This window comes from Cuculus canorus, chromosome 16, assembly GCF_017976375.1.
Source record: "Cuculus canorus isolate bCucCan1 chromosome 16, bCucCan1.pri, whole genome shotgun sequence".
Lineage (NCBI taxonomy): Eukaryota > Metazoa > Chordata > Aves > Cuculiformes > Cuculidae > Cuculus > Cuculus canorus.
In genome coordinates, this window is record NC_071416.1 from 5,985,103 (window position 1) to 6,056,502 (window position 71,400).

Sequence of the window (71,400 nt, forward strand, 5' to 3'; positions counted from 1 at the left end):
AGGGGTGCTGGGGGTACTGGATGTAGGGGTGCTGGGTGTTAGGGTGCTAGAGGTGCTGGATGTGGAGGTGCTGGTGTGTGGGTGACAGGGGCTTTGGGGTGTTGGGATGCTGGGGATGCTGGATACAGGGGTGCTGGGACCTGGAGGGCTGCACCGTGTGTGTTTCACTCTGTTTCTTTTGCCTTGGTGTTTCGGGGCGGGGAGGGCGGAGTTGGCCAGGCTTGGTAGACCATGATGCGGGTTTCCCCAGCAGCCACTTTTGATGTTAAAATACGGACCCAGTCAAAGCTCCAAAGCCCCCAAGGCTCCGCTCCGGCTGCTGCGCCGCAGTGACAGACAGGCCGCCCCGCCCGCCCCTCACGGGGCAGCGTGCGGTCGCCATGGCAACGGACGGCGCGTCACGTGACCGCCGCGCCGCTTCCGCCCGCCCTCTCACCCCAAGATGGCGGCGCCCGTCGGGCCGGTGAAGTTTTGGAAGCCGGGTGAGGGGCGCGAGTGGCTGAGGGTCTTCACGGGTTTCTGCGGAGAGAGGCGTGCTGTCCCTCTGCCCCCGGCACGCAGCGAGGTCTCGGCGGTTGCGGCCGGGCGCTGCCGGGGACCGGGGAGAGGACGGAGCCCGCCCTCAGCCCGCCGGGTGGGGGTTACAGGGCATGGACTGCGCTTCCCGGGGCGGCCCCGGGGAGTTGAGCCAAGGGAGGTGCGAAATCCTGTGCCTGAGGGGGAATAACAGCAGAGAGCAGCCCGGGGGGCAGGGGCTGAGCGGGGGAGCCTTGGCTGCACGGAAGGGACCAGGACTGCCTGAGAAAGAGCTGCTGGATGGAAGGAAGGGCGTCCTTCCCCTTGGCTGCTGGATGGAAGAAGGGCATCCTTCCCCTCGGCTGCTGAGTGGAAGGAAGGGCATCCTTCCCCTGGGCTTCCCCTGGGCTGCTGGATGGAAGGAAGGGCATCCTTCCCCTGGGCTTCCGGATGGAAGAAGGGCATCCTTCCCCTGGACTGCTAGGTGGAAGGAAGGGCATCCTGTCCCTGAGCTGCTGGATGGCAGGAAGGGCGTCCTTCCCCATGGCTGCTGGATGGAAGGAAGGGCATCTTTCCCCTCGGTTGCTTAGTGGAAGGAAGGGCATCCTTCCCCTGGGCTGCTAGGTGGAAGGAAGGGCACCCTTTCCCTGGGCTGCTGGATGGCAGGAAGGGCACCCTTTCCCTGGGCTGCTGGATGGAAGGAAGGGCATCCATCCCCTTGGCTGCTAGGCAGAGGGAGAGCATCCTTCCCCCTCGGCTGCTAGGCAGAGGGAGGGGATCCTTCCCCTCAGCATTGAGAAATCCATGGCAGGGTGCTCCCAGTGCCAGAGGACTGGACTCATTGAAGCAGGGCCACAAAGTAAAGGGGCACAAAGGTGTTTGAGAGTCTGGAGCATGCGATGTACAAGGGGAGCATGAGAGAACTGTGCAACCTGGAGAAGAAGAGCCTCGTGAGGATCTTTTCAGTGTATATAAATTCCTGACGGGGGGTAGGAAGAAGGTGGAGCCCGACTGGTTTTGGTAGTGCCTCCTGACAGCATGAGAGGCGGTGGGCACAAGCTGAAATATGAGAGAGTCAGCTTAAAGATGAGAAAAAGCTTTTCCACTATGGAGGTGATCAAGTTCTGGATCAAGCAGTCGGGCAAGTCGTGAGGTTTCCAGTCCGATGGAAGGAGGACCCAAGCAGCCCTCTGTGAATGACTTATGTTAACCTTGCTGTTGGACTGGAAAGGTCTGTAGAGGTCCCTGCCAGCTTTGGATGTGCTGTAACCCTGTGATTGTCCGTAAGGCTTTGCAGAGCTTGTACCTCCCATTTGCTTATCCCAAAGGGGAGCTTATATTTCTGAGTTTGGTATTTTGTATTTCAAATTGGTCACTGTGCTGTGGTGTGCTTTGGCAATGAAGCTGGGGAAGGGTTTGGAGGACAGGTCTTACGAGGATCAGCTGAGGCAACTGAAGCTGTTCACTCTGGAGAGGGGGAGGCTGAGGGGACAGAGACCTTATTGCTCTCTACAGCTGCCTAGAAGGAAGTTGTAGTGACATGTGTGTTGGTCTCTTCCCTGCAGTGACAAGGGATAGGATGAGAGGAGGTGGCCTCAAGATGCACCAAGGGAGGTTTAGATTAGAGATTATGAAATATTACTTCACAGAAAGGGTTCTGAAGCAGAAGGATAGTCTGTCCAGGGAAGTGGTGGAGTCACCATCCCTGGAGATGTTTAAAAGGCAGGTAGATGTGGCACTTAAGGACAGGGTTGAGTGGTGGAGCTGGCAGTGTGAGTTTTACAGTTGGACTGGACTCTGATTTTAAAGGTCTTTTCCAGCCTAAATGTTTCTGTGACTCTGTTTGCAAAGCTATTGTAGGGTCAAGAGTATTTTAGCAAACAGCTTCTTAATCACTTGAATATTATAGTAATATGTGTATATATACAATATATGTATATAGTAATACATTGACAGTAGTGTGATAAAAAAGACCCAGAAAATACTGTGAAAGAAAATCAGTTGGTGGCGAGAAGCAATGTCTGTTAACTGAGTTGATTTGTTGAGAACCAGGGATTGAATATCAGAATCTTAACTTTCCCATCTGTCCTGGGAAGTGAATAGCTATTGAAATCATTACTAATCACTCTTAAAATTGGATCAGTTAGCTATAGGACTTGCTTGGCAGCTTTGAATAGGAACTAACTATTTTTAAACAATGGAAAACGTGGGAAAAGCTTAAGCAAGTAAATCCTACAGAACAGGGAATTCCTTCTCTCTGCTCTCAGACTATTCCAGTTGAATCTGCAGCTGGAGATGATATATTCCGTTATTGAGTTATTGTTTCTAGTTCATTTGCACGATTCAGTGTTTTAGGTGTCCATGTTTTGTGGTAAGCTGCAGCAGGAATAAATCGAGTTTCTGTTCCTGAGGTAAATTTGGATCTGAAGCGAGTGGCATATGTCATGAGCAGGCAAGATGTTAGTTGATGTTATGTTGATGTTAGTCAAGAGAAGTTCTGTTACATGTCTGATTTGCTGGTTTAAGATCCATAGGCATACTCCTATATACAACCCTCCCTTCTGGGAGGGTTGTGGAAGGTATATCTGAACGGTTGCACCAAAGAAGAAAGTCCCCAAAATCTTGCTCTATATTTTTCCTACGTGCTTTTTCCCCATCCTTTATCTTCTTTTAAAAATGCAAATACTTACTCACATTAGATTTTTTTTTTTTAATGAGTAGGAGAGATGTATTTCATTTGCAAGAATTTCTGTGTGCTTACTGTTTGTTAATACTTAGATTATTTCACAGAAAAGTTAGTCTTTTGATATATGCTGCTACCCATGATTCCTCCTTGTAAGGAACATATTTATTTTGTTTGCATTGTGGTGCAGTAGGCAGAAGTGTGTTCTTCCAGTTAAAATTAACTTATGTTATCTAGGCACGGAAGGTCCTGGCATCAGCGTCTCAGAGGAGAGACAGAGTCCTGCTGAGAGTAGTGGCATAACCGTCATTTATAACCCTTATGCTTCCCTTTCTATTGAACAACAAAGACAAAAACTGCCTGTTTTTAAGGTACTGAAGTTCTTTTTGGTATATTAAATATGTTGGATGAGGTCTGGCTCTTATGTCTCTTTCTGAAGGAGCAGTATAGTATGACTTTACAGCATAAACAAACAATTTTACAACCTTGCTCTCTTTATTTGTTGGGATTGTCCTGTTTGACCACTTGTACTGACAGTTTCATAGGCTTTGCAGGTTTATGCTAATTATTATATGTCGTACATGTCATTTGTAGATTTTAAAGAATTGTTTAGCCTTTGGCAGTAAACTTCATTATAAGATTAATTTACTAGGTCTGTTAGATAAGTAAATAATGTAATTTTAATTATCTTCTTATTTTTGTACACATCTGGTTTTGATACATAAATGTCATTTTTCTCTTTCAGCTAAGAAATCACATACTTTATCTAGTTGAGAACTATCAAACTCTGGTGATTGTTGGGGAAACAGGTTGTGGGAAATCAACGCAGATTCCACAAGTAAGTGCCTATTTAACCGAGTAAAAATTAGATATTCCCTCAGGGGATTTTACATGAAATGTTAAACCAGAAGTGGATCATGAGAATAGAGTTCACCTGTGCTTGTGTGTGTCCAGAAGGAAATATAAGGCTTTTTTAGATAGCAGGAGATGATGTATGTATAATATGAACGCTTCCAGTACAGGAAAGGACCATGCAGAACTATTAAGTTTATGTTGGTACAAATAGTAGTCATTGTCCTATAGTAGGTGTTTACTGCTCTATCAGAATCATCTTTAAAATTTTATTGAGTATATGTTTTTAGGAAGGAAGAAAGATACACTTTTTCTTATGAGCTTTCCTCTTGGAAGTTTTTGAACATTGTGTTTTTTGTGATTTTGTAAAATTTTCTGATTTATGACAGGAATTAAAAAAAATCTGAGAATATTTTAAAGCTAGTTCTTGATTTTATCTTAAAAACAACAGACTAATGATGAATGACATCTTTTCTGTGAGTGCAGGACTTGTGCTACTTAGCCTTTTTTCTTAGAGGCATTATATAATAAAAGAGAGAGGAAAAAAGTGAAGTATTTCAGAAATACTCAGACCCAAAGAACTGCTCTGGATGCTCTCTGAAAGCTTATGTGCTTAGGAAGTAGGTATTGTATTATATTAGCTTTAATGGTGAGATTAATAATGCACAAAATCTCTACGTAACTGATTTGCCTGATATCATACACCAGTTAGTGTCAGAACCAGGAAAAAGCATGTAGTGCAGAGAACTAACACCTTGCTGCAATCCCAGCATGACTAATTAGTTTCTTATCCTCAATATTTGCTTGCAGTATCTAGCAGAAGCTGGCTGGACAGCTGAAGGAAGAGTTGTTGGAGTGACACAGCCTCGTCGGGTTGCTGCTGTTACAGTGAGTTTTTCAGTGTCCAGATTTTCCTGGTTTGTTTTCTTATAACCTCCCATTTATTAGCAGGAATCTGTTCTGCTGAACAGCAGGAATCACAACTGCGTGAGCTCCTGACTGAATAGACCTTTCTGCTTATCTTCCTCATAGAATTGCCAGTGCTCTACGCTGAATTCAACCCGATTAGTAGGTCTTGCCAAAGATTCAGAGTCCAGAATTGCAGATGTAGAAGCTCTAAAATAAAATTGAGTGGTGTCAGCAGAACTGTGTTTGGAAGTTCGGGCTGCTGTTCAGAAGTTAGGGTTCAGCTGTAACTGACTCTGGACTAGAAATGTGTTTGGGTGACCCTTAGTTTCTTTCACAAGGTAAAGCAGTGATGCAAATCTGTGTATAGCAGCATAGCCAGTGGAAGAAAGAGGAGGTTGAGTACTTCTTTCTTGTATCTTTTTTTTCCGTGGGTTTTTTTTGTGTCATGAGGTAGGTTTTTTTTTTTTTTTTTTTTTTTTTTTTTTTTTTTGTAAGAGCATCAGGGAAAAGAAGAAACTGTTTTATTGTGAGAAATCTTTTCATATACATAGTATGTCTAGGAGAGCATAATGTCAACTCAATGTACTGTGGGAGGAAGAAGAGGTGATGCTGAGGGCAACGACTTGTATGCTTTATTAATTGTCTGCACGAAAAGCGTCCAGTGCTCGTTGTCTTCATAACTGCTGCCAAACACTGATTTCATGGGCTGAAGTTTCTGCTGCAGCATTCTTTTTGTACGGAAGGCTGAGGTGCCATTTTGTAACCCTCATTTTGCGTGTTCTTTATAATGTGTTAAACTATACCTGCAACGAATCGCCTTATGCCTCTGGTAGAAATGTAGTAGACTCAGGAACTATGCAATTTGCTTTTCATCTGATCAGTATTCTTTGGCCAGATCCAACATGGTGAAGGAAACAGTCTCTAGCAGCAATCTGCATCTTGTGCTTTGGGCAGTCTGCCTGCAGTACCCTCCCTTTTCTCCTTCATAGGACATCCAGCTGACAGTGCACAGTTCTACAGGAGATGTTGTGTATACCGCAATGATTTCTCATGACGGACTTACTTCTCTTTTCCCCTTTGATGTCTTAACGCGTGATTTTTAAGCTTAAAATAAAAAGAATACTCAACTAGGGCTTAGTATATAGACACAGCAGGATTTTTCTTTGAGAATGTTGCAAACTGCCTGGACTGTGTGGCAGTTGCAGGGAGATGAGAGATACAGTTGATGATTTATTGCTTTGTCTTGAACTGAAAGTCTTTTATTTTAGTGTATGTGCTTATCCGCTTTCCAATCTAGAGTATAAGGGTTGTCAGAAGGAAAGGGAGGTAATTGCAGAGGCATAAGGTATAGTTTAGAAATGCCTGAACTTCTGCTTGCATTACCGAGACTGACAATTATCCTGAATGCTTAGGCTGAAAGTGATGGAGTGGTAAAAGCCCAAGTGAAATCGTGGATTCATGGCCTGTTGGTATGGTTTAGAATGCTGTTCAAATGACAAAAAGTAGCTTGCTCTTGGAATTCTACTAGGATTAATGTATGCATTGTGGAGTGTCTTTAGTTGGCAATTCTCTGTGGACAAAACAATGACATACCGAAGCAGTGTGCTGTGAGCTGTCCCTTACTTATAAGAGTCTCTTTCCTCAGGTTGCGGGTCGAGTTGCTGATGAAAGAGGTGCAGTGTTAGGTCATGAAGTTGGATATTGCATTCGGTTTGATGACTGCACGGATCCACAGGCTACAAGAATTAAGGTGAAATACAAACAGTATGTGGTTACTCTGAAATGGTTAGTTGAAACTTTTGAGGTCCTTCTGCAAAATTAATGAGAGCTTGTGATACCCAGTAGAGAGAATAGATGACATTTTAGTTTGCTGGCTGAGTACCCCAAAAGTGTGCTTGAAATGGCTGTGGCTATCCAAACCTTAATAAAATAAGTACCTATTCTTTTGTGCTAGTCTGGCACCTTTTTAAAGCTGAAGGAGATTTTCAAGGTAGTTATGGCCAGATATTGGTTCAGTGCTAGTTTGACCGGATATGTCACTCGGTCATAGTGAAAGGCTGTGGTAAATCACAGATAAAGCATCCTCACCACCCTAAAAATAGATTTCGATTAAAAGCGCTGATAAAACATAAGATGAGTCGCTAACTGAGAATAATTTGGTGTGAATTAAATAGCAAGCTTTGCAGCTGTTCTTTAGTGCTGTGAGCAATATTAATGTTGCTTCTATACAGATGAGAGTTTGCTTTAGTCATGCTGGAATAGCAGTGATGATGAATGAGACAATTTACTTAGTGATTTTTTTCTTTTTCTGAGGCTCGTAGCCCTTTTACAGTGAAAGAAATGCAGATGTTTGTTCATTAAATGCAGCTGAAATCTTTTCTTACAAGTTGATGATTAATCATTTAGGGTTGGAAATTTGGAGGTTTTTACCTTGCACTTCAGTTCTTTCCCAGTTTAAGGCCACAGCTGGAGCCCCAGGTCAACCTACTGTTTGATGGCTACATAAAGCTGGTGGCTTCCCACTGGAAGAAAGTATTAAATTAAAATGTTGCATTTTGTTGAAATGTTAAGATTTGTGTAATGATCAGAAATGTGATAGATATTAAGTAGCCCACTTTGAAAAGGTCAGCACTCCATTGACACATAGGATGTTATTGGTAGAGCAGATTTAGCCATGTTTCAAGCATGACTGAAGGAACTTCTATTGCTGTGTTCCAGTGCTGTCAATCTGTTATTTTTTCTACAAAAAAATAACTAATTTTAAGGAATCCAATTCTGATTAAAAAGCAATCACTCTGCTTATCTCTGGGTTAGCACTCAGAAATACACATTTAGCTTCCATAGTTGAAAGTCAATCACTTTAATAGGTCTTTAGAAAATGAAAGGCAAAGAAAAAATCAGGCAAAAGCCTAGAAAATAATCTTTAAAAAGCATATGGGTTATTGAGACTGCCTGATAGAGAGGGTTTTTTTACGTTTTTCTTTGCATTCACTTTTAGTTTCTCACTGATGGTATGCTGGTGAGGGAGATGATGTCTGATCCTTTATTAACAAGATACAGGTAAGGAAATGTGGGATGAATGCTTGCTGAGGTGTCATTCAGTAAACATCTGCGTTCTTTTAGACTGAGGTGTGTTTGTCATAAATTAAATACCTAAAGATGTGAAAATTATTGTAGGAATTTGACTTCTTTATGTTGTAAAGACTATTAGAAACCCAGTTGATCATTGCAACAGCAAACCCAGCAGGATTTGGTACTGTGGTTTTGGAACAAAAGCCAAATGGGCCTCGTGGAGTCTGAATTGTTCCCTTTACTAGTTTTACACTTTTTCTTTCTGTTGCTAATCAACTACAGGAAACCTGTGCAGTACAGTAAAAATAGACCTTTTTTCTTCTACCCCTTTCCATAAGTTAGCCTGAATAAAGAGTGGTGTGCATGTACCACATGATTTTGTCTACATTTTTCTCCCTGCTTTGTTGAAACTCTTCTTAACTTCCACAGTTTTTGAAGTGGATGTAAACATAAAAGTGCAGCAGCAGATTTCAAACAATGATTTTTCTATAAGACAGAAAGACCCTGATTCTAGTGTCAATCAAACAGTTTCTGAAACATTATATTTCTGCTTTATTCACAGCGTCCTCATGCTAGATGAAGCCCATGAAAGAACTCTTTATACAGATATTGCTATTGGCTTACTGAAAAAGGTTATTTTTTTAATGTTCTCTGTAACCGTTTTCGCTTTCATCCATTTCATTAAACTTCTGATCTTGATGACTGGTTAGTGAACTCGTTTAAAAGAGAGAGTGATTTCTAGTTCCTCATTAATCCTAAACCCTTTTGTACACACCCTACTATTTACTTCAGTGTTACTCGGGATCTTTTATTTCCTCCCCCAGTGCTGACATGTCTCCTTAGATGATAGTTGTAAAAAGGAAATAGCTTCTGCTGCTGATGGTCACGTGGAGTGATCTGGTAGGAGGTTGTTGTTAACTTTCAGTCTACTAAAGATCTGACTCCCACCAGAAAGTAAGGGTAAGCTCTAATGCTTCCAGACTGAATGCCCTTAAAATGAATATATAAAACTCCAGTCATCAGGCTGATAGATCCATGGGATGATATGGGTGCTTCCATTCATCAGCTGCTTTGTAGTGTAAAAGAATTTTTAAAGAGAAGTTACTGGTAACCTGGTTTATCTAAAACTTGGTTCTAGTCTTATATCTCAAAGTGGTTTTTACTCTGGATGTTCTTGGTCTCTATCTTAGGTTCAAAAGAAGCGTGGGGATCTTCGACTGATTGTGGCTTCAGCCACCTTGGATGCAGAGGTATCGCTCACAGAATTGATTTGAAATGAAGTGACCTTAAGTGGCAGCTCCACTTGTGTTTATATACAGCTTATCGTCTGTGCTGCTCGCTTCTTGTGAAGCATTACTGATGTCTGAGTTGAGAAGAAAAGAGGAAGCAGTACAGGAAAAAAAATCTGCTGTAGATAAGTTGCTGTGTTTAATTTTGTATTCCCTACTTTTTTGCAAGTGAAGTGAAATATGAGTCTGCTTGTCATATGTTTATACCTTTTTTCCTCTTGGTATTGTTGTATAAAAAGATGTTCTTTTGGTTTAATGTAGTGTAGTAGGAGGCATGGTTTAGCTGTGTTTTGCTGATAGTAGTAATTTGAGACAACCGTAGACCAGTCAAAATAAGCAATAAATGAGTAGATTTAGATTCAGTGGGGTCTTACTAGTTCCCTGATTGACCTGTGAAAATTTATGTAACTTACTAAAAATGTCATTAGTTTAATTTTGAGTAGGAACATAAGAAATGCTCTCCTACATCAGAGCAGTGTTTCATCCAGCCTGGTGTTTCCCATCTGTAGCAGCAACAATAGGAGATGCTGTTTAGGGAAAGCGTATGAGCCTGTTCACCTGCTGAGGGTCCATTCTCTTTGAGCTGCTTCAGCATCTGCAGTAGTTGTAATAGAGATATTGGACAGGACATTCCTGCTGTTTCCTTCTAGCATGTGTTTATAGGCCTGCTGTTTGTTAATTTGCCTTAGAATCTGCTTGATGAAGCTTTAAGTCTCCAGGAGATTGTGTGAGCAGTTTTCAGACGTTTGCCACCTGCTGTATAATGAAGTACTTATTTAATTCCTTTTAAACCTGCTTTTTTTCACCAAGGACTTCGTAGTTCTAGTAGTGTGGGATTTATTTATTTTTTAAACAACAGCAGCAAAACAAAACCAGTTTTTATATTTACTTTACCTTTCCCCTTTGACTCTGTAAACCTCAGCTGTGTGTCTTTTCCATCTCCTGCTCCCCAAGCAGAGCCCCAGCTTTTTCAGTCTCTCCTCATAGGGTAGCTGCTCCATCTCCTTTACCATGTTCATTGCTTTTCTCTCTACTTCTCCAAACTCCACTTCTTACAAAGTGAGATTTTGGTGTTCAGTAAGATCTGTAAAATTTACTTACTCATCCAAAAATGGATAAGAATATGTAAGCCCTACCCAAAACTTTTAGGACCAATGATTTCTATGTTCTTTAGCTTTGAGTTCACTACTGTTATAGATCCAGTAAAATATTTGTATATCTGCTTTTTTCCAGCTATATCTGCTCATCTAATTAATTTTATTACCTCTTTTTGATCTATGTCTTGCATGTTACTTACTTTGAGAAGCAATGTGTTTGTGCTAAATGCCTGAATCTCAGATAGAATAGAAGGCAATAAAATCAAAGTTTAAAATTTTTAATTAGGAACTTTGTCAAAATACTGTCAAATTTCTGAAGAAAACATCAAAGTATTGATAATTCAGCTTTGTCATGTCTTTAGGTTTTCCTTCAATTCTTTGAAATCTCAAACTGAAAGTGTTTTCTTTAAATTTTATTTTAATGCAGAAATTCAGGGATTTCTTTAATCAAAATGAGACCGGTGACCCCAGCAAAGATACCAGTGTGATCCTTACTGTTGAAGGGAGAACGTTTCCAGTGGACATCTTTTACCTACAGAGGTGTGTTGCTGTTTGATCTTGTCAGTAGTGATGAGGAGACTGGGCAACTGTAGTATCATTTTAGTTAGGTTAGAGCTTAGAAATTCCCAGACAAATGGTAAGGAAGACAAGTAGAAGTGACGAGTCTGTTATCTGTTTTTCTGCAAATGTCTCCATTTTCTCTCCCTGTAGTCCTGTTCCAGACTATATAAAATCAACTGTGGAAACTGCAATGAAAATCCACCAGATGGAGAATGATGGTGATATACTGGCATTTTTAACTGGTCAGGTACAGACATAAGCAATTTTTTTTTTTTGCTTTACAGTGCTGTATTGTGGGCTTTGTGAAGCCGCTGCTGTGTCCTGCTTTCCTTAGCTGTGCTTACTTTAATCTCATTAAAGGTGACAGATATTTCTGCATTGATGGGAGCAGAATTAAGCTAGTCCAAAAGATTTACAGAAAATATAATTGTGGTCTGGATTTATCAAAGCTAGTGATGGATGATAGTTTTTCTTATTTAATGCTGTATGCTTTTGGCCCTGTTAATAAGTGGAACAGTAAGTGGTTTTTTCATGCTAGTCACACCTACAAATTTGACAGTGAGTCATCATTAATAGTTAAGGCAACTGGAATTTACATTTGTTAGTCTTAACTTCTAAAGTCTTCGACAGAAAAACAAATCGCTGTGAGATGAAAATTTGCTAATCTTTTCTGCTCTATTTTTACCTGTCAGCTCACTTTGCAGCCAAGAAGGGTATCGGGAAGGTAGCTTATAGTTTTTCCAGTGAGGAGGACCCTTGAAGAGCTTCAATAACATCTTGTATATTCTTAAAATAAGTTCTTCATACCCGTTATTGATTTGACATTGACAGAGTGAGTTATTTAACAAGGCAATGTCTGAACATTTTGTTGTCTGTGTTTAAGAATGAGATGCCACAGCTGATGTCTGAGATTAAATGTGAAGTTGAGCAATAAATATTAATACTGTTGCTGTGTCTTTCCTCATCAAAACCCACAGCATTCTGCACAGTCAAAATAGATAGGCTTCCCATTCTGCTGTCACAGGTTGAGATACACAGGAAAATATGCCTGCTTCCTCCTGAACTTTGTGCAGTCCTTCCCTTGTGATTTTTCCTCATGTATTTGCAACACTGTCTCAAATAACAACATAAATACTTACATAAATATATATGTATTATGAATAGCAATTTATGTAAGAATATGACAAAACTGAGTCTGCTGCTCAAAAGATCCCAGACTTCTAATAATTACAATTGTTAGATATATTGATATATTGGGATTATTTGGTGCATATTTTGTATAGAGATGGCAGCTATGTGGTATTAAAGGAAATATCTCAGTTCTGCTTCCTGTCTTGTTCTGGCTTTAGGAGGAAGTGGAGACTGTTGTTTCTATGCTCATTGAACAGGCTCGGGCTCTTTCTCGTACTGGAATGAAAAAACACCTCCGTGTTCTCCCCATGTATGCTGGGCTGCCTTCTTCTGATCAAATGAAAGTGTTTGAGAGAGTTTCTCACAGTGTCAGGAAGGTGAGGCTATTGTGTATGTCTCAATTTCTGCCACCCAGAAGGGTGTCTGTGTTACACAGGTTTTATGTATGAGGTTCTCATAGTGAGACTATTGCAGACACTTACCATGGGAGACTTTCTGCATCTCCTAACACCGCCTGTTAGTTTTCTATCTGTGAACAAGGAACACATTCTCGGGCTTCTGTTTTCATCTTTGATCTATCCTAGACATGTCAGTTCTAATTCTCCTGTCTACCTCATCAACTTCGCAGTTTTTAAGAGTCTTCTTATACTTTTATGTATCTACATCTGGCTGCGGATTCATACACTCTGAAGTCCTCTACTTTTACCTATTTTTGTTTCCTTTTGTGGTCTAAGTGTCTATAGGTGTTTTCCACCACTAGTGGAAAAATTAGCTATAGAGTGGGTAGAGTGCTATATTTTCACTTAAGAAACAAGTTGCTTGCTTTTAATAGAAAAAAAGCTTTTGTTTTGACTTATAATATCTTGTTTGGATATATAATGTCACAGAATTATATAATTGGTCATGAGTAGTGCTTTTTCCTTAGGCAGAGCCTATGTTGGGACTTATATAAGCTGATGGAATTACACAGGGGTGACTTGTTAGAATTCTTGTGTTGGCTGGAGTCTAACAAGTAGAATTGTTCATCTGGTGTTGGAGAACATTAAGTATAAATACTTCTCTCTCCAGGACATGACATTAGTCAATTAACTTCCAAGATTTACTTTTTTAATTTCAGGTGAAATAAGGATTAAATTTCTCTCTGTCGCCTGGGAACAATTATTTTTAAATATTTTAGGACATATATGTAAGTATGTCTCTGCAGGAATGCTGAACATGGAGCACTTAATTCTGTTTTCCCCTATCCCCTGCCTCACTCCAGTGTTACAAGTAACAGTTCAAATGTAACCGAGAAGCAGAAAGAAAATATTTTTAGTTTGCTACATGGGAGCACTTGATTTACAGTCAGTTAATGTTTTTCTCTGCAAACACTGCCAAGTTCTTTTTTTATGAAGGGAGAATAAATTTGAATAAGAAATTGATTGAGGCTATAAAAAACTGGGCTTATTTCAAGCTGACAGCTCTTTCTGCTGCATCTTCTGTATCCTTTTGTACTCTAGAGTGTGTTTACTGCAGCTATCATATCCGAGATCGTCCGTGTGGCTTGTATTTGAGTCCTAGTGCACTGATGCTAGGGTTGGATACTGTAAGTGTGGTTGGAGACTTCATGGTAACCTCATTGTGTCTGTACCTGTAGGTGATAGTAGCCACTAACATCGCTGAGACCTCCATCACAATTCATGGAATTGCATTCGTGATCGATTGTGGGTTTGTGAAGCTTCGGGCCTATAACCCCAAAACAGCCATTGAATGCCTTGTGGTGGTACCAGTATCTAAAGCTTCGGCAAATCAGAGAGCAGGGCGTGCGGGCCGGAACCGTTCTGGAAAATGTTATAGACTTTATACAGGTCAGTAACTTGATGTGTGGGGAAGGTGAATGTGCTGGTGTGACTTCCAGTTTTTCTTTTACAGTGTTTTTAGTGTTAGATTAAGAATAACTAAACTTTTTTTTTTCCTTTCAATAAAGGAATAGAAATTTTCCTTCATTATTACTCTGCCTTATTTAGAAATACATTGTTCATAGGTGCCAACTGAATAATTGTACGAGTCAGAAGCACAAATTGAACAGGGTAGGTACTGACTTTGTCAGCAATTGCCAACTTGTAATGTTAGTGCAGCTCTTGGACTAGAGAGTCTGCTAAGAAGTTTATTTTTTAATGGTTTTGGTTTCTGAGCAGTTGCTCCACTTTATAATACCTACCCATGATGCTGTCGTCTGTAATTGAGGTCTCATTAAGGCTTTGTTTCTAACAAAGGACTCTGGAAATCCTTAAGGAAACTGAGGGAAAGCTTATTTACGTGGCTCCTTTTTCATAGGAATAGGTGCAAACACCAAATACATTTCACATGAATCAACGATCCTGGCACCGTACAAAAATTAGTTACAAATAAATCTCTTGGCTGCCTAGTAATGTTCAAAGACCTGCAAACCTTCTAAAACCTAATTTTGTATGAATAGTTCCTAAAATTAGTATTCTTATACTGAAAGCTAATGCTGGTTTTGAACTTTTCCTTGTCCCTTCTTTGTTTAAATGCTTTTTTGTAGTATTGCACGCTGCCTTTTGTTTTCTGTTTAAAAGTATTAAACCAGAAGAGAAATAAAGCATATCCAGATTTTTGTGAAGAACTTAAAACATTTCAAGTTGATGTGTGTGTGGGTCACCTACAGAATCAGTAAAGTAGCCAAACCCACTGAATTTTCTGTTTAAGTATCTTAAAATACAGTAATTGGAGAAAGATCATCTCTGAGTTACGAGTTCTTTTAACACCTGCTAACTATCAGTACTCCATAATGCTAGCTTGAAATGGGTACAATTCTGTCATGTGGACTGCATACAGTGAGAGTTGAACCCCAGTCCCAAATTGCTCTGTTTTCTCCCCCAACAGAGGAGGACTTTGAGAAGTTGCCCAAGTCCACGGTTCCTGAGATGCAGCGCAGTAACCTGGCACCTGTCATCTTGCAGCTGAAGGCTTTAGGAATTGACAATGTGCTCAGGTTCCCCTTTCTCTCGGTGAGTCCTAGGCTGTAGTCTGTCATCTTTCTTTAGGGTGAAGAAAGATGACTTGTCAATAAGTCACAGAACCATTGCCCAGTAACCATTGCCTTATTAATTTGGAAAGCATAACTCATTCTCCACAACTGGTCAGCAAACCTTGTTTTTGGGAATCAACTAGTGCAAATGATGTGTGTGACAACTTAAAACAACTACCATTTGTGTTCTAGAGCTTCCTGTTAGCGGTGCTGGGTAAACGAGAAAGGCCTAGAAAGACAAAGTCTTGAGAATGCAAAACTGTACTAGTAGTACCTTTGCACTGAATTTATGAAGAAAAAGGAAAAAAATTATATCTGCGGAGCTAAACCTGTGCTTGTCTGTCTCGTTAAAAAGGGCAGCGCCAATTTTAAGATTGGCTCTCTGTAAAGTTTGTAGCTACCTTTGTATTGATGTAAAAAAATGAATATGACAGCATTAGAAGGGAAAGTTAAGTCAGTTCTGATCGTCACTGGCATCACTGCTGGACGTAGCAAGTGTACCTTTTCTAGCTCTGTTTGTGATACCGTAGTGAATGATGCTGAGCCTATTGAGACAGTTTTGACTCACAGCACTGGTGGTCAGTGGAGGAGTCTGAGAGTGCTGAGAGAGAAAGGTAGGTAAGTAGAACTGAAGAACTTTGCAAAGAGGAAAATCTGGGAGTTTTTGTGAAAACTTGTGTGTTCTATGATGATAACTTTAAACAATGCATTTTTTTTCTTCCCAGGCACCTCCTGCTCAGTCAATGGTGCAAGCTTTAGAATTGCTGTACGCTTTAGGAGGTGAGAATATTTTGCTTTGCTTACAGTTACATTACGGGAGTTATGAAAAAACCTGTTAATTTGGATTTGGTGATTGGATGGATGTTAATCAAAATTCCATTTGAGAACTGTGCTTTGAGAAAGAGGCAGCGCAGGCTTGACTGGTGGAAGCTTTTTGTTGGTGTGTTTTTAAAAAGTACCTCAGTCTCCTCTGAATTTACTTTCTATTCCTCTGGTTATTTCAGCCAAGTAAGCAAGCAAAAGACAGCAATAACTTCTTGGGAGGAACTAGAAATCTTGCTTAAAGAATAAACTAGAATTTAACTTTAGACTGGGCAAACCTGTATTTTGTAGCTGTCTTCTGTGATTTCCTTGCACCTTCAGAGGAGGAAACAGGTAGTTGTTCTTGCTAGGAATAGGGCTCTGAGCTGGTGAGGGCGTTGGCTTCATTCTCTCAGGCAGATGCTCTGTTTGTGTTTCGTCAGTCCATGCAGTGTGGTATGAAGATACAAACCGAGTTTGGACCAGTACACAGCTTAGACACTACATTTACTTGCATCTAGTTAGATAAGTTGTTAGATACTCCATCTCTTAGTGTGGTGATCTATCATTTTGTGTTACTGTGCCAGTGATGGAAACGTGTAGTGCTTCCAAGTATGAACAAAGAAGTTGAAAGTAAAAGTTTGACATCTCTTAATAGAGTAACTTCTTTATTATGTTCTCTGAATTACTACTCACAGCTTGCTTTCGAATTCAATAGAGACTCTGAACAATGCTCTTAGTCATATGGTTCACTTTTAGGTTGTCCTGCAAGGAACAGGGAGTTGGACTTGATGATCCATATGGGTCCCTTCCAACCTGAGATATTCTGTTTCTAAATATTTTCATTTTGGTTTTGTTCCTTATGCTGGTGTTGGTTACCTATAACATGCCGATTACACTGTAGTAATATGTTTATATACAGTTTTCAATTTGTTTTTGTTGTGGAGAGTGGAATGTATGCTGTCTGATTTTGTTTATAGAAAGAACTTTTATTGTTGGGTTTTTTTGACAGGTATTTAATCTTTTTGAATGCAAGAAACTTAAACAAATTGGAAAGTTGACACAAGAACAAGCATTCCGTATTTGGCTTTAACTCAGTGTTTGTAGTTAATTCAAAGTTAACAATATTTGCTTGGTAATGTAAACATGAGGAAAAGAGTAGCGTGAAGGAGGTTGTGTAAGCTTTGGAAGTTTCCAGAGGTTTGTGGTTGGTTTTACATCACTTACAAATGCTGTGTTGTAACTTGTGGCAGTGTGGTCTCTTCTTACTCTCATGGAACTGTAACCCTCTGCTTGGCCGTGAGATCTTTGCTCCGTGCTGATTAAGTTCCATCTTGCAAAGGAGGTTTGTACTTAAGGAACTTGTTTCTTGGCAGCCTTTTCAAGCCTGAAACGAGGACCTTCACAGTGGCTCAGAAGCAAGTTGCGAGGATGAACTCACAGCCAAATCTACCTTTGGGAAATGGAGAGGAAAGGTCAAACAACTTGCTGGTTAGCTGCTTGATGTTTGGCAAAATGTACTCATAGTAGCTTCACAGAAAAGTACAGAGCAGTTACTCTTGGCTGCCCAGCTTTTTGTAGCAAAGCAGAGAAATGCTGATGTTGGTGTTTAAGATGAGAAGAAATCTGTGTCTATGTGTGCAGTATGCGGATTTGCTCTTCAGTTTTTGCTGAAGTTTAAGGTTTTAGGTGGTTTATTATGGAAATTTTATATAAGTTGCAGAGGTGTAGCTGCCCAAGCATTTGCAGGTGCAGGAAGGATTAAATTTCTCTTGTGCAAGTATGAACATGTATTTCATCATTTGCGTTGTAATAGTATGCAAATGTGCAGTTTAGGGTCAGGACCAGTGTGCCAGTGTGGTGCCAACAGAGAAAATTCTGCAGGCACTCCTAAGGCCGAGATAGTTCTGTTGGATAAACACATCACTGGTTTTGGACTATTTTTACAGGGAGGCAAAGTGATTACATCAGGACTATCTCTTCTCAGCATTCTCCTTTGAAGCCTCTTTGAAAGTCTGAGTTGTCAGTTACAGTTTGTTGTTCTTAAGCATGATTTAGGAGGTAAATATGCAGGTAAAAAAGGGCTTTATTTTTAACTTCATTTCAGATCCAAGGTTTGTTTGTAAGTTGTCGCTTGTCAGAAACAAACAATCTAAGTTTAAAATGGTGTGAGCCTATCATATACTGGTGATTGTTACTTGAAACGTTTTAGTGCCACAGTACTTGAAAAATCTCTCCTAAGTGTTCAATAAAAATCTTTCCAGTATCTTCTTCTAAGATCTCCAATTTTCTATATATAATTTATACATAGATACAGCGGCTGCTTCAAAGATTTTTTCCTGTTCCAAACTAGTATCCATTGCAGGCCTTTTGTGCATATCAAGGCTTACTGCCACAAAGATATCTGTGCACAAGCTATATGTGTGTATATCTATATCTATATCTATATCTATATCTATATCTCCATGCCAAACTGCACTGAGATTTGTAGGATTTAGGAGAAGCCAAAGGCTATCAATGGCAGTAGCTTTTCTACTTCTCATATTGCACTGGTCAAATTATAGCTGTCATACCTTTTATTTTTGCAGGTTTTGTGACTTTGTGTTTAAAGATGTTATGTCGTGTTTTCATGTGAGCTGCCTTTTGCACCTGTTTCTGAGGAAAATAGTGTGACAGTAGGTGAAATGCCTGTCAGGTTGCACTGAACAGCATAGGGGTGTGATGGGTAAATAATATAACGTTGTCATAATAAGTGAGATGGTAACATATCAAATAATAAAAGGAAAGTAAACACTTGGTAGAGGTATCTCTGGTTTTTGATATGGTGACATGAGTTACAGGAGATCTTTCCTTGTCCGGGTTTGTGCTTTTGCTTTTCTCTGTGAAATATAGCTGAAGCACAGCTGTGGGGTTTTGCCACTGTGCATTTTGACATATATCATGTTTATACAATGCGTGGGCTGCAGTTGTGTTTCCTCAGTCTTTTCTGCTGTGGTTGTTCATGCGGTCTACAGTGCCACAAAGTCCTCTTACTGGGATCTTGTTAGTCCCTCCTTGTGTCGCTTTTCTCTTATGTTCAGTCTCCTTGTTGTTCCTCAAACAGCTTGGCTTATTTGCAGTTTTCTTTTCTTACACACTTTGCTCTCTTACACTTTGCTTTGTTCTCACTCTTTGCTGCTTTTCTTAGGGAGCTCTTTTCTTTTTATAATTTCCTATCTGTGTATTTTTTTATTCTATTTCCCATGTCCTCTTACAATGGCAATGCTTTACCATTTAAATAATTTCCTGAAATTTCAGCATAGTGCTCTGGATTAGAGTATGACCCAGTGGTTTGCATGGGTAACCCTTACTGCAGGTGTTTGACTGTAGGAAGCCATACGACTAAAATAGTAAGCGTGCAGGATTGCTCAGTGATAACTGGGAGTCAAAAAGCAGGCTGTCATGCCTCTGTCCTGTACCATTTCCAGTAGAAATGTTACAGTTCAACAGTTTATTGGTACATGAGGCAGGCTAAATTGTAGAGAATCTTCATCAGCTATACATCTCTAGTTCAAATTATATGAAAGTTAAATTATTTTTCTCCATGACCTAAGCAGATATGACTCAGAAGAAAGACACCCTATCCCTCCAGTAGCATTTCTTGATTCTACACTTAGGCCTGTTCCATAGTTATGCCCTTTTTTATTCTCATTGGGACTCTTTCTGCTTCCCATCTCGATGAACAAAGATGTTGATAAATACTTAAAAAGGAGATGCATGAGTCTTAACAGCTCATAGGCCCTCTGGCCATTGCTTTGTCTTTGACTGCAGGTGTTCTAAAGTGTTGGCTGTAGCAGGAGAACTTGGCCAAAAGGAAGAAACTTATGTGCCCAAGTATGTTTAAAAAAACAAAAGTACAAATGATCCTTGGGAGACTAAAGGGATGTTAAAGGGCACCTTGTAGCTTAGTTTAAAATACATGTAGCAACTCTTAGGTGCGTTTGTTATATTTTAGCTCATAATTCTGCTCTTTAGGACTCGTGAAATTCTTGAAGAAGACTTTCTGTGCTGCTTTTGCCTGTATCACAGCTACATTTATTAATATGCTGCAGGTTTGGATATGCATTGCCGTTTAACAGAGCCTCTTGGAATGAGAATAGCAGAGTTTCCTTTGAATCCCATGTTTGCAAAGATGCTTCTGGAATCAGGTACGAGGAAAAAAAAATTGGATTTTCTTCGTAGACTGATGATGAGTAGAGGAAGCTGCCTGATGTTGTGTAGTACCAGATATTTGCTAAACTTGAAACAAACTGCATGCTGCATCTTGGTATAGTAATGAAAAGAATTAGTTAAACTCGTGGACCTCTTTAAGTCTGACACATTTAACACAGTAATAAATCTAACATATTTAGTTTTTAAGTTTTCCATTAAAACCTTCACTGTTGTACTAAATAAATCCAGGAGTTTAGGTATTTCATTTTTATATACTATAAAAATGTATTCTGTTTCTTTTGCTTTTTAATCTGCGTGGGGGTAAGTCGAATGGAAGAGGTTTTCCTTTACTGAATTTTCTCCATTTACTCCTCAGGAAATTTTGGCTGCTCCCAGGAGATTTTGACAATTGCTGCTATGATGCAAATTCAAAACATCTTTGTGATCCCTCCAAATCAAAAAGCTAAGGCTGTAAGTTCAGTCATATCTCATATTCTTTTTGTTAGTTCCACATTTCTGGATTTCTGCCAAGTATTTTATTGCTACCATTTACAGACTGCAAGTTTGTATAAAAATAAAATAATGTCTTGAACTGTAGCTATTGGTTATAAGTGAAAGAATAAACTGAGTAATAGTGGGAGCCTTGGAGTCCTTTAATGGTGTTAAAAATGTCCTTCTTAGGACAAGAAACATGAAGGATTATAAACCAGTGTTGGTCAGCATAAGGGTTTGTGGAAGGAAAAAAAAAACCCGAAACCGAAAAATCCAAACCTCCCCAAATTCTACTTCCTTTCAAGAGGAACAAAAAAAGATAGCATTAGGAAATCAGCTATTTCTTGACAGGTAGCAGGAGCCTGATTTCAATGCATCCCTCTCTTGGATTTTGGGGTTCATTTTCTGTTCATTTTTCTAATTTCAGCTTTAGAAGTGCTCTAGTAAAATTGCCTAGAGGAACTACCTTGTATGGTTATCATTTTAATAGTCACTGGGAAATGTGGAGAAGATGGGATCTGAGGGTATTGGGAATGATTTTTGCAAAAATCGGCTAACCTATAAAAATATATCCCTTCTTTTCCAGGCCAGGCAACACAGAAAGTTTGCTGTGGAAGAAGGCGATCATCTCACTATGCTTAATGTTTATGAAGCCTTTACCAAGGTAAGTCAGTATAAGTGTATGTGAGTTTGCAAGAATGGAAAGACATTACCCTCAATTCTGATTCTGGAAGTTCTGGTTATAGCTTCCTCAAAGCTGAGGACTTACCAGGTCTGTTAAGTGGTTATTCTGCTTTAAAAGATATTCTGGTCATATTTTGCCACAGACCTTCTGTAGTTCCGCTGAAGAGAGAATAGAAAGAATTTGGTTTGGGTGCAGCACGGAAGTCTTATGGGTAGACAAATGTATTTTCAACTGGGAGAGTGGGATTTTTTAAAAGGCCTGGGAAAAACAGGTGTCAGAGTTCCAAATGAAATGTATATTCTCTCATCTTTTCTATAGATGTATCTGATTTTTTTACTGATGATAAACTACAACTGTAAAATTGCGCCATTGATCATCATACCCTCTTTTTCAGTGACCTTATGTTTTTACACTAATATTTAACACCAATCTTAATACTTCTCCATAAGCTGAGTTTTAACTTAACAGCTTTGATGTACTGTACCTTTTTGGGAAAAGTATATTTTGTTGGTATAAAACACTTCTGTAATAATATATTTGCAGCAGCCTTGAGTTGAAGCTGTATAACCACTCTAGTGTTTAAAAAGACAACTTCCCTCTCCCCAGCCCCAAAGCACCAAATGGGCACCAACTGAAATTTTGCCCATTAAATTTTATATCTGCATAATTCTCTCAGAAATAGCCAAATGCAAAGGCTTCTGGAGGAAGTGCTGGCTGCTTAGAGAAATCGTTCTTTGCATGGAGAAGACCAGTGAAAGCAGTGTACAGGAAAGGTTGTATGCATCTTGAGATTGAAAACAGACCAGTTATGGTATGACACATTTCGTATGTCAGAATGGGATGACTTATGCTACTATCTTTCATCTCATAAGAAGTGGTGAAGCACATCTGTTTGAAAATACCCCATGGCATTTATTCTGCTCATATTTAGAAGTTGTTTGAAACATCCTTTATAGTTACTGCTGCCATGCACCCTTGTTAGTTGCTATGTAAATAGGTAATTTTCAAGGAAAACAACAATAAATATGTTGTAGGAAACAGAACAAGACTATGTCATCCAAAAGAGATTGGTGGGATTTTTTTTTTTGCTGATGGTATTTTCTTGTCATTTTTTCCTCTTCTCACTGTACAGCACAACAAGAGCTCTCAGTGGTGTCAGGAGCACTTTCTGAACTACAAGGGGCTTGTTAGAGCTTCTGTTGTAAGAGAGCAGCTGAAAAAGCTCCTTGTCCGCTTTAAAGTGCCAAAGAAGTCCAGTGAAGGTGAGAATTTCTTTTAACCTGTTGTCTAGTACGTGTTGAATGTAGTCTCCGAATTGTCAGTTTGCTTCTTGCTTTTCTTCTAACCTTTCAAGTATTTTCTTCCTGGCCTAAAAATAATGCTAATTAAAGCCAGGGTTTTTTTTGTGTAATGACTGTAGAAGAACATTTTAGCTCATTTTTAAAATTAACATTTGGTCCAGTCTTTATTAGTTAAGTTTTTTGGCAAGAGATTATCATCACTGATCAGAGACTTAACAGGCAGATGTACTGAGTCATAAATAGGTCACCCCATTCCCTTTTCTTGACATTTTTGAAAAGCTATTTTTCTAGTATGTTCAAAATGATGTACAGTCGCTGGGATCTGATTTCCAGCTGTGCTGTGTACCTGGCTGCTAGGACTAGTTCTCAGTACTTGTCGCTAACTGCTCTGAAAAATCAGACTTCAACGCTTGACTGTCAGTGGTAGGTTATTACGTAGTAATTTTCATTTGCTCTGAAATCAAAGTCAAAAGAGATTGCAGGCTACCAAAGCCTGATGCACTGTGAAAATTTGTCTGAGATGATTAAATGGTATTTTAATGATTTTTGACGTTCCATTGACTTGTCTTACAGAAAAATTATTCTTTTCAGGTGATCCAGATCCTGTTTTGAGATGCATAGTTTCAGGATTCTTCGCTAACGCTGCTAAATTCCACTCTACTGGAGCTTACAGGTTAATATATACAGTTTCACTACAACTGTTGCTTAATTTAAGAGCCCCTTTGGCTGGATAAATCCAAGTATAATAAACATACACTTCTTTAGACATTTGCAATAAGAAACGTGGCAAATTATTTACTCAGTATTTTAATTTTTGTATTTTCAAACTGCTTCAGTGTTTATTTGTGTCTTTGGAAAATATAAACAAAGTTATTGATAGTGGGAAGCTGTTTGTAGTAGTAATTAGCTTGTGTTAATATAAGCAAGTACAGTATCTCTGTTGTAGTGCTCCCAGTGCAGTGAATATAAGCCTGAAACACTACATTTAGTGTAGAGAGAACTAACTGTTTTAAGGCATTAAATTGTCAGTTATTCCTTTGGCTGCGATTTAAGACTGGTTTAATCTGTTCTTTAAATGCAAATGTTCTAATTTGTCTCAGCTCTTTTGTTGTTGCCTTTTAATAACATTTTTACTGGGGATTAAAGGAACCAAATGTTAAACAATAAATAGGTGCACAATCTGAAATAGTATCTTGTTTTCAAGGACTATCCGTGATGACCATGAACTTCATATCCACCCCACTTCAGTGTTGTATGCAGAGAAGCCTCCGCGCTGGTGAGTTAAAGCTGCTTTCACTTGTTTTGTGCTCTTTATTAGGCATTCTCAGCATCCCAACGTTTTTATGAATGGCTTTTTTCCATCAGTGGAGAAATAGATATAGAAGGTCATGGTTCTCGCATGAGAAATTAGTGTTTCCTTTGCAACTTTTGTAGGCAGTTTCCAAATATTCATGAAAAGAAAGTGATGTTTAATTGCCAAAAAACCTGCAAAGGTCAGAAAGCAGAGTCAGGTGACTCTCTTTCAATGGGCACCATATCTTGCTCTGTAAATTGCTGTCTGAGTAGTCTCTGGACCTAGAAAGAACTAGGGTTAATTTACTTTTATCAAGCCTATTAGGATAATATCCTGTCACATAGGTGCTGCAGTGATTGCATATGGCTTGCAAGAGGACATGCATGTAAAATGCCTCATGCGAAATGCTGTGTCTAACAGATTGAGGGAGGAAATGGTTGTATTTCTGTTTGAACTGGGATATTACAGTTCCATTTTTATGTCAAAGATGCTCATATAACAAATAGAAATGCTTTTCTAATGATCAGGTTAGCGTGATCAGCCTGAAGAGTTTGGACTTGTCTGTCTTTGCCTGTGGCTGAGACTATGAAGGATAAACTTAGCCAGTGTCGTCTGTTATCTTTTAATTGGGTTCCTACGCTTTAGTACATAGAGTTTGCAGTTTGTACATAGAGTAGCTGTGTGGAACTTAGCCACCAATTACATTAGCTCAGAAAATATAAATTAGTCCAGCTCACTCTACAAATTCTTCAGGGCTGAGTTGAACATAGCATAGCTAAAGTCAATTTTGCCACTGAAACCAGCTTGAATTGCAGCTGTTTTGCCAGTTTTTTAACCTCTTGTCAGTGCTGTAAAACACAATTTGTTTTCGAAAAAAAGAATACCTTGCAGATATACCTACTATAAGCTAGAAGATTCCAGAAATAACATCCTGAAAGAGATATTGGGTTGTGGGAGAATTCCAGTATGAAATATTTCCAGGAAATAAAGAAGAAATTAATCTAGAAAGAAAAATCGATTGATAGGAGAGTACTGGAAGAATTCCTTGCTCCAGCACACAGCTCCTCCATCGCTCAGCTTTTAGAGGGTCAGCTCAGACCCTCTTCCATCCTAACCACGGACACTTCCAGACACCAAAGCAGAACATTAGACAGCTAGCTGGAAGTCTTAAATGACAAAACCTCAAGACTGCTTTTCGCTTCATAGCCCGTTTGCTGTTTGCAGCAGCACTGTTGGACTTTTTAGGAATACTGATTCTGGGCTTAAATCTGGTTTTGGGACCCCTGTGTTGCAGAATGACACAGAACTGTCTTCCAAGGCCATGCAGTATTGCTACCACCAGTCTGAAGATGCTGCTGTCTTATAGTATCCAGTAAGACAGGAATTTAAGTTACTCAGTAACCCTAGTTTCAGTTCTAATGCTGCTTGGGCACCCATCATATGTTGAGGGCTTCAATTCTCTGACTGATACAGGTGCATATAAAATGTGTTCTCATTCTTGTTTTCCTCAGATTTCTCTGTGGTTGTATTAGTTAGTCTGTCTTGGGCTGTATTTGGCAGAAAAGAGAATTTTGGACTCTTCCTTCTTTGCTTTTAAGAGCAAAGTACTAATTAATGAGAGACCGCAGATCTCGTGGGTTTGTAGCTCCAATGTGTACGGAAGACGGATAATGACATAGTGATGGTGACTAACCCTTCAGCATGTGGGTTTGTGCTTCATTGGTGAAAATGACTTTCCCTACTGAAGGGTGACTGCAGAAATAGATTGCTCTTACTGGCAACCTGTTTGTATTGGCAGCAGGGCTTGAGTCCACATGACTGTCTGTTTATAAATCTCTGACCAGGAGGTGTCCTGGCAATAGCTAAAGCTGATTCCTTCCTGTAATCCTTATCTTGTCGGCAGACAGGCAGCAGGTAGAGTCATACTGTGATTTGTGCCCTACTTATTGTGGGCCCAGAGTGCTGGTGTTTTTGACGTCGTTCTTCATGATATCACGGAGTAACTAATATTCTGTCTTCCAAAGCATCTGTTATGAGTCCCTCTTGGCCCCATTACAATAAGAAATACTCTTTCTTGCATACCTTGTATACATATGTCCTGGTAGTATGTGACCATGTTTTTATGGCAGTCTAAAAGTTATCTTAATGTGGAGTACCCTGAACAACCAAAGGGACAGAGGTAAGAGGCTCTACTATAACTTAAAGACTCTCTCATCACTTTGAAAGTACTAGCTCTCACAGCCTTTATGTGGAACTCTAAATACTCTGTTGATCATCTCTTCCCTCTCATTGCTTCGTAGCAAACACCTTTTGTTTCTTCATTCTTCTAGGGTAGTTTACAATGAAGTCATACAGACTGCTAAATATTACATGAGAGATGTGACTGCTGTTGAATCTGCATGGCTCTTGGAACTGGCACCTCATTTTTACCAGCAAGGAACGGTACGGAATCGGCATAAAGCCCAAACGGTACCATTGCTGTATTAGCAGCTCTTGTATCTGAACTTTTTCAGAGTTTGTTTTATTGTTGTCTATTTAGTGGTACAAAAATGAATTAGGTTTTGTTTGTTGTAGTGGTTATAATATAAAGAAAGAGGGTAATGAATAGATGCATGAAAGCTTTTTCCCTATTGTTCAGCCAACGGACATTATCTCAAAGTTACAAAATAGTTTATCACTCTGGTAAATGAAGTCTTCAACTATTTTACACTTCAATGTAGGTGCTTGGTAGCACTCACCTGAGCAATTACCTGATACCTACGCTATCGCTAGACGGTGCTCTTACTTTGCACGATAATTTTAGGGGAGTCTTTGCATACTTGGCAAACATTTGTGCAAATCTTGAGCCTTTGTTTGAGCATTCATTATGTTTACTACAGCTCTGATCTGTTCAAGCTCAAAATGGCAAAAACCAGCTGCTATTTGTGCAAATTTTGTTGTGTGTGATATACATACCTCTTCTTTTAATTGTTGCCACCATCCTTTAGCAACTCTGCCGCGTGCGAGTCCATCAGTCTAAACTTATTCACTGGTCATTCTGAGAACTGGATTGGTATTCAGTATTATCTAAATGTTAGTTATGCTGAAGCTTTTGATACCACATTGCATGTGAATACTATACAGGCAAGATTACCAAATTGATCTTGCATGTGAGTCTCTCATGGGAGGCTAATAAGTACTGAGCTTTGTATTCTAAAGCAGTGAAGTATTTCCAAAATACCAAGTGAAAAAATGCACTTGCATATCAGACATATGCAAAACAAGAGATCTATTCATGCATATGAGCAGCCATATTATGCAAATGGCTCTTTCTCATTTATACATCTTTTATTCTGTATGACTTTTCTGCGAATCTGATGTTTGTTTTCTTTTACTTCATGGGCTTTTTGAAAAAAAGAAAAACACTGGTGCATGGAGCACCATGAAACATACGCTGCAGCATTAATATGTTAGTTAAAATATTGTACTTCATGTACGTACTCCTCTGTTTGTGCAGCTGGATTGTTGGGAATGCATGTATCTTCCTGTGTGTTTTTACACACTGACAACTTGCTTCCAGTGGGGAATTGTCCCTATGCTTGTAGTTGGTACAGAAGTACTAGAAAATGATATTTTGTACCAAGCCGGGACATCAGTTTGGGGTACATGTGGTTTCTTGATTTCTTAAGTTTATTTTAGCTGTATCAGCAACAAGCAGAGCTTAGGAAGGATGGTCTTTGATATTTGTATAAGAATTTATTTAATTCGGGGTTAAAAACTGAAAGCGTTCTAGGTGAACTTTTTTCTAATGGTGGTGTATATGCTAAGCAGTTTCTTTTCTTTTCTTTCAGCATCTTTCCTTGAAAGCAAAAAGGGCTAAAGTAGATGACCACTGATTTGACGTGACTTAAGTCTTGTGACATCAGATGCAGAACCTACCAGTGATTTCAAGCTGGCAGTCAGCTCATTAGCAATTTGATCTTACATCAATTTAAATGTTTAAATGCCTGCCAGGATCTGTAGGGGTTTATGCATGACCTGTACCTTGTAAACCTAGGTAGAGCTTGCATTGTGGACATTTTATTCTTTGACCACTTGATCACTGTTGTTAATCTGGGCATGTTGCTCCTTTTAAATAGGTAGAAAAACAATTTAATTAGTAAGAGGACATACAGGACCACACAAAACTGATATCTTCAAGAAGGAAATCGATTTCCTGGAGTGGTTACGGCTGCCTTATGAGCGTGGGGAATAGGGTACCCTGCCTCCTATTGCCTAGAGCACTGTGAATATTACCGGCCAAACTGAGACTGACTCCTGACAACAGGAGCTCAGGGCAATGAACTACCCCTTGAAATGCAAGGGGCTGCCATGGAAACATTGATTTCAAGATGGACCATCCCAAACTGGTGCAGCTTGTTCTCCCAAGCAGTAAAAGCCTCCTGCCTGAGGTTGAGCTGCCCCTGGCTCCCTGTGCTGTAACAGTCTTTCTGTGGGTAGCATTGTACTGAAATGCCTTGCTTCCGTACATGAGAGGTGCTGTTTGGGAAGGGGGAGGAAGAGTGGCTCAGTATTTTTAAGGATTCATTTTCTACTCAGTCAGGGGACTACACACATGTGTTCACAATCAATCAAATTCACAGATACAGCTTTACTCTTTTTTTCCCTGAACAAAAAAGAAAAGGATGTTGGCCTTTCACTACTTGGAAATACCAGAAAATGTCAGCAGGGGTATATCATGGAACACTGTTTTTTAGCCTCTGTCATTCAGCAAAGACAAAAAAGTTCTGTACGTTCCTATAAAGAACACATTCCTATGTAGTTCTTTTTTGAAGATTCTGTTATTTGCTGCTTGGGACTCTTCTTCATGTGTTACTGTCAGAGGAGGATGCTCTGAACAGTTGCTGCTTTAATTGAGATTCTATGGCTGTTTTTCAGTCTGTTTTTCAGTGGAGAAATGTATCTTTTTGTGTTTTAACAAGATAGCTCAGATACACGTATTTATTTTTTCAACCCTATTGATATTTATTTTAGAAACACATTGTTTGAAAATTTTATTTTTGTAAGGCAACTGATTTGATGAAGGTGGTTTTGCCATGTTTCAACTGTTGGTTTTGGGTTTTTTTTAAAGTATGTAAATAGGCAAAAATTTCTAGAAAAAATGCCTTCCTCGTCACAGGACTGCCTTGAAAACTTTCTTGAGAGCTTCTTTAGCTTCTCCCTTCCAAACACCTGCAGAGAGAATGTGTTGTGTCGTGTGCAATGCGTGGTCTATTCAGTGTCTATGCCCTGACTGCCAGCACAAAAAGTTTTCATGTATGGCACCAGCAGCACAACAAACCCTGTCACCTTCCTTGCTGTTTTCCCTGTGAACCTCAACTTTGTATTAGTCCCTTTTAGAGTGGAAGCTCCTCGGGGCAGGGACTCTCTCCTGGCCAGAGCTGAGAGTAGTGTTGGCACTTAAAAAGATTCAATTTGCAGGTTTTTCTTCCTTAAAGGATTGGAGAAAGAACTGAATATGAAGACTTGTGAAATGTCTGTGTCTCTCTGTCCTCTGGAAAGATTCTTAAGAAAAATAAAACAATTGAACCAAGGAAACTTGAGAATGCATCACTTCAGCTGAGTGGTGGGTGATTTCCCAGTGTACTGGGTGGTTGTACTCTGCTGGTATGTGTTGTGATGGACTTTCTGTGTGCAGCCACATCATTTGCCAGTTCTGAGGATTTCAGGTGGTTCTGGTGAGCTCTCTCCACCGGGTGAACTTTCATCTGGCTGTACAGCTGCAAAATTTTCTCTTGGAATGGTTGTGATTCCTGCTAAGTAAAGAACCCGGGGAAGTGAGAGCTTTGTAACATGCTGCAAGCCATCGTGCTTTTGTAAGGGTGAGTGCAATTGGTCTTTGTAAACAAATTGAGATTTGTCTTTTAGTAACTTTATGGACTACTGAGGCATTGCCAGAGGTGCAGAACGGGCGGGCTTTATATGAGAGATGCAGGCTAAGAATAAGTGTTTTTACTATCCAGATTAAGGTTACTTTTAGAGAGAAAGCACTGCTTTCATCAGAGATGTGGGCCCTTTGAAGGCGTTTAAAGGCAGAGATGCAAAACTTGAAAGACCTGAAAAGCTCTGTACTTTGTTAAATTTTGGCCTACAGGTCTCTGCTCGATTTGTACATAGCCTCGTGCTTTAAATAGTTTTGATTAAGGAGATGGGCTACTGTGCCTTTTTGTTGGCTCTTTGCTGCATAAACAGTCTGTGTGCTATTTTGAGGAGATTGGAGTCATTTGAAGCTGTTTGTAAAGGAGTTTATGAAACAGTTTAAGGATTTTAAATGTGGCTTTTAGAGAATGAGGTCAAAATATTAGGCTCTTGAGTTAAAATGTTGCTTGAAATAGAAGTCATGCCACTGCTGGCAAGGAGATTTTTTTAAAAAAGTAATTTTACAATCAATTAACGTCAAATTGCTATGAGAAAGAAAAAGAGACTGTGCTCCTGAAGTGCATCAGAAAGTGCTCTCAGTGTTTTCACTCATGCCTTCAGTATTGTCATTTATAGAGTAAGATGAAGCTGAATTGGAATAAAAATTCAGCCAAGACATTAACTGAAATATATTGCTCATCTTGTAGAGTGAAAATGATTCTGGTAAGCTGATGGGAAAACAACCACAACTCTTCCTGGTTAGTCTGAAGAAAAAGACTGGTAATAAAAAGAATAAAATTAAAAATGTAAATAAATGAGGGAAAGGTAACGGCCACTTCTGCTCGGTGCTTTATGATTAAAATGCCTGTGTAATAGGAGATATAATTGAGTCATTCACACAGCAGTGTTCTCTAAAGGTACATCAAGGTAATGTAGTGTAACTTATTTTTAAGCAGAGTTAATTTGTGTTACAATAAGCACATTGCAGATGGGCACTGGAGCAAAGCAGTAAGGCAGGTAGCACGCGTCTTTAAACAAAAATGAAAGTAGTTTAGCAGAATCAGACATCTGAGTGACATCATGGATGTGGTGGCTCAGATCTTTCCTGGCTTTTGGGCAGGTGCAAACAGAATATTCCCCTGTTCCAGTGAATGGCAGAACAGGGCAGAGATGCTAATGTGGGGAGAGCACAGAGCAGCGTTTCTGCAGGAGGGATGGCAGGGCTGTAAGACCTAACTAATGGGTGATAGGATGAGAGGGAATGGCCTCAAGCTGCACCAGGGGGGGTTCAGATTGGACATGAGGAAAAACTTCTTTATTGAAAAGGTTATCAAGCACTAGAACCATCTGCCTAAGTTGGTGGTTGAGTCCCCATCCATGGAGGTGTTTAAAAGACGGGTAGATGAATTGCCTAGGGATAGGGTTTAGTAGTGAAGAGGTACGGTTGGGCTTAATCTCAAAAATCTTCTCCAGCCTGCTGATGCTATGATTCAAAGGCGCTAGACATGTTTCAATAATTCCAGCCATATTTTGCAAAGACGCTTCTGGTTACAAGGGAGGGCTGAGCTTCTTGGATTCTGTTAGGAGCCTTGCTTGTAGGGAAGGGGAAAGAGAGAACAGCAGAGAAGCAGAGAGATATTTGCAGGGAAAGTGGAAATAGGTGCAGGGTTTCTTCACATGGTGACTCATGGCGGTGCTTCACTTCTGTTTGCTGCTAAGCAGGTGGATCCTGAGTTGCTGGCTCGGCTAGTGGGACACTAAATTTCCAGGAGCTGATTGGGAATTAATTAGCTGAGTCCCTTTGTGTGACTTTTGCGCTAAAACCCCTGATCAGCAGTCCTGGCGTTGAGGAACAGCCTTCTTGTTTGTGGGACAGGCAGCTGTGGGTGCAGGAGCACGGGCATCATTCCTGAAGTGCTGCGGAGGCTGTAGGAGGTTGGGCTCAGCCACTCGCCTTGCCATGCTGGAGGTGAAAACCACCTGGACACTACACCATCTTTGCTTTAGAAGGGCAGTTCTGTTCTAAAATGTAGCTGTCAGAATAATTCCTTGTGTTTCAGCTGCCTTTTTTTACCATGGAAAATTAGCAATATTTGGGTTTTTTTCCCCACTAGTCCTTAGAACCCCCGTTTGGAAGCATCATTATGCATCAGAAACTGGTCAGCCTGTCACTCTGGTACGTGTTGCTTGCTAGACTTGTTCATCACTGTGGGCAATTCCATTGAAGGCAACTTGGAACCACTGTTTCTTACTGTAACTTCATAATTTTGTGTTATTATCTATCAAGTGGCGGTACTGTCAGTGACTGGTGAAGAAAGTCAGTAACACAACTCAGTATTTAGACTAAGTTCCTCCACTGGGACCTGAACAAACAAGTTGCAAAATGAACATAAGTGGCATATGGAAAAACTGTCTTTATATCCGATTTCTGATCTGTTCTCAGCCTTGCAGAGCTTTTGTCCTTGAGAGCTTGCATGGGGTTTATCTTCTGTCAATATAATAACTCCATGTTTCTCTGTAAGTTTGCTCAGAGATGTGCATTTTTGGTTTAAAATTGACTGCGTTTTGAGGAAGGTGCCAGTAGATGGCAGGCATCGTTTTCAAATAGCAGTAGTTTGAGGAACAAATAATTGGCCAGTCCTTAAAAGTTTTTCTTGTTCTTCAGTTTGACATGAAATTAGGTTAGTGATAAGTGAGATGAGGAAGGGTAAAGGAAATGGTTATTGGTGGCTGTGGGATAAAGTCAGTATTTGAAGTGCAGAGGGTAGTGAAAAAGCCCAGAGTGCTGTGCAGAGCCGCTGGTTTAAAAACAAACAAAAATACCCCCTAAAAACTCCCCAAATCCCAATCAATAAGTTCTGTAGTGGTTCTTTAAGTTACACACCGAGCCAAAAAAGTGGCATCTGTGCTGTGCGCCACAGCGGAAGGTCTGGCAGGGTGCGCTTGGGGGAGTGTGTTAGTGCCACGAGGAGACTGACAGTGTTTGTGGCTGGTTTCATACTTGGTTTGTCCAAGTCACTGACCATAGTTGAAATTAAAAGCTTTTTTTTTTGATTTTTTGGGTTTTTTTGGTCCTACTTCCAGCTACAGCTCTCAGCTTTTTCAATAAATTCAATTTTGTGGCCTTCTTGGCTAATAGAAATAATTTCACAAAAAGGAAATGAAGAGCTAATAGAATCCTCCAAGTTAAAGATTCCGGCATGTGGGCTAGGCGCTTCCACAGAGTTCCTCCTGTGGAATCCAAGCCTGAGGCTGGAGCAATGAGTCCCATTAACAAAAGGTTTTCTCTGCAGGTTTACAGAAACGTCAATCTAAGGCTGCAAGTCCTCTTGGTTACTGGACCCTTCTTCTTTCTCCATACCAGTACTCTTTTCACATCTCACTTTATAACTAAGTTAAGTGTGCTGAAACACTCTTCCCGTGTTCCTCTGGTGAACCTGTCTTGGTTAAAACTCAGCATTAACCACATTACTTTTCCTTTCCAGTAAATTAGCCGAGTGCCTCCTTCCAGCAAAAGTTTGGAGAACTGAAAACACTGGAGGGAAGGCACCCACATGCCAGGGCCGGTTCTGCTTAACACGAGAGCTCTGGAGACATCAACAGGGCTCAAAGCAGCACAAGGACCACAAATCTATAGCTTGTATTTTGAAATTATCAGTCTGCACCGAAAATGGAGCTGGCCCAAAGGAGCACGCGAAGGTTTGTACATACAGAGTAGGGACACACCGTATTTCCTTCTGTGAGCATCTACTGCTGCTCTGCTCAGAGAGGGTGAAGGCTGCAAGCTGCCCTGGAGAGTGTTTCCCTGCGGGAAGGTGGATCCAGCCCACCCTCCCACTCAGCTTTTATCTCCCTCCCCGTTTGTTGATGCTTCAGAGCAGCAGCTGCCGTATACGCTACAAAGAAATTGCTGATTTGTGTTGGGTTTTAGCCACTATCATAATAAGCAAAATTAACAGTTAAGGGCAAAAAAACCTCCTGGACTGTCCATGGCAGCATGGTTGATGTGATTGCTCTCAGAGAGTGCCGAAACGGCTGGCTGCTCCGTTCCACAACTGTCTTTTGCAGGGCTGCTGTTTTGCAAGGATTTGGGATGTAGATGTTCTGTTTAGCTATGTTATCAGTTATGAAAGATCAAAAACAGCTTGGAAAAACTCCCATTTTCCTCCCATCTAGAGTCATAATAATTTAAGATAAATATATATATATATATCTCATATTTGTCTTTCGTTTTGATTCTCCTTAGCAGAGAGGAGCACACAGAGGCACTACAGGAGGAAACCCGATTGCCATTCACAGTGTAGGTGCAGGAGATGGTTTCAGTTGATGCAGTTGCAGATCTCACGCTCGCTATTTCCATGATGTGTCCCAGGCCCAGGGATTTCTCCCTCTGCTCTCCTCCTCCCAAGCTGGATGCTGCAGGGAGAAGCAGGAGGCAAAAAGGGCTTAGGTGGCAGAGCTTTGCGGGTAGAAGTCAGAGGAGGATGTTCCTACCCTTGAAGTGAGTGTTGGATGGTACTGTTCCGTCTTGCCTCTCACGGATGCCCTGGAAGCAGGTGGGTTTCCCTGTAGAGCAGAGACATCAATCCAGCCTTCCGTACACAGCCTTTCCCTGCAAGAGTCCCTCCAAGGTCAGTGGGTCTCACTCCTGACTGAGGGATCATCTGCTGGTTCCCTATAGACTTTTCTTCCCGTACTACTTTGCTGGGCAAAGCAAAAACTTAGAGGAGAAAGAGCAGGACAGAGAACAAAAAAATCACAACGGCTTCTTGGCTGCCTGCAGGCCAAGAAATAGGTTGTTTATTGCAGATGCCTGTTGGCAGAAAGATAATCCCATTGGACAGGGAGTGTTTTGATGCCAGGAAACATCTTCCGTGAGCCAGGATTTACAGAAGTCCTGCTGTTTCTCTTTTCAGTATCTGGTGAGATATCAGGGATCCATAAGCCACCCATGAGCCGTGTGACAGCCCTGCAGAAGTGAGAGCTGGGAAGGAACCCTTCCAGATGAGTTAGGACCTGAAAGAGCCAGGCTCGTATTCAGTCCTGCTGTCAAGAGCAGGATCTGTTTGTCAAGTGGAGTTAATCCTTCCTCTTTCCTGTTCTTCCCCTGTCTGTTAATGTTTTGGGAGTCCACAGACTGTTTCCAAGTGTGTGGGTATGCACATGGGTGTTCGCTCTCTGGGACAGCAGTTCACACACCTTAGTAGATGCCTTCAGGCATGCAGGGATGGAAACGTGTTGAGGCTTGGAAGGAGAGTGGAGAAGCAAGAGATCCACTTTCTCTAGAAAAATAAAAAATCAGCAAAACCGTGCCCCAAAAGGTACGTATTACTGGAGGGAACGCCCTTCCTCTGATGAAGCCCATCATTTCAGAGATGGTTGTTAGGAGAGGTGGGTCCTGCATATGGACATCCAATCTGGCTCTGCTGCTCCATGGGCACAGGCTGGGGTGGTGCTCGCCTGAGGCATTGATCACAGCAGCTGCTCCGACATGTAAATACAGACTGAGACAGTATGAAATACCGATGGCCATTAGGAGCTGTCAGACCAGTCAGGAGAGTGAGAAGGGCTCTTGGCAGCTCCCTGGGGATGCCCCAGGCAGCCCGGCGCATTGCAGCGGGGAGTTCAGAGCTGCATCAGAGCTGAGTGAAATGCACCGTTTTGCTCAAAACCTCTCTGGTTTCTTAGAAATTGAAGCTGATGCTGATGTAACCCTTTGTTTCTCAGGAAGAGGCACCCACGAGAAAGCAGTGTATTATGGTGGTGAGGGATTGACTGGAGGAGCCTTAGAGCCTCTTGTTTTTGGTGGAGAAGCAGAAAGTGATTCCTCCCACAGCTCTGTGTGTGGGTCCTGCTGCACTGGGGCACTTCCAGAGGTGGTCATTCCTCGCTTTGTTAGAAAATCCAGCTTTACTACTGGCTTGACAGGGAGTCATTCTGGGATTTGGACACATGATCCAGCTGACAGCGCTCACTGAGGTCCATATAGCAGTGGAGCCAGTCATTAAAGTTTGTCTATGTGTTTCTTGTTTGCAGCTATGTGCATCCCTCTTGCTGTGGTGAGAGCAAAAGGGCTGTCATTCCCCCTCAGTGTGGCTAAGGGGGCCCGTGTGGTCATGGTGAAACTGTAAAGGCTTCAAATCCCTGAGACTGGAGGACACAAATGAGTTGGATGATTTTCCCTTCATCAGTACAGATTCACATTACGTTCTGGTTCTTCTCCTGTCAACAGAGCATCCATGGAAAAATCTACTTTTTAGTAATTACTTTAAATGACGAATTATAGCACTGAAGCCTCTCAGGAACCCTTAGGATATTGCTGTTCAGAATGTCCTCACTGGTGCTGTTTTGAGAGCAGGATTGGTGGCACATGAGCACGTATGAGTTGTTCATATTTGCACCTTTCAATTGCAGCGCCGTTTGGAGGCCTCCTGAGCATGTGCTGTGCTACAAGGAAGGCTATGAAGCTGAGGGAGGAGGTCAGAGTGCAAAACACTCATCGCTAAACGAAGAATGAAGGGATCAATGGTGACAGGAGAGCTGCAGATATGGGGTTGGTAAGAAAACCTGCTGCTCTGCATCTGCTCTGTCCCCTCCTGCTGTTCTCCATCTGAAAGCATTTTATAGATGCCTCTTACTTCCTGTCCCTTTGCCATCAAATCCTTTGAAGTCTATTTAAAGGTGTCTTTGTCAGTGTGAGGAGTGGTATACAGAGGGAAGATGCAGTGCCGGACGAGATCCCAGGGACTAGAAAAGCCAAAATATATGGAACCCACTGCTCAGTTGGAGTCATTTGACTGAAGTTGCCATTAGGGTTTGGAAGCTTTCCAGGAGCCCTTGTACCTAAGCGAGAAATAATTCCTGGCAAAACAGGTATTTTAGGCTTTACCAGAATTCCTGCATCGGGTAGAGTGAGAGAAGAGTCGAGCTGAGTCTGCCAGAGCTCAGACCAGGGCAAAGCCATGCTGATGGCACCCAGTGGAGCTGTGGAGGCAGGCACAGCATTTGCCACCATCATAGGTCTTCCTGAGGTGAGTTCTCCAGGGAGAAACGCCTTCAAGGAGTCCAGAGGGACTACAGACTTCTTTGGAAAGGACTGATTTCTGTATTTTCACAAAAGCTGGAGGATGAACGTTGTTTATTAGCTTTGTCCCTCCAGAGTTTTACGCTGGAATGAGTTTTTAGTTGGAGACAGAAAGAATTGGAACATCTGAATTTTGCTGTTGACTTTGTCTCTCACTGTGTAAATCCACTTGTAGTTCATTTTACTGAAGCGTAAATATGGGTGAAATTTTATCTCCTACTGTAGTAGGCGACTGTAACATCTGTCAAATGTATTGACAGCCACAAACACGATTCTTTCTGGAAAGCAGATGATATTGGCAAGTGAGTTTGCATGTTGGGAGATTTCTCGCCAAAGCCAGCTGAAACATTCCGAGAGAAAACTCTTCTTTCTGAAGCAGGAATTAGCAGATTGCTGACATCTGATATTTCTCAGTGCTGACTGATCTTTAAACGGTAGCCTTGATTTGAGTTGCATTTTTTTGCTTCGATTTCTCTTTTAGATTTTTGGGTTTATGTCATTTGTCTCTCTTTAATTCCTCCTTTGTGGGCACCGGAGGAAAACTAGTAGAGAAAGTAAGTCTTTCATCTCTCCCTTCTCCTTCTATAGTCGAGCGGCAGAAAGTAGTTTGCCACATATCTCTCCTCCCTGTGCTTTTCCACTGCAGAAAGATGCAGACTTACAAGTAAGGGTTGCTCCTCCTCCTTTACTATTTGAAAAAAAGTAATAGAAGGAGGGTAAAACTTCAAAGCATAGATGAAGTTTTAGAATATTCCCTGAAAAAAAGATCAAAACCTCTTTAAAGATTTTTTTTTCTGGGAAAAAAAAAAAAGAATCGGGTTATGGCTCCCTCTGCAACCGCCCAATCATTTAAGCTTCATCTCTCCAAACTGTGCTCCGTGCAGACAGACACGCACACGCACAGCCCACCTGGCCCTTATAATGAAATGAAATTGCTATTCTTGAGACTTGTGGCATTTCTTGTTTGCTCTGTGTGCCTGTGTTGTTTTGGCTGAAGGGTTAGTGTGTGGCAATCAAGGTGGGAAGTATTAAGGCAGCTCCTGCTGTCAGCAGGTTGCTGTTAAAATCTTGGTGTTTACGTGGCGCTGGGGAGGTGATATGGACCTCCTTGGTGGGAAACGTGGCAAATACGTAGTGAAAAATAGCAAAGGGATCCAAATTAATGATTATAAGGAGCAGCTTTTCTAGGCAGCTTCTTGTCTGAGTAGCAGGTATGGTTCAGTGGTTTGGAAGCTCTTTTAACATCTCTAAAGATTAAATCCCTCCATCACTGTAATATAAACTTGCATTAGTTGTTTACAGCTGCGTACATGAGAGGGCTCTGGGCGTGAGTCAGTCTCCTGCAGTGGACACCACAGCCTTGTGTAGGTGTCTAATCTTCCATGTAATGCAAAAGGACTGTTGGTACCAAAGGATAAAGGGCGTGGCGTTCAGCTTGCTTAGTGGGAAACTCTCTTAAGATAGCCAGGTAAAAGTGAGTTTGAGATGGTGGTACGGGTGGGAGCTCAGGTCTTTGGGGTACTGGGAAAACTCTCCTGAAACTGAATTTCTGAAAGCCTCCCTGTGGGGTGATATAGACATGCAACACAGTTCCAAAACTGGAAACCCAGTGCTCAGACGCGAGTGGGATACTGATGGCCAACAGTGATACATGAGATACATGACCTTTGCCAATAAGAATGCAAAGATCTGTAAGGATGTTGAGTTCCTGGACCTCAACTCTTGGGACCTCAACACTCCATTCTGCGATGTAGTCAAAATTATAACCACAGGATGAAATAGGTAAGTGGTAAATTCCTACTCTGTGACAGCTCAGTGTTTGATGTGTTGACTTAGGACATTACAGTGGGGCTTCTAAGCCCTCTTCAGTTGAAGGTGATAAAACTCACCACCTCCAGGAGAGGATCTGAGAGCAAAAAGAGAGCATGCTGCAGCTTCTGAGTACAAAACAACTACCTCTTGTAAAAGGAACCAGCATCGTATTAGCTTGGGAAAAGGAGTGTGGCTGCAGCTCTGCAAAAGTAGCTCCCAAGGGAGCAGAGAGACCCGAATCCTTGTACAAATACTATTTGCACGTTCGGTGTGAGAGACGCATTGGGAAAAACAGCTCGCTGGGGCTGGGACCATACAGTTACTACAACTGGAGAGCCCATCCTTGAGAGGCAGGCACAGCAGGCGGTGATGCTCCCCTGGTCCAGATCCTGGGTCAGGGGTGTCCAGCTCCGGTGCTCAGGTTAATGGTGAAGGCTGGGGAGTCTGCGATGCTGACAGCAGAGACAGCCGCGTGCAGAGGCACTCAAGTAACAAATTGAACAGTGAATATCTTAAGATGACTTTGGTTTATTGTCCAGATCAGGTCAGCGGAAAAAATATTGGGAGACTGAACAAAGAGACAGGCTGCTTTAGCAGATAAATGGACTGATCATTTCGTATTGAGGAACAATCTCTAAAACATAGTTTACTGCACAGCTGAGGGCTGAAGCATTTGCTGATGCCAAGAGCTCCTTCTTTGACCCTAGGCACGCGTGGAATTAAATGGCGCAGTGTTTTTTGATGGTTAAACTCCCCGAAGAAGACACTCCATTTGTTACCAGGGCTCTGATGAAGTAAAGTGTGGTTTATATGTACAAGGCCGGCCTTCAACTCATCTCGGAATGAATGGAGAGGTAAAATTGAATTTTACACTCCTGCTGCTATGATTAATGTAGGGGCTCTCGGATCCAGCGGCCGGCCGCAGGAGGGCAATGCAGGCTCGCTCTGCGGGCTGCCAGGCAGGAGCCTGCCTGCTGCCTCCACTTATGCACAGGGATGCCAGAAAGAGGGGAGTCTGCATAAATGAATAGCTGTTGTAAGAATAAACCTGTTATAGCAATAAATTCTCCACGTCTCCATCGCAGCACAGCCCTCTGAGATGAGGCCGCGCCTGACAAAGGAATAAACTTGTTAGATGAAGAAAAGAGCACACATACATTAAATCAGAGAGTCTAATGCCAGGAGACCTGCGCAGCGCTGGCCGCGCAACTCTCGTGCTGCACCTCAATGAGGAATGGGAAAACGAGTAAAGATGCTTGGGAGAAATGCACGGTGTTCAGCAGGGATATATATGCAGGGCAGAGAGCTTCTGGGGGCCCTTCAGCAGTGTTGCTCCATCCTCTAGAATGGCTTGGAGGAAGGCACAGGAAGATCCTAAGCCTTTGAAAGCTTCTCCCAGGCAGGAAAGGGCCAAGCTGCCCAGCAGTCCTAGAGATACGTGTTGTCTGTATGAAAAAGGTTCTGTGAAACCCTTCAATACTAAAACCCGTTCCTTGGCCCTCCTGCATGTTTGCTCTTCTAGGAGAAGTCCTGCTGCTTCATCTACAGACTGGTGAACACCTCCTTCACCCCGACCCCCAGCCTCCTTAGTAAGAGTTCAGCTGGATGGTCCACAAAAACCACCTCCACCTGGTTTATCCCCAGGTGTGGGGATGTTCTGGTCCCACTCAGCAGTCAGTGCACCATCTTCCTTTTGCAGCATTTGAACCAGTTTTAAGTCCCTTCACCCTGTGCAGCCGTACAGCAGCATCAGTGCTCACCGCACCAAAGGGCAAAATGCAATGCGAAGTCAACCACAGAGAAGTGATGCACTTGGACTCCAAAGGTAGAAGGAATTCCCTACAACAAGCAGGACCACAGGCCTGATAAAGGGAAGAATTGATGGCTTTTTACTGCTGATAAGATTTTATATTTCCTGCCCTCACTGGTGTTATTTATTAGATATAAGAACCAATCCTCTGAACGCTTACAAATGATCTGCAGCACTTACTACAGTTAGAATAGATCCTGTTGTAAACAGTTGTGAGACTAAAACTGTGTCATCTCAGGTAGGTAGAAAGACACTCAACTGCTAAAGAGTGATGTATTTATTGATAATAAACATTTAAAAAGGCATAAATCGGGAAAATATTGGGCTAAGTACTGCAGAGGATTATTCCTATGTTAATGCAGGTAATGGTGATGTTTACCTAAAATTCAATGTACTATTTTGCCTAAAAATGGAGAAATTCAAGCCAATGACATACAGTGAAAGTAGAACAAGGTAAGTGACTGCCATTTATCGTCTCTGCGTTCCTGAGCTCAGGACTTCTAAAGGTTGAAGATCAGAGCTGGTAACAGGAAAAGCCATATGGAAACCTGTGAGATCTGATCTGCTGCAATCAATGGACTCCCGCCTGTGTGGCTGTACTGAGACTGGGTTTGATCCTACGATTTTTTTATTCCAGACTATTTTTTATTTTTAACTGCTATTTTGTTTTGCTCTTAGTTAATTCTATATTTATGTACGTTGGTAAGATTCTTTCACTAGAAAACACTTCTCAGTTAAAGGTGTGAAGAGTATTCTGCCCTTTCCAACTGCCAAGTGAAGAGCACGGGGCAGAGAGCCCAAAGCTCTGGGGATGAACCTGGTTGGAGGAGCAGCTCTTTCTGTACCTGGAAATATTTCTCAGATGTTGAACACGGAATGAGATGATCCTCTTTGGACAGCACCTGCTTAGTCTTAGAACCAGGTACCTACTGTCAGTGATGCGGCTAGAAAGGCTTCTTCATCTTACAGGCACCTACAGTGTGATTAACCCCCTGTGCCCTCAGGAGGGCTGTGCTTTGCAGGGTTCCACAAAGACGCCTCTGGGCTTGAAGTTGGTGACGTGTTAAGGAGAGGCGTGTGGAAGCTGTTGACAATACTGTTTGATTTTCCATGCCGCATGAAAATAATTTTATTTTGCTTTCTGAGCTAATGAGGTGGGAGGAAAAGCTTTACTCTTGGTAAAGAAGATGGCTTTTCTGCTTATTGGCCTGTTTGGTCAGCTAATGGGAAGGTGTGTGACTCCAGGGGACAGGATGTGCATGGAGGGATCTTTTGAAAAGGTTTTGATGTAAGAAAACATCCACAAAAAACCCATCTCTTCTTTCTTACTGGTGTAAAGCCTGTGCCACTAAATTCTCTGCTTTTCCACCCACTCCAGCGTAAACCCAGAGGTGAGATGTCTACTCCAATTGTGGCTCTTTCCACTAGCAAGTGCGTCTGTATCAGGTATGATTGAATTACAACTAGTAGTGTTAAAGCCATCACTGCATTGTAAGTGGAGTTTTTGGTACCTGTCAGTCACTTCTCTTGGACAAAGAGGTGCAAAGTATGACAAACCGCTTTCTGGACTTTGCAACAGACTGTTGCTCCTTCCAAATCCAAGCGGGGCTGAGGGGTCCTTTTACCTGGCCACATCACTCCCAAAACCTGTGACAAATTTGAGCCCATCCACCCTGGATAGCAGGGTACAGCTGCAGGGAAAGGGGGGCTTTTGAACATCTGCTTCAACTTAGCATCTTTCCTCCACTCCTCCCAATGTGGAGCTGCAGATGAGGCGGGCGCCCGGCTGACAAACAATAAAAGGCTGAAGGATAACAATGAGTCAGGTGAAAAAAGGAAATTGTTTTTTTTGACAATCTGCTGCTGAGGGAAAGGGGGGGCAAAAGGCCCCTTAAGAATGAGGAGCCTGAGAGAGAGGGGATAAGTTAACATTAAATGGGCATGTGGTGACAGGGGGGGAAATGGTGGGACAGCTGGAAATGCAGCAGGAGGCTGGAGAAAATCGATACGAGATAAGCGTTCCAGGGGTAGTGCTGTTCATCAGGTGACAAAGTTAAAGGCAGCAAGACACTAAAAGTGAGAAAATATCACTGCCCCCCTGCAGTATTGATCAAACAGCTGAGACACTCAAGGCCAAAGTCACTAATAAAGTGAGACGTCTCAGCAAGAAGCCCACGAGAGCAGATGAGTTGGCTTCTGAAGGTCTTAAAAATAAAACGTATCTGCAAAAGTTCTTGTTAACCGTCTTCTTCATCTTGTTAAGTGCAAAGGAGACAAAGCGGCTTTGTGGAGAGGCACAGCCGAGGAACTGCAATGCACGAAGGTTTGCTGTTATTAAAAGGGGTTTTGAAAACTGAGTGGATTTTGTAGCGGAGGGAAAAGAGGAGCTGGGGATGCTGGGGAGGGCCGGTGACTCTGCAAGCAGCCTCTGCCAGCTCTGCCAGGACACCTGCAGGAGCCAACCTAGCTCTGCTCGTAAATCTCAAACCGAAGTCATGCCTCAAAGTTCAGGCTGCAAAACTGAAGTAGAACTCCTGTCTTAGCCTGCCTATCTGAAGTCAAGTGGTGAGACCATAGCACTTCTGCAAGTGATGTCCCACAAAGCTGCAGCCTTAAATCTGGCCTTTTACATAGGGAAGATGGGGCTGTTTGTACTGCTTGGTTTCCTATAATTGCACATGGCTGAGGGATGTGGGTAATGGCAGATCTCTCACAGGACACAGACATTTCAAATGGGACCACTAATTCAATTAACAGAGGTTTATTCTTTGCCTCCTTCCTCCTGAAATGCCTGAGTTTGTCCTTGGAAGATTTGATGCCCTCATTTCTTTTGCTTTCTGATATAGGTTCAGGTCAGCTTGGTGTGTTGGTGTGACCACAACCCTCAGCTATCCTTGACGACATCATGTACCGAAACTTGCCCCAGAGCTGGATAAGAGAAGGTTCATGACACTGCTGTGCCCCTGGGACCCATCCCTGCTGCTGAGGAGCTTGGGCTGGTGGCAGAAGAGGTCTGTAGGGCAGGGAACAAGCCTTGCCTGGGCTGAAGACCCCTGTTCCAACTCCCAGACACTTCAAAAGTACGGAGAACGGACACCTTGAAAATGGAGAGGAAAGTGAGTGTCCCCTGAGAGTAAATGTGTTTTGAAGAGTTGTCTGGAAAAGGTAGAAGCAGGAAGAGGATTATGGTTGCATGATAGGCTACAATGGAAAACAGAAGAACTCCTCTCTTGGTTCTTAATGATGCATACATGTAAAAAAAAGAAGAAAAGACTCTCTGTCCTCTTTACTTAGAAGTAACGAGGTCAGGAGACTCTTTTCAACTCCTCTGGGTTTTAATGAAAGAAGTTTTTGGATGATTGTTCTGTACTGGGAAATACCTAAACTGAACTCAAATGGAAAATCCATCATGCCTTTCTGGGAGTCATTTCCACGCTGCAGGCAGTGTCCCAGAGTCTCACAGCTGCTGCTGAACAGCTCACAATGGTCGCTGAGAGAAGACCACCCTTTGTAAAAGGCTGGCATTGGTACAACTCAGGTCACGCCTCTGCTGGAGAAATTTCAGGGGTCTTCAATCTGAGTAAGCGCAGAAACTGCTGTCTGATAAGAGGCATAGCTGCTAAGAAAAAGTAAAAGAGCCTTATATTTTTTTAAGGGGATAAGAGGGGGGAGAGCAAAAGGAGTGCTGGAAATGAGATTAGACGAAGGTCCAGCTAGTTCCTTGCAGGTATGTGGATTTTAAGAGAATAATTTGTGGATATGTTCATCTGTACTGTGAAAAAACAGCAAGCTAGAATAACTCCTTCTGTTTAATACTTGTATCTTCTAGCAAAATCTTCGTTGCTTTGCATGCTTCAGAAGTTGGTGTAAGGCAAGAACTAAATGATCTGCCTGACCTCCTCATCTCTAAAAAGCCCTTTTATCCCAGTTCTTTAAGTATCTAGGAGCAGGTGTGTTCCAGAACTAGCAGAGAGGGTCTGTTTAGGCTATTTTGTTGAGCAACATAATTCTACTAGCACTTGCATCATTATCCGTTCACACAAACTGTTGCTTTCGCGCACTTTATTTCACCTGCCTTTACTGTGGTTGTTAAGATCCCGAGATGTGGGAAAGTAGAGTTGCGTGGAACTTGTTGTTCTTCTGGCTCAAAAAGAAAAGGAAAAAATCCACCTTTTTCTTAGCTTTTGTGAAAAGTGACTTCCACTGGCTCCCGTCTTTCCTTTGCTTCTGCCCACCTTCCTTGTGGAGCAAAGAAGGAAAGGAAGACGAAATAAATACTCACTAACTGAAGGTGTACATGACATCCCTGTGCTAATGATGATGTAGTGTCCTAAAAGCACGTGTACCATGAATAATTTTAGCATGGGAACTTGGGAACTGAGAGGTCCTCCAAGAAGGCTTTTTTTGAGAGGGAAAGAGAAGAGACCACAAAGGAAGCTGACAGCAGAGAAGGGAATTTATGTAGCTCAGCTATAGGGAAGAGAGGTTAAAGTAATTGCTGGCTTTGTCAGGTTTTTATATGACGCTAGAAACAGCTGCACCTTAAATTCATAGCTGGTGTGCCTAAAACCAGAAGACAGTGTTTGCTGTGATGGATAGGGTTACCATTGGAAATGTACTGCAAATTTCAACTGGGATATTAACTGTTTTGTATGCAGCAAGGACAGATCAGCAAGCAAAGACAGATTAATTTAATTAAATCAATATGTGATCACTAAGCCTCATAATAAAACCTTAAATAAAAACTTTGGGGAGAAAAATTGATTGCCTTTGCAGAGCATGAGATGGAACAACTGTTCATTTATGAAATACTTTTTCAATGGTTTGAAAAACTTTTGACTACTTCTTCTCCCTATCTCCCCATTCTTCTACATGATAGAAAAACTAGTAATGCCTGCTTCAGAATTCTGGGGTTTTTCTTTTGCTGTTAGCTCTTTCAGTGTTGAAAGTTTGGACTTGTAATGGCCAAAGGAGGAACCTCACCACAACCCTTTGCATCTCTGTCCCTTCAGAATGGTACCGATGTGCCTCTTGGTGGTGTTTCTAGACCTTTTCTTTTAACCAGGAATCATTACCTAAATTAGGAGCAATGATCAAGATTTTCAAACCATCAGTGATTTTGGCCATGCAGCTACCGGGTGTACAAGTATTCCTTGCAGACCCTCTTAGGTTTTATGCTCTCTTGGGCCTCTTGGGTTTTGTATTCTTACTTCCTAGGAAATCATCAGCTGAGATTCTTGAGTGGGCAGGGAAAATTAGGAAGGAGATAGAACATCTGCCAGGGTGACCCTGCAGCAGCACACATGCGGGAAGGTGTGTGCTGCTGACCTTCAAAGAGAATCACTCCTCTGCAATAGGCTTTTTCAAAGAACGTCTGAACTTGATTTGTTCCTAACTTTGCTAGCAGGATCACAGAGAGTGTTTGTTATGTTTACTCTTAAAACAAAGACATTTTCCTTTCATTTAAAGCATCCACATCTTTGTGCAGCTGGGTCATTGATATAAGCATGTTCTGTTTGAAGACTCTTTACACTTGTAAAAAGGCTCATAGCTTCGCCAGTCACCTTAAGTGATCGCTTTTATTTGTGTCCTGAGGCATAACTAAGCATTTTAGGCTTTCAGCAAGATCAGATTTCCAGATCCGTGTCATTGAATACAGGAGTAATCCAGCAGATCTCCTGTTGATGCAAGGACCAAGGCCATCAAACCCTCTACAGATTTCTCCCTTCCGGTTCATCAATATTCCTATAACTTCTGGCTTTCCAGTTAGCCAGTTTGTCTACAGATATTAAGAAGTATAGGTGAGAGTGTGGAAGTTACTCACGCCCTTCTGGACCTGAAGTCCATTCCTTCTGCATAACTGCTTACTCCATCCCTGTCCTTCCCAAAGCCAAGCTGAGCTGGTACCTCATTTGCTGCTAACGTGGAGGCTTTGCCGATGCTCCCTCATGGGAAACACCAGTTCCTCCTGACTTAAACCGATGTGGCGTGAGGACCTGGGCAGTGCCTCATGCCTCGGCAAGGCCAGCCCAAGCAGTGGGATAACGGATGATGTGCCAGTGCTGGAGTGCCTGTGAGCGCAGTTAGACCAGCGCTCATCCCACCCGTTGGTATGGTAACGGCCTGTTATTTAGTGAAAGTCACCATCCATAGCGCTGTCTGGCTATTTGTACTTGTCTAATTATTATTACTCTTTGCATTTTCTTCCAGTGGATGAGTAATGGAAAAGGGTTGGGGGAAGGGAAGGTGCAGGGGGAAGAGAGCTGTGATTTGTGGGATAGGTATCTTGTCTCAGAGAGGAGGACATTCATCTTGCTGAGCATCCATGGGCAGCCCTGGCTGCTGGTGCACGGTGTTCGCACACAGATGTCTGCGTGGGTGTCAGCCCCCAGTGACCGACAGGGCTTGCAACTGGGGGCTGTGGTGATGCTTAAGGTTGTTTTGATCTATGAGCGCCAGTTGTTCGTGTTTTCATTTCTAAATATTCACCAAGCAGCCAGTAGTTCCGAAAGCAACCCATCTCCTAGTGAGACGTGACGAGCTGGGAAAAAAGACTTCTCAGATCTTGATCCAAGCTGTTGTGCTCAACCTCGATAACTCAAATCCCCCACTCTGCATAAGAGTTAGTTTAATGAATTAAACTGGATTATACAGTCACTTTCTCTTCCTAGAGCAAAGGGTAATTCTAGATTTTTCAGGGCAGAAATCCTTGTCCAGATCAGGAGAGCAGATATAGCCTTCCTTTGGTCAAGCACCTTGGTGACTGGAGCAAAGCACCATCGCTCCTCGAGGCACAATGCTTTTGTTAGGACATTTCTTGCTTTTGTCTAGGCTGCATGTAGTGACAGGTAGAAAACAGAGCCCTGACACATCTTTGTATGTGTGTGTATACATTTAGATGACTTCTGGTTGTTGTTTTTTCTCTTGACCTAGAAGTTCCCAGAATAGTGCTGCTGACTCACAGAGGGATCCTCTCTGTGTTTTTCTATGCTATAATTTGGAGTCAGTTATCCTGTTTGAGGCGATTGCCAAATATTGTGGCGTCCTGAAGATTTACGGGGTGGGAAGAGAACAGAATGTTTTGTGAGGGTGGAGAATGGGGTGTTAATCTCTACTTCATTTAATGCATAAATGAGAGATCTGGATGTATCAAAATAGAAAATACAGTCCAGTATCAGCTTGCCCAAACTTTTGTTAATTGAGCAGTTTTAGATGTGTTTCCCCCAGATCATCTGTGGTGTCTAAACGCTGCACACTTGTGACAAGTAGTCTAAATCACAGTATTGGCAAGTGGGTTGAATTTCTTTGGCCGCAGTCATGTAGCAAAGAGCAGCTCGTACCTTCTGTACCACAGCTTGTGTTTGATGCAACAAACCTCCTCCTTGTTTTGAGTGACACATAAACATCTAGAACTGAAAAAGCTCAACCATGTATTGTCTGGCTCTTGCTTCATGGATGTGAGTTATATATGGACTATTCATAGATGAAATAAAGGAATGATATGGAATATTTTATATGCAATTCAGGAATTTTATCAAGGCCACTTTCACAGATTCTTTCATAGAATCACCAGGTTGGAAAGGACCCACTGGATCATCGAGTCCAACCATTCCTAACACTCCCTTAAACCATGTCCCCAAGCACTTCATCCACCTGTTCCTTAAACACCTCCAGGGAAGGCGACTCAACCCCCTCCCTGGGCAGCTGTTCCAGTACCCAATGACTCTTTCTGTGAAGAATTTTTTTCTGATATCCAGCCTGAACCTCCCCTGGTGGAGCTTCAGGCCATTCCCCCTTGTCCTGTCCTCTGCTATTATGCCTATGCTTTTATGCAGTAATGCAGAGAGCTCTGCTCTGGTTTTGGGTTTGTTTTTTGGTTGTTTGGGGTTTTTTTTATTTTATTTTTCTACCAAATTTTTTTGCAGAGGGTTTTCCAAGGGGAGAGTTCTTGAAATCTGCACTACCTCATATCACGTCCTATCCTGTGAACATAGAGAATTTAATACTTACATTGCTCTCTGTGGCTGTGGGGAATCTTTGAGCTGTTGTGATCGCAGAGGCTTCCACTGTAGATGCAGAGCTGCGTTCAGCAAGGTGAGCCCTTTGCAAGACAATTAAATGTTTCTTACTCTGTTCCAGAGAGGGTAGTAGGTGAAACCAGTTACCGAAGTGTGACGATTCAGCATGCTCTGGGTTTCTATGAAAAGGCAGTATATTTTTTTTTAGTAAAACAATTTTATGAGTGAGAAGGTGCTGGCCCTGGACCAAAAGTAACTCAGAGTTAGCCCTAGTTTTCTTTATTTACTGATGTCACTTTGGAGGATGTTTGGAAACCAGTACAGCCAAAACCCAAAAAGACTGAACACAGGTTTTCCTCAGTGAAAACAACCTCCCTCAAAGGCCTTTTCTTGCATCCCCCCTCTCTTCTAGTGGTGTGCACTGTATTCCTCATAATATTTTGGTCTCTTGGGGCCCTAAATCCACCCTGGGGAATGCCACCAACCACAGCACTAGAAATTTGCTGGAGTTTGAATGGGAAGAAGTTTTGTTCTTTGTCCTTTGATGGATAGGCAAATATTATTGAAATTGACGCTGGGTCGGCACCAAATCAGTATTTCTTTTCCTTAAGCAGTCTGTTCTGTTAATTGTTAATAGTCTTTCAAACAAAAGCTATCCTTTCTTTGGGGACAGGAAGAGTTTTGAAGTTCCAGAGCAGTAAATGTACATTGTCTCTCGCTATAAAAAATCAATATTCTCGACCAGAAGATCTGTGCCTGAATGTTTCTTGGTAAGTGAATTAGAAGATGATTGTTGGCTGGATTTCCCAGAAGTTTCAGCTCATGGCTGAGCATCCCTGCCCTCCCCTTGCCCTGGTGCACAAGCAGGGACTGATTTGGACAATGTCGAGGCCACATTTAACCTGTCTCTTCAGTTATGTGACCTGGAAAGGGAAGAAACAAAAGATCTCTGCTATAAAAGACCCCAGAACAAGCCAATCTGAGGGCACGTGGTGGTAACGGCCAATTATGATGGTATTATAAAAGATGGCATTACAGCACTGAAAGTATCGATTGAACCTTTAGCCATTGCAGACACTGACAGAGAGAGAAAGAATGAGTGCGAGATCAATATATGCATCTTTAGACCTATTTATCTCTGGGTGATTTTTCCATTCCCCTTCCTGTTCGATATGGCATAATTTACCTTCATAAAGTGTTCAGCGTCAGGGGTCCATTATCAGAGTAATCAGTTTTGATTAGTAGAGAAAGGGTACAAAATTGTTTAGCCTCTAGATAGAACTGTGAAAAGTGAGTAAACTATGCTTGACAGCACCTAATGCAGTTAGAATGTAGACTTAATTTGATTCCAATTCTTTATGGCTTTCTGTGATTTCAAGCATCTATTGGTTTGTTAGAAAAATATAATAGGAAATGGGCCATGGCAGGTGGGAGGGGAGAGGGAGGAGAGAGATAATTTAAGTTTGCAGGATGCAATTTTCCTCAATATAAACATTTTAATGCAATTTGATGCCTGTTGTGTTTTGGTGCACCAGGCGGCAGCTTTTATTTTGCAGCTTTATTTTTAGCACTTTGAGCATATACAAGGGGTAACCCAAGCCGGATGATTGGATGCTTATTCCCAACTCCATGAGCTGAGGTTCAGAAATTCTGCCATGCAGTACGGATCTGGGAGTCAAGGCTCTTGTCTTTCCTTCCCAACCCTTTCCCTCCTACTGTGTTACAGCATTAGCATCTCCTTAACTTTTTTTTTTACTCTTTTTAAACTAGAGTGGAGAATCATGTAAAATCCATTAATGATGGCAGAGCTTTTGGAGATTCTCTAGTGTAGAAAACATCCTCCTTTGAAGTCAATCATTAATCAGGGTGTGATTAATGGTACTGAATATACCATCAGTGTAAAACGAAAGCCAATTAAGATTTTAGTAGGCAATGACTTCACTCTGCTCTGATTCTTGGGACAACTGTCAGAACAGCAGTACAGTAGACTGGAAAGTATTAGCTGATTTCCTAAACTTCTGCATTTAGTTGGTTTGAATCCTCAGCCCCATCTCAGTCACGCTGAAGGCAGCCGCTTCACAAGTAATGTTTCTCTCTCTCCCAGCTGGAAACCAAGGTTAGTCAGTTAGTGACATGACTCACTTTTTTCCGTCTCTAATTTAACTTAATGATGATTGGGGAAGGACTGTGAATTTGCATTGCTCCTTTTGCACAGGGGATACTGATGCTACAACTTAGATTTGCCCGAGCGCAAATGCGAGCATCGACTTTGCTCAAGGATGAAATGCGCCTTGATGTTAAGGTTTGTAAAATTAACAAGTATTGCTAGTAATTAAATGGAATATTTGTGTGTACCAGTGTAAGGTGAGGAAGGGATATTTGGACAGCAGTGTGGATTTGGGACCACGGAGAGGCAAGGTTTGTATCTTTTTGAGAGGCCAAAGATGAGACGCTAAACTTCATGGACACACTTTTGATACGCTGAGATAAAAGGACTTTATCCTGTATTTATCCATGATAAGAGATGTTCCTACAGAATTTATCTCCTGCTGGTTTTGTTGCTCTGTCTCTGCTAGACAAATTCAAGTAACATATGGTTTAAATGCAGGAATAGATCAGATGAAAACAGCCTCTGCACTTGTGCCATGTGTTTCTTCATCTACCTCACCTTAAGCATTGTAGAGCTCCTGGCCACAACCATTCTCCCTTCTCCGGAGCTGCAGGAGCTGAATGTTGTCTCAGTGCCACCCTGCCCAGCTACACTGCTCTTTGTCATCCTCTCTCATACTGGACTTTCCAGTCTTTCCTGTTTTTTTCCTCAAAGTATACCAAAGAGCATGCTGCAAGGAGAGCACTCTCCTCCTACAGCTGAGTGTTTGAACCATCAGGGAAGGGTAAAAACTGTGTGAATAACAACATGTGAATTTTCCAGCTTACTACAACAGTTAGGGGTGTTCAAGGGTTTAGGACTGACTGAGCAAAAATCAACATTCTTGGCCGAAGTGGGCAGAACAGCAATTTATTTTCGACCACTTTAAACCCCTACCCTGTTAACTAATCTTCAAAATATATAGTCATTTCACAAGAAAATGTTTTGTTCTGCAAACTTAAAGACGAAACTTTGTCACCCCTTAATTTATTAGTGGGATTTTTGATTGAAGCAATTAAAAGAATCCAATATGAATTCACAAACCCCTTTGCTTGACCTGATTTGGGTTTATTTAAATAAAATATCAAAAAGGAAAAGAAAAGAACCAAAAGGAAAAGGTTCAATTCCTATTCTTTTGTGTGCTTCTGTGTAATCTCACTCCTTCAGTCCGATATAACACAGCTCCTCTCAGTTCTCCCCTTCTGTCTGGAGTTACTTCCACAAGCAGGTAACTCAAATGGGCTCTGTAGCTTTCAGCATCCCCCAACACTCACTTTTATCGCTACTATTTCTCAGGCTTTTCTCAAATGCAGCAGGAAAAGGTCCTGAGACAGCAGAGCAGGGCTGGTCCGGTGGGTAAGTGATGCGCAGGGGCTGCGATCAGTCGTGGCAGGGGTCAGAGGTCAGCCCTACAGCACGTGCCGAAGAGGAAAATCCACACTTTATTAGATGTGTTCCAATCCATGCCGGTTTACTATAAGAGGGGGTGGCAGGAGGGTTTAATTTCAGCCTTGCATTAGATAAATAATCAATTAGGGAGAGCGGACGAGGAGGTGAAGACGCGGAGTCGGGGCAGCGAGCAGGTCACTGGCAGCACGCTGGCAGCCAGCGGCGCAGCAAGGCACGCGGCAGCTCGCGGGGTCATCTGCAGCTGTAAAATTTTATGTGAATATAAAATTGAAGACAAAACCTGAGTGTGCCGCCTCCCTCCATATTTAACTGAACCTTTTAAACTCTTCTCAGATCCCCGTGTTGTTCTAAACACTCTGCCCTCTTTTCTTTCCCTTTTTACCTCCTTCTGTTTTGTCTTCCACGAGAACTTGAGTAATTCCAAGAAAACCAGACAGATTTCTTGAAGCTGGACATTAAAGCCCAACAAGAGATCTGCCCGGATCTTGCATCTGCAAAGCCAAGTCGAGTCACTGGAGCTCACACAGAGTTGGCACATGGGTTTTGGGATTGCATCCCCCTCTGCCCTCGGTGTGAGGGTTACTTGCCCTGGCTGATTTGTTTGATAATCTTTTACATGGCATACTTATGTTTTAAGCTTTATCTGTAAGATTCGAGCTAGGCAAACCAATTGTGTAATAGAATCTCTAGTCACAGATCCTTTAGTAGTTGTTTTATACCCTCTAGTGACCAGGGCTTTTAATACCTCTTAGTGCTCTGAAACGGAGACAGCGCTGCCTGCTCTTGCACTTTTACTGAGTCTTGAAATATTTGGTCTCGTGTTTGTAGTCCCAGCTCCTGAGAGAAAATGACTGCAAGAGGATCTTGGCTTTTGTTTTAAAGCATTTCTAGTAATTGTGGTTTGAGAGAATGGCTTTAAAATGTGATCTGGCTCCACTGTAAAGACTCAGCGACTAGAAAGCAAATAAAAGCCTAAATTTAGAAAAACACGACCCTCATTATTTTTTGAGCTTCTCGTGCTTTTTGAGGGGGCGGATGATTTATGATACATATTCCTGTAGCTAAATCTATTTATCTAGAGGTGTTTATTTGTATTTTTATCATTTGAGAACTCAAGTCCGAGAAAGGAGTAGGGAAGCAGCTACCATCAGCTCCAAGACAACTGTCTGAAGCTGCTCTCCTTGTCTTGTGCTGCTTTCACTTGCTGCAAACCCAACGCAAGCGAAAGCAGCAGGGTGCTGGCCATGGAAATGGTTTTTCGTGGTGGATTTATTTCCCCTTTGAAAAGCTGGAAGTGGCTGTAGGATATTCTGCAACTGGAGTCAAGGAAGTGCTCTTCAGACTTCAAAGGGATGGGCAAGAGGTGATGTGACACCGAGTTGTTTGGATGATGGTGGTGGCGTATCAGTCAAAAAAGGTGAGGAAGTGATTGTCATCTGAAAAGTCTCAGCTGGCTCTGTGGTTGATTTTGGTGGTTTTTTTTTTCCCTTACAAAAAGGCACAAAAGTGGTATAGATTTATTTTTATTTCCATATTTTTTCAGTCAAGCCAATTTGATGGCTCATATGGAGAACCAGATCTATCTGAAGATCTGCAGTTTGTCAGAGTAGCCTTCTGGAGTGTAAACGCTTGTGAAGAAAATAGAATTTGTGCAATTAACCGTTTACAGAAATTTTTTGTGAACTTTTCCTGTGCCATCGTTCTCTGCCTTTTGGTGAGATAACTGCAGTGCCTCCTCTCCCTCCCCGGGCATCACCACCACTCTCGGATCACATCAGGAGTCCGAGTTGTCCGTGCATTTGAATTGTATCTTCAAAACACTGTGCTGAAAGCAGAGTCTGATCTCCAAAGCACAGGACTTCATTTAAAGAGAAACAAGATGAATTAATACGGCACAGTTAGAATGGGACATTTCAGATCACCTGTGAGGTATCTGTTTGATAGCAATGGCCTTGCCCAACTGTATAAATGGAAGGAGAGAGTTTTGCAGTGGACTTGAGCTCTGTTAGAAACTTCAGCTTGAGTGTAGGTGGGCCAGAAGTACTAAAATATAATTTCAGAGTGTATAAGAATGATTTCTGTGAGTGTTTTTTTGGTCCACAGCCCAGCAGAACTCTTAAACACATGTGCGATCATAAGGAAGTGTGTAACATCCTCAGTGAATTTGTTTCAGCTCTGTGTTCGCACCTTTTTGTCAAGTAATTCCCGTGAAAATTTGGACTATAAAATCCTGCTGGTATGAAAGCTTTTTTTTTTTTAAACTATAAAGTTGTGTGCGGTGGTATTCCATATCCCAAATTAATTGTTCGCATGTGTGAATCAAAGTATTAAGTTCACAGTTTTTGACCCAGGCCAATCCTTACTGCAAGACACAACTAGTGTCTCTTACCTATTTAATGATGAAGTTGCTTCACATTTTGTGGAATTATGATCTGTAGAGTAGTGAGACTTGCTGATGGAAAGAAGTTAAATTAATGAAGTAGTTCATCCTCAATTAATGATTGGCTCATCAAAATTCATAATTTGTTTTTTGATGGCAGGAGGGACAGTTTGCTTACCTTGATGTCTATATGCGTGTGTTCTTGGTCTCTTAGGAATTTCATCTTCAGTCTAAAAATTCACAGATTTCTTTTCTTTAGAGTAGGATAACTCAGATTTCTGGACATGAAAGCAATTTCGGACGAAGACTAACAAAATGGATCTTCTTTAATATTTGAAGGTTATCAACTATGTTGGGGAAAGGTGATCACATCTGTCAGCAGAGTTACCAGGCTTTAAGCAGATATGTGTATCTGGGGCGGCGTGATTTAAAGAGGTAACATTTTTCAGTAGTTAGAAGGTGCCAGCTGAGTAAATAAACCCGGACTGTCATGTATGAGTTCTCCTGCTTTCCAAAGTTCATTAGTGATAACGAGACTCTTGGCATTTGGATAATAAATCTGTGATCTAAAGGCTATTTTGAGTAGATTGAGGAACTCGGATCGTGACATTAAGGGTGCAAATACAATAACATTTGAAAAGAAACTTCTTGCAGGGGGGAGAGAGGAGGAAGAAAGGACAGCCAAGTGTGAGAGCATAGGGGAGAACTTCTCATCGTTGCCACCCTCTGTGCAGAGTGCATCTACCATCTTCTTGCCATACGATACTTGTATTTTCTCTGTCAGTTCTTTGAAACAGCACTGTGAAGAGTGTACATAACATAGTAGGAGATAAGAAATGGGTATGTTACCTGTCCCAACCAGCTTATCCGGTCACATCCGTTACAGCAATCAAGTTACACGGGCTGAGTTACTCGCTGTCAGATAAGCCTCAGTAACTGTGTATGGATGTACCTGCTCGGTTCTTGCACCTTCAAGTGTCTCACTGCAATGATTTGCTTTGCAGTGAGCTACCTGCGTGTGTGCGTGTGTGCGTGTGTATCCCAAGTTGTATTGCAGTGGAAAAATACTTCTTGAAAATCTCTGTAGGGAAATGCTGAAACCCCCAGAAAAACAGTTGTAGACATTGAGGTATTCCGGACTGCACTGAGTCTGGAGCTGCCTGGGATTTTTGCTAATGAAACTCCTTTTCCTTGTTTTAGTATTAATTACCAGCTCCTCCATCAGATATAGAGACCGTGTATGTCTACTTGCTACACTGATCTGGTAACACCTTGCTCTCCACCAGCTTTCTCCTCTGTCAGCAGAGCGAAAAAAAAAATGCAGTTTTGAAGCAGCTCCTTTTTATGGTTTCTTTTGTCCTATAAACCATTGCACAGCCTGAAGCAGCAGGAAAAGGGAGGGAATGGCTGCTGAGCTGAGCAGGCAGCACGCCAGGGGTGCTGAGCAGGAGGGTCAGCGCTGCTGCCTCCTCCAGCCCCACCAGGGCTCCTCAAGTTCAGCTCTAGCTTTAAATCCACCTCTCCTGACTGCACTGAGAATGGTGAAAATGACTTTATACTTTAATTTTTATTGTTCTGCAGAGCAAGTTGCATGCTAGCACAGACCACACCAACTTGGCTTCAGTGATTAGAAATAGTCGATTTACCTTTAAAATGCTCCAGATTCAAGAAAATGTTGATTGTTTGAATGCTTCATACTCTTATACAAGGAGATTTATTGGGACTCAGCTGTAATTTAGCAACTGTATTTCCAAAAAAGAAAATCCTCAATCCAAAATCAAAACCATCTTAACATCTTTGTGGGAAAAAGCGAAACAGTACATGAGTAAATCTCTCCTTTACTTAGAAATAAGCACAAAATAGTTCCTGTATTCCTGCCAGGTGCATAAGGATTTTGCCTCAACAGGACTGAATATTTAGAAATGCTAGAAGCTTGGTTTACGAGACAGAGGAGAAGCTTTTAGATGCTTTTAGGAATTGTTGTGGAATGCTTGCAGAATACCTGGGAGTATATGAGCTTCACCTGCGCACATTTTCTGTGGGTAATATTCAACTTTTTGACTCTTACTTTTTGTATAATGTAGCTGTGTTAATTAATGTAAAAATTTGAGTCTTTTCCTCCCCTAATTTTAGGCCAATTAGGAGTGTGAGCGGCAGTTAATACACAAATTAACACTGTGGCCTCCCTTCCCCCAATTTATAAACTACTTTTGGCAATAGCAACCCATGTCAAAAATGAACTGCTGTCTGATCAGGTTATAGCCTAGGAAGGAGCCTGAATTAAGTTTTTCTCTCATAGGACCATAGTGGAAAATAGAATCAAAATTAGCAGATAAATGAATAAAATCTCAAGGACAATAACTGAATAAACATGTCTGCTAAGCAATTTTCTAAGAGGAAAATCTGGCATCTCTCACTTAAGGAGAAACAGTGAGGACGAAAGCACATGTATAGTGTCCTAAACTGCCGAGGCTGAGCAAGCAGAGAGGCAGACACTAGTTTGCAGTGTTAAATGCCGGGTTCTTAGTGTAAGTAATCTAAAACTATGCACACCAAAATGTATTTTCTCAAGCTGGTGTGACTGATCCATCTCTCTCTGCCACCTTGACCTCCACACAGTTTGCTCTGCTGCCTGTAGCAAAGTTGAAATTACCGACCTGAGCCAAAATCACATAGCTTAAAGAGAAAAAGCCAAGTGGGTACGGTGTCCTGGCTTTGACTGATGACATCCCAGAAGATGCACTCCTTCCTTGTCCCCAGCATTTTAAAATAGAAATAGGAATAATATTAGAAAGCCCAAAATATCTCTTAAAATTTAACAACAATGTGTATAGAGGCCGGTGAGCAGAGCCTTTTGCAAAGGCAGTGCTGTCAAAAGACAGTTATGGTATTTCCTTAGGTCGTGATCCCGCATTTTGAGTTATCTCCAGCCATCAGCCTGCAAATTAGTCCATGTACAGCTGGTCCAGCATCTCTTGTGCTACGCAGGAGCTCCCATCAGGTTACGGTGAAGCCATGAGGACTTATGGACCAGGAGCAAAGGACAAGATGTGCCGTGTATTTTGAGGGACTGAGGAGAGTAAAGGGGCTCATAAAAATAAATGTATTTAATAGCAGAGAATGAAACAACAAATTGAAATTGTGCTGAAATCCAGTTCTGAGGGTCTTATTCTCCACAGAAGCTTATTAACTTCAGAGACCTGTGCAAGCTGGGAAAAAAGTAAGCTTTTCATTCCATCCCCAAAACATAGAGAATTTAGAGCATTTTTACGGTGCATTTTAGGACAATGACCTGGGAAATATGTTTAGCTGCTTCACTTGCCTGATAAAATCTGGTTTATACAGTCATGGAATGAATCCTATTCTGTTTCGGGCTTTCCAGAGCATGGACTGTTGGTGGAAGAACTTTATGATATAGAGCTAATGTGCCAAAGGGACGTAGACCAGAACTTATGCTCTCACCTCCATGGTCAATAGGAAGCAGATATTCAGAAACATTTGTCTGTTCTCCAGGACCTGACCTCTTAAGTGTATTTGCACTCGGGAGCACAACTTTAGCAAGAGAGGTTGCCCAAAATACTCACAAAGAAGGAATATGATGATGTGCCCGGTACCGTTCCGACATCATCATTTTCTGGTGTTGAATTTTCTGTAGTAGTGTCTGAATTTTACTGTGTACCTATTCCCCCTCAAAAAAATTTCATTTGGAAATCCCAAATGCCTTTTTTGTTGCTTTTTAGCAGCAATGATCACATAACTTTGTTTTTGTTTTAGGGAATAGCACCACCTCATTTCCACATCTAATTCTTAACCCGTATTTTAACTCTGTTTTCCATTTCCAGTGGGCAGCTGGAGCAGAAAAGGGCCAGGCTCTCCAAAGACTGCAGGGTGGGAGCATACTGAATATTGCACACTTGGAGGTGAGTGAAAGCTGTGTCTCCTCAAGCCAGATCCCTTACACACTGTTTGTCTCTGTACTCTGGACCTTTGGTTTCTTTGAAGGCTGTTTTTTTGATCCAGTGAGCTTCTGAAGAAGCCCGAGGAAGAAAATATCTGGGACGTGGAAGTGCAGAGTGTGAAAAGAAAATGGATTTGGGGGAGTCAGCTATTTTCATCCACCCAAATAGACCAATTCCTGGATTAACGTTTGAATGCCTATTTATTTCAGCCAAAGGTGTCTGCTTATAATTAATATATCTGCAGCTTTTGCAAATGTTTAGCTCTTCGGAGAGCAACTGTTATCACTATTTCTCCTTGCACTGCGGCCACAGCTGTCCCTCCAGCCAAGCAGTTGCAACGTGCACATTGCTACCCTGCCACAGCGGAGGCAAAGGAGAAAAATCGGAATTCAAGCCCTGTCTGAAAAGTAAAAGGGACAAATTAGTTTCTTGTCACTGTGCTGCAATAAATACATTGTCATTTTTATACCCCAGTGAATCATATTCTCCATTTCCCCCGTAACTATTATACAGTCTGCTGGTAGTACATCATTTTTTGGTAATTTTATTTTCACCAATTGTTTTATGAAATTTTTGAGTTTTATGGACACTAAAACAAATCTAGCCTGCAAGTACTATAGCCCTTTAAATCACCGGCAGGAAATCTCAAGGTTCCTCCAGACTGTGAGAGAAGGAAGCTTTAGGAAAGAAAGATTGCTCCTAGCTTATAAACTGAGCAAAAAACCAGAGATAAGTTTGTAAAAGGGACATACATCATCACTGGCAAAAACCAGGACGTAAAACAACATCTCTCCACTCAGCTCCCTTAAGAATAAAAATGGATTTTTATTTAGCAGAAACACTAAAGTAGTTGGGGAAAGGAACACACGAGCTTTTCCATGCTTTCTTAACCATAACAATCCTTATTTCCTACACAGTTATAGTGCCAGGCATCTCCTTGGCTACATTGTAGTTAGTTGAAGTCCCAGAACAGTGGGACCCTGGCAGAACTCCTTAATTCTAACCTGAATATGTGTAGTGCTTGGCTGAACTTGGTCCTCATGATGCTGAGGAAGTGGTGGCACCTGGGCACAGGGGAAAGGGATGGGCCAAGTTCCCCCCTCTTGTCTGTAACCTTTGCTGATGCTTTTCACTGCTGATCCTTCTTGACCATTTTTTTGAGAACGTTTTGCTGGTTGCACAAGATTTCAGACAGCAAATGAGAAGCAGAGACCTGAAGAGCTGCCCTGCTTGCAGCTGGCTTGGTGCGAACCCCAGCCCTAGGAAGGCGAGACCACCCTCTACCTGACATCAACAGGTATCTCTGTCCTTACAAAACAACTTGGTTTGGCCTTCAGAGGAGCAGAGTGTGATGGTTTCCAAAACTTAAATAACACGGAGTCGTGGTACTATAAAAGCTGGTTATTTAATTTTTTGTGAAGAATCATAGAATATTTTGGATTGGAAGGGACCTTAAAGATAATCCAGTTCCAACCCCCGTGCCACAGGCAGGGACATCCCACTGGCTCAGGCTGCCCAAGGCCCATCCAACCTGGCCTGGAACACCTCCAGGGATGGGGCAGCCACAGCTTCCCTGGGCAACCTGGGCCAGGGCCTCACCACTCAGAGTGAAGAAATTCCTCCTTATATCTAGTCTAAATCTGCCTCTCTCCAGTTTACACTTGTTGCCCTGGTCCTATCGCTACAGGTCTTTGTTAACAGTCCCTCCCCAGCTTTCTTGTAGCCCCTTCAGGTACAAAGGTCTTTGTTCTTCATTGATTACTTGATGCACTTCGTGTATCTCTGAATACAATAAAGTAAATCAGATGAGAAATGCTTAAGTGGAAACGTTGAACGAGGACTTTCTTAAACGTAAATCTGAAAGGTGCAGATGGACAAGCTCTCATCCCAGTTCTGATGTGGACTTTTAAGTCTCAAATTAATTACTCCTTTTTACTTTTCCTTTTTTTATTATTCACCTCTTAATATTTCTAAAGACTCTGAAGATATTTAGGTTAAGTATTTGCTTTGTGAATTGGACGAAACACTAGTTTTAAACCGAATTGAATCACTTCTGTTTTTTTAAATATAAGGAAAGTAAGAAAGTTGAAAAAATAACGTAAAAATGGCTCTCTGTCTCAGACCTGTGGGGTCCACTGTGGCGAGAAGCGGAACAGTATAGCTGTACATGCATATAATATTTCTCGCGGTATATCCTTCCAGCAATCTATTATGTAGAAACTTATGAGCCAAAGGGAACACATTTGTTAATGTCCCTTGATGGATTTTTCCTCTATGAATCTATTGAGTTGAACATATGTGCACTCATGACTTCCACGGTATAATGTGCGAATGCCTTCCAATCTATGACATGTTGTGTGACGGAGAAAAAATGCCTCCTTTTTTCTACTTTGAAGACTTCCTATTTGTTTCTCCTTTCATCTGATTTCCTGCTTTTTTCTTCATAAGGACCTTTTTAACTATCACTGCCCACTTGCCTGCCTTGTGATGCCCATGAGCCCAATGATTTCTACCCTTGTCTTATCTGGCAATCCCTTTCTCAGTCTATGAACCAAGGTTGATTGGTTTGGACAAAAAAAAAACCTTCCTGAGGGTGCGTGGACACTGATTCCAGAGCAGGGTTTGGCTCACACGCTGTGGATTTAACAGTAACTGTTGTTTATTTGCTAAAAATCAAGAGTGGGCTGAGGTCCTTCTATTTTCTCTTAAGATTCCTAAAGAAATTAAACCGGTAAAGATACTTCCCTGAGTAAATGATGTTTTGGTTGCACAACTAAACTTTCTGAAAAGCTAAGAATTTCTATTTGTTAGGTTCGTATTCCCAGACTGTGACGTTCGGACAGGATGTTTTGAATAAATCAGTAAAGAATAAACATGAGGTTAGTTTTCCATCTTTATTTTTATATTACCTGAAAAAAAAGATGGATGGATTTGAAAGCAAATTGACTCTGCAGTCCTGGTTTTAGGAGCTGCCCTGTATTTTGTCTGTTCAGAACAGGGCAGCGCTGCTCTGTATTTCCAACACTTTGCCACTCAGGTGTTTCAGGGGACAGTATCTTTAACAACCTGAGCATCAGCCCCTGCCCACGGGGATGATGATTTTACTCCTGACTGCAACATGACAGCATCTTCCATCCTGAGGATTTATAACTGGTTTCAATTGTAATAGTGGCCAAACAGGTGATAGAGGCGAAACACTTTGAATTTGAAGCTTAATTTGAATTTTTGTGAAGAAAAGTAGGGAGGAGAACCAGGTACAATGGAGTAAGGAGTGAATGTATGCAGCGCATCTTGATCCTTCAGGAATGCTTGCTTAGAAATAGGATGCGGCTAGACAATAGTCATGAAATTTGGGATGTAGCTGTGTTTGGCCAGGGATCCTTACATCAGCATCATTGTTTTCTGACAGAAAGAGACTTAACTCCAGCCATGTAACACAGCTCCGTGTCACTGGGGCTGTTGCCACACCAGCAGCATCAAATGCTTGGCTGAAGAAGACACTCCTTTGGCCTTGGTTTGCAGCCTTCCTTTTGAGCAGGGGTCTGCATTGGCGGACCAGCTGCAAATGAATTGTAAGGAAGGATTTTGTGGGAAGGAAGTGGCTGGGAAAGAGAGGCTTATGGCTCTTTTGACAGTACTTGGGCAAGAAAAGGAAGCAGGGACAAGCCCCCAACCCATTGTGGCAGCTGGTGTAAGCAGAGGTGCTTTCTCTCTCTCCCTTCCCTCTTCTCTTGGCAAAATTCTTAATTTTGTATTTTTACTCTCTGTAGCTAAATCTGCTTCTTTTTTTTTTTTTTTTCCCTTTTTCCTCTTTTTTCTTCCATGCTTTTTAATCTCCATACAGAGCCCCAGCGCTGGTGCGGCGTTACAACAGTTTTGTCATGTTGGCTGTCACCATGCTGACAGCGCCGTGACAGCTGGCAGATGTACAGATGATGGATGTTTTCTCCCTTGTGCAAGGACGATGGGATAAAAGTGCAAACAAACCAGGTAATAGATGAGAAAAGCAGAGCAACGTTGATAAGGCCTGGTCCTCACTCTGTGATGTATGGGAAAGCAAGCTGTGGGCAATTTGTTTCAGAGAAATGAGAGACTCTTTGTAGAGAGGGACACAAGGAAAAGGAAAAAAAAAAAGGAGACAAAATAAAGAAATAATAATAATAAGAGGGGGGAAATACTCAAAGCTTTATTGCGACAATATTAGCCCGTTGTTATGGCAATAGGTAAATCTCATTTCAAGGACAGGCTTTGGGCTCCTTGGCTGATGCTTGTGCCTGGCATACAATGAGGGACCCAAGGAGGAGGTGTCTGGGCTGGGAATGCTGGGTTTATCTTTCCTTGCTTCTTCTGCTTCACTCATCTCTCCTCTGGCTTGCCAGTAGCACCTCCTGTTATTTATGGTCTCTGGGTGTCTTCTGAAGGAGCTGAAAAATGGTTACACTGTGTACAGGCAGGCAGATAAACTTTTCAAGCCACACACAAACTGGATAGCTGAGAAGTTCTCAGGCATTTCTGGACTCATACGACTGGACTGCTTATCTCCAAAAGCCTGGGGCGGCTGCGTGCTGAGCTCAGCTCTGGAGGCTCCAACTTCAGGGCAAGCACTCTGTCCGCCTGCTCCTGACTCCAAGGCTGCATTCCCAGTTAGAAGGAGGAAAATACTCCCAGTGGGGCAGTGGTGCAGCTGATCTTGAAGAGCGGATGTTGTTCACTTTATCCCCGAGAACAGCAAACCCTAGGCTGGGCCAAATTGAATGCAGACGGTGCAGGTTAGCAAGATGCTGCTGCTGCAGCCTGGTGCACGGATCCAGCCACCAGAGAAGGTCAGGCATCCTGCAGCAAGCGTGCAAGGCAAAGGGATGCTGGCATTACAGCCTCTGCTGTGTGTGTCTTTAGGAGGCTGAACACTGAGAGGCCCTTTAAAATGCAAGGAATATCTTTCAGGGACCCCGTATGGGTCCTGAATATTAATACCTCGATGCCTTTATTGCTAACATGGATGTACGTGCCCTCACACACCCACTTACCGGCATGTACATTTTCAGGATGCTGTCGCCTCTCCTTCCTTCCTTTCTACCTTCGGTCCTGTCACTGTCAGGGACTTATTTACCTCATAATAGTGATAATTTATTACAGCACACTTCCTACTGTGAGTAAATAAGTCTGTCTTCCTTAAATTCCCTGGGCAATTAGAAGAATGAAAGACTGTGCCACGTATTAGCATTTATTTTCTCCCAGCATTTATACAAGGCCATTTTCTTGCTGACAAATTGTGGGGCAAATTGTTTTCGAGAAATTCTGTCAGATGAAAAGGTGTTATGATTAAACTGTTGGTGTAAATTTGGGTGGCAATAAATCCTTTTATTGCATTAACTGGATTTATTTGCTTGCAACTGCCTTTAAGGATACGAAGAAATAATAATAAACAGGTTGATTTCGTATCTGCTTAAGGGTAATTAATATGCACTCTAAAAATAGAGAGTCTGCTTTAAAGAAAAATCTATTTGGTGATCTAGAGGCTGCTGATCAAGAAATGAGGTTAGAATAAGCTCTGTGAGTATGTTAGCATCATATTAACAAAAATCCTAATATGTGATAATGATACAGTGAATCTAGGAAAGGTTTTGTTCAAAGACAGGCTGGAAGGGCCTGATTCTGCAGCTCCTTTCGTAGGTGAGGACTGTCTTGTAAGAGCATCCCTGTCCTGCGTCAGAGGCCAGTAACCCAGTGAGTTTTAGGCTGTATGAGAGTTCACCAGTCATACATCCCTGAAGAGGTTGTATAGAGGCAATATGGTCAGGTCTGCTTGGTGAACGCGCTCTGCACTCAGCTGGACTGGTGGACTGGGTGCGGGGGATTAGGGTCTGGCTTGGGGATGCTTTGGTACGGCTGCGCTCGGCTGCTGGGAGCCCGCTTTGTTTTGAGTCAGTTGAAAATTAATTCGGCAGGGCTTATGAGCACTTCAGCGTGGACCCATCTCTGCTTTTCCTCCATCCCTGCACCAGTTCCACCTTGGAAGGGATTTATGGGGAAGGTTTTGCTGCTGCTGGGCTGCTTGTGGAAAGGGTTTGTAAAGCTGGGGTAACTCTTCGCTAAGAAAAGTAGCTTTTTGTTTTAGTAAGATCCAGTCCTAGTTATTCCTTTTACCAGCTTGGATAAAAGGAAATGGCAATATTGGTTTACCTGTGTTTAAAAAAAAAGATGTTTGAGTAGAAGTAAACACCTTGAAAAGTGTCTGGGAAGGTTACAAGAATGGAAGGCAATGTATGTTAAAAAAAAACTGTTGTTTTGGGGAAGGAAAAGCAGTTGGCATTATGAATAATCGTCTTCTTAAAGCTAAAATAGAACTGTCGAGATCAAAAATGTATAAGTTGGTCATGAATTCATGTGGGAAGTTAGATAATGGTCAAACTTCTGGATGTCGTTTCAAAAAGGGGTTTGGGGAAGAGACTGTATTCACTCAGAATGGGCCCTTGATAGCTCACGGAAGGGACAGTGACGTCAACATCTGGATATCCACTTTGTTCCCACCACTGCAGGTAGCAAGTAAAGAAGCATTCAATGAACAAGTGTCTTCTGCTGTCTTCTATTCATCTCACCTTTTTCATCTTCCATTTTTGATGTTGAATGAAACTCTTCATTCCTGTCCTCAGCCTCCTCTACAGAGAGATGGAAAAAATTCGTCATGGCTGGGTGAAGTAACTAATAGCAATATAGCTCTAGATATTAGATATAAGATATAGCTGATAGAAATAGGAACCTGAAAGAGTATAGTGCTACTCTTGCTGGTATCGAAAACCTCTGAAATGCTTCCTCGATAGATCTTGCTATACCCTCCAAGTTAAACTGCTTGCTGGGTAGGGAATGGGAAGGGGATCAAGTTAGGGAATGCAGCTGCAGTCGCCTAGTGTGGGTGTGTTTTCTAGTGTTATTGGGGTGTTTTGTCTGTCAGAGTCCCCGCAATTTATGATGCTGCTGTTTTGTTCTTCTTCCCTTTGCAGCACTCAATAGTTTCTGACTTCACTGGCTTTGTGTGGGAGCTCTTTAAGGTTGTTAGAGGATATGGATGAGTGTTCTGTGGGGACGGCTGCTCTGCGGACCCTTCTGGAGGGAGATCAGACTGGGCAGTTCAGTGTTTTTACAGTGTACCAGAATGAAAACCACCATCCTTTTATTTAATTTTCCCTTTTTGTTTTCCAACTCTTGTGGCTCTGAGGAAAATCTTCAAAGTGAGAGCAGATCTCTCAGCTGAAGAAGAGAAAATTCAGCTCATGTTTCTGCTTTTACCTCTCAGTGTCTACATGGAGTCATTTCTTTCCTGGCTGGTTAACTTGAACGTGCAGATAGTGTAAGTTTTGCCAGTGCTTTTACTACCCAGTTTCATTCCAGTCTTTCCTGGTTCACTGGCCGTGAGCTGGGAAGACAAAGTAAATAATATAGCTTGTATTAAACCAGTCACTTCAGAGGAGAGTTGTGGCTGTTTTTTATCCTTGAAGTAGAAGTATTTCTAGAAGAGGTGTGTTAGTGAATTCCAGATACCGCGGCTTGGAAGTTGGTTGCTGTGCTACAAACAGTCACAGCTTACTACAGTGCTTTTCTGGCTTCTAGGGCCAAACTGAGTTACAAGTGGAATTTTTGGGTTTTTTTAAGTGTGTTTTATATTCTTCCACACCCCTAAGAAGGGCAGTATGTATGCTGCCGCACTCGTGACTTATGAACACGTGCCAATGATTTAAAATAATGCATATTTGGGTGTGATTTGCTGGAGCAGCTAGTATGCAGGGAAGTTTTGAGATGATTTCACAGCCACTTTCCAAAGCTGAGAAACTGCTTTTCATCCACATTTGGCTTAGACCTTGTGTTTAACGTGCCCTCCTCTATTCAATGCTGAGCAATCAGGTTTACACTAGCATATTACGTTTGTACCTCAGTCCCTGTCCCAGTGCTCTGACCTACGGGGGTGTCCGAGCAGGAGAAAGAGACACCCTTGGCCACTGATTTCCAAGTTGCCCATGGATCTCCCTACTTTATTCATCCCAGCTGTTGGATCCTCACTGGCTCCTTTGACAGCCCATCAGCCTCCCTCACGCCCAGAGCTAGTCAGAAATATTTTAGTTAAAACTATTTTTGGGAAAGCTCTGGTAATTTGTAGTAGGGATTTTTTCCAGAAATGTGTCAATTTGAGTAATGCCTTCAATCGGAAGGTTTTTTAGAAGCAGGATTGCAGTGAATTAGGATTCTGCCTTAACCCGGAGAGGCACTCCATAACCCACATGGGGCAGGAGGTCTGGGTGATCCAGGTGCTCAGGTGGGGTGAGGGCAGGCTATGTTCAGAGTCTTGTTGTTGAAGGGTGTTGACAATTTTGGCACTGGCTTCTACTTTTTTTTTTTCTACTTTTCTCTGAATTTTATGGTAAGTAGTTCATGATTTAAAATCCTGAGCTTATTTATTACAGCAGTGAATAGAGCTGAGACCCAGGGGAAGACTCTCTGGGCAGTGCTGGCAGAGCAGCAGCAGATCCTTTCCTCCTTGTGTCTTGCTGTACCTGCTGGGACCAGAAAGTTGTGACATGTTGCTTTTCCTTTCTTTTTAAAAATTTCTTCCCCAAGTGCAGAAACAAATTCTTTCTTTTAACCTTGAACCTTTTCCCAAGGCAACTGCACGTGTTTCTACACCGTTGACTTCTTGAGTAAAATTCTTGCACGTTGATTAATTTGGCCCAGAAGTTTTCAAATGGGGATGTGTGGAGCACCGCGGCTCCTGTTGCGGTTTGACAAGGTTATCTGAGGGTAATGTGGTAAATATTTTTCATCCATTAGTGGATTGTAAAGACGGTGCATCACGCTGCCGCTTGGCATCGATGGGGGGATGGAGAGCAGGAGCATGGCTGTTAACTGGAGGGGGAAGGTACCATTACTCATCAGCCTGGTTGGGGAGACAGGTCTCCCAGTAACGTCTGACTGATGCGTGAATACTTGTTTGTGTTAAAGCTAACTCTTCAGATCAAAAAAAGCAGCAGATGTGTCTGGATTTTCCATATATGCCCTTTGCTTATTTTCTTTTCTCTTTCTGATTCTCATTCTCTCTTCTTGAGGACTTTCCTTAAATTTTTGTCTATCCCGGTTCCCTAAAAACATTACAAAATATTAGAATCACCAAGAACTGTGTCAGTGCTTGGTCCTTGTGTTCCCTTCCCTCCTTCCATGCAGCTTGACCTATCTGTTGAGATCAAAAAGGAGTTTTTTGCTGTACTGGGCTTCATTTTACATTGACCCCTCATCATTACAGTAATAAAAATTATTAATAATATAAATCATAAACTACTAACTATAGTGTTAAGCACAGCCTGCTGAAATTCTGTACAGTTCTGTGCTTTTCCTACAAAAAGCAGGATTCAATGTCTTTATGTGTAAAATGATACTGAACTGTAACTGCCTTATAATATTGCCATGTTGTTCTGTAGTTATAGTCCTAAACACCACAGCTTTTGTCAGCTTTGCTGGGTAGGTTTCATTCTTACCATAAAAACCACAGTAACTTTTAAGAGGGGTTGGTGATGGCAGAAGAAAATGACTCATAAAACACTTCTAATGGACTTGGCTGTATAAGCCTGGGGACTGAGTCTTCTTTGCCTGTCTTTTCAAGGACATTAAATTCTCCATCTCTCTGTACTCTGAGTAATTTTTCCTTTGTGTTCAGTTGCTCAGAGATTTGGCATCCAGGGGCTTTCTGGATGCTCCTATATTTGGGGTGTACTTTGTGTCTGGAAGGCACTTCTGAAGCAAATCTCTTCACTATCTGCACTTATCGCATTTTGGTTGGCTTTCACGTCTTGGAGTGTCTGACCTAAACTCTTTAAACCGGCACTGGATTTCCAAAGAAGCATCACATAGTTTTTCAATGAGAAATTCAAGAGCCTAGGAGATGATGTTATGGTGTGAATTACATTGCAGAGCGGTTGTCAGCTGTCCCTGTCAGCACAAATGAGATGGAAAAAGCCCTTTGAGCACATGACTGGAGCCACTAAGGGGCATTCAGGCCATGGGATCAAGCTGGGGCTAATCTGGAGCAACAAAACCTCTGAGCTGTGACTAGTGCGTATACCGGGTCTTCAGGAATCTGGCTGTGCAGCTCCTCTTCTCTTGGTCTGCATTCCCTGGCAGTGCAGACACAGCCCTTTGGGACCGAGGATGTCACCTGTTGCATTCATACCTGGATGGGAGACACGATGGGGCCATCCAACTGACTTTGGGAGTTGCTCATGCCTGGATTCTTATGTTTTTTTGGGGGCAGGCCTCCTTTCTGAAAGGCAATTTAAACAGAAGATGTTTATAGCTTTCTGCTGTGGGTTGGTCTGGAAAGCACAGGCAGTCGCTGGCAAGCTCAGCAGACAGACGTGTGTGGCGTTACAGCAGACTACAGCCACCAAACAGCCAGGCGCGCCCTCGGACTTTGCCAGGCTTTGAGACTTTTTGCAAGGTTTGGCTCGCCCGTTTGTGGCACATGTTAAAGTTTCAAGACAGTTGTTTCCAAAGCCAGGTTGGATGGAGCCTCGGGCAGCCTGATCTAGTGGCACATGTCCCTGCCCAGGGCAGGGGGGTTGGAACTGGGTGATCTTTAAGGTCTCTTCCAACCCAAACTATGCTATGATTCTCTTCTGCTCCCATCCCCTTGCTCACCTGCTGCCATACGCACAGACATGCTCTACCCAACTCCTGCTTCCCCTTCTGAGCAGCAGTGATCTATGGATGCTCAGAGCTGCAGCTCCGTCAACAGCAAAGACTCTGCAGCAACGAGGCTTGAGTTTGGTGGAACTTCTTTCCATTTAATTAAGAAATGCTACTCATACAGAACTGAATAACCTAATTTACTGCCACGTCTGTCTGTCTCTCTGTCAAGCCTTTTGTCTCTCTGCATCCTATACAGCGCCATTGTATCTTATTACCCGAGCTACGTAGATTCTTGCTTGGCTGAGCCAAGATCAAAAAGTAATTTTTCTTTTTGCAACAGCCGATTAGAAATTCATTTATTTTCACATTAGACATTTGACCAATATCTCCCTCCCCCTCAACCAACCGATCCCCCTCAACTTCAGCAATTTAGCTCCATTTGTATAGTCTGCATAATGGAAGACAGTGAGCCTGTTAGAAAAATGTGGCCCAGGGCAAAAATTAAATGCAGAATCATGTATCAGAAATGAGATGTATCTACTATTGTTTTTGAAAATTAATGGGGCATTTTTAGTTTTTATAATGTAATTTAATGGTGCAATTCATCTAATAAAAACCCACATTTTAACTCAGTCACACAAACCTACTGGGGCAGGACAAAATGTACCTTTCAGATGTAAGATTTTTAAAAAACCCTTCGGGCTCTTTTTTTTGAATGCAAAAAAAAAAGAGAAACTCTTTGCGTGCTTTGGCTAACAGCTGGGGTATCAGCAGGAGTCCAATAAAAAGGACATTTTTCTTTCTAAATATTGGTGTTTGTGCAGCATACAATAATATTATAAATGCAGCAGTGGGTTTGAAGTACAATGCTGCAGCTGATTATAGAATGCCATATGGTGCTGGCATGTTAAACTGATACAGATTGAACACGGACTGTAGCTTTAAACGCTGTGGACCAGTGGTTGCGCTAAGCTAGAATAAATATACTATACAGTGTCAATATATGGAGCTGTCATGTTCAGCAGTGAAAAGCAAACTGTGTCAAAATAACATGAACTAACTGAAGAAAAACCCACAAAATTCAGCACTGAGCACATGCTCCTTCCCAAGAGCAGCTCTCAGTGGGCCGTGAGATGGGGAAAAATCCTTGCTCATGTTCTCAGAGTAATATTTGACTCCAGTAACTCAGAGGCAAAGGCTGGGAAAAGCCCTGGGTGCCCTGGCAGTGTGTTTTACTGGGTGCTGACAGGTTGCAAAGCACAGGTTCTGCTCCGGCTCTGTCGCAGGGAAACGCCTGTGCCTCAGTTATTTTGTGTTTAGAACATCTAAACCCGATTTATCTGTTTTGCATCATGATTTTCATGTGCTTTGCAAAATCCTTACGTTCTTCTGTAAAGTAAACACAGGCAGATTTGTCACAGATTTTAAAACCTCCCAGAAGTGTGGCTCTGTAACGAGGACAAGAGCGTCTGAAGGGGTGCTCCCTGCTCCCCACCGCTGGCTGCGTGCTCCCGCGAGCTCTGCCAGCTCCGCTGGGATCAGGGGGATGCTGAAAGCAGACCTGACCAGGACGCAAAAAGGTGAGGTTTTGCCTTAAGGACAGAGCTGGAGGTGAGGGGAGTGCAGAAGTAGGGCTATGGTTGACTTCAACTGATTGTGATAATTCCCACTTATTTTATTTTAAAGGTGCTCCCAAAAAATACATTCAGGTTTGATTTCCAGCTTTAAAACATTCCCTCCTCTGCTTTTGCAAAACTTTCCTTTACAGATAAAGCTTGAAGTCGTAGCTAAACATATAGTATCTAATACTATTTTATTAGATATGAGATATTAAAAATGTACATTTACCAGGAACATTTGAACTTAACTACATCAAAACCACCAATTTGACACTGAGTATTTTTTTACTACAAAGCTAAGAAGGAGGAAAATTCTGTTCATTTGTGGATAAATTAAACATCCATTTTTCTTTGTTTCCTGACTCTGGTTCATGATTTCCCAGAGGGTGGACAGAGATGGATCCTGTGACAGTGAAAGGGAGCTCTCTTATAAACTCCAGCAATGGCACTCCTTGAGGGATGCCCTTTGCTGTTTACATGACATTTAGTAAAAGAAAATGTGAACCACTTTGGATCTAACAAGGAACTTCTCTGTTCAGGTTCCTGGTCACTTTGTATGCGTGCAGATTTATCTTATACTCAGGTTGGGTCAGTGTTTGGGTGGGTTTCACTGGATCCCAGGATTAGCCTTCTTTTCCCTTCCCCTTCTGGCCCATCTTATTCCCAGATGTTATTCAGTCTGAGC

General features: G+C 42.0%; 1 protein-coding gene across 2 annotated transcripts; it reads left to right on the forward strand.

Moving 5' to 3' along the window:
- Window positions 1-393: 393 nt before the first annotated feature.
- Window positions 394-28,817, forward strand: DHX35 (DEAH-box helicase 35). 2 transcript variants are annotated; one of them, XM_054081700.1, is made up of 22 exons: window positions 394-482; window positions 3,437-3,570; window positions 3,945-4,037; window positions 4,862-4,939; window positions 6,606-6,710; window positions 7,959-8,020; window positions 8,595-8,664; window positions 9,223-9,282; window positions 10,846-10,958; window positions 11,130-11,226; window positions 12,329-12,487; window positions 13,747-13,957; window positions 14,997-15,121; window positions 15,867-15,921; window positions 20,034-20,129; window positions 20,510-20,604; window positions 21,212-21,289; window positions 22,443-22,572; window positions 23,203-23,284; window positions 23,816-23,887; window positions 26,236-26,374; window positions 27,736-28,817. In XM_054081700.1, exons 1-22 carry the CDS (start codon window positions 443-445, stop codon window positions 27,778-27,780), a joined length of 2,139 nt encoding a protein of 712 aa, XP_053937675.1. In that variant the 5' UTR covers window positions 394-442; the 3' UTR covers window positions 27,781-28,817. The 2 variants fall into 2 exon arrangements, with proteins under 2 accessions (XP_053937675.1, XP_053937676.1); XM_054081701.1 differs by having other exon boundaries at window positions 420-482; window positions 26,236-26,347.
- The last annotated feature ends 42,583 nt before the right edge of the window (window positions 28,818-71,400 follow it).

Bases quoted from the DNA above. Each gene is read 5' to 3' on its own strand.
- DHX35 (XM_054081700.1), top strand. From the start codon at position 443: ATGGCGGCGCCCGTCGGGCCGGTGAAGTTTTGGAAGCCGG. The intron at 6,711-7,958 runs GTGAAATACAAA...ATTCACTTTTAG, and splicing joins CACAGGCTACAAGAATTAAG to TTTCTCACTGATGGTATGCT. The intron at 20,130-20,509 runs GTACGAGGAAAA...TTTACTCCTCAG, and splicing joins AAAGATGCTTCTGGAATCAG to GAAATTTTGGCTGCTCCCAG.